This window comes from Leucoraja erinacea, chromosome 22, assembly GCF_028641065.1.
Source record: "Leucoraja erinacea ecotype New England chromosome 22, Leri_hhj_1, whole genome shotgun sequence".
NCBI lineage: Eukaryota > Metazoa > Chordata > Chondrichthyes > Rajiformes > Rajidae > Leucoraja > Leucoraja erinaceus.
Window position 1 is genome coordinate 1,219,593 of NC_073398.1, and position 71,698 is coordinate 1,291,290.

The 71,698-nt window shown below is 45.7% G+C and overlaps 3 protein-coding genes and 2 non-coding genes across 5 annotated transcripts in view; all 5 read left to right on the forward strand.

Annotated features, from left to right (window-relative positions):
• LOC129708029 (dynein axonemal heavy chain 3-like) overlaps positions 1–6,362 on the forward strand; it is a 426,708-nt gene extending 420,346 nt beyond the window's left edge. Inside the window, exons 80-82 of the mRNA XM_055653570.1 lie at positions 1,654–1,764; positions 2,447–2,507; positions 5,538–6,362. Of these exons, the coding sequence (XP_055509545.1) occupies positions 1,654–1,764; positions 2,447–2,507; positions 5,538–5,683 (318 nt within the window). The 3' untranslated portion in view covers positions 5,684–6,362. The remainder of the gene's footprint in view (positions 1–1,653; positions 1,765–2,446; positions 2,508–5,537) is intronic.
• Positions 6,363–13,659: 7,297 nt separating this feature from the next.
• On the forward strand, positions 13,660–13,731 carry trnaw-cca (transfer RNA tryptophan (anticodon CCA)). Its single transcript has one exon. It is a non-coding gene; the product is annotated as a tRNA-Trp (tRNA).
• Positions 13,732–15,402: 1,671 nt separating this feature from the next.
• On the forward strand, positions 15,403–52,368 carry LOC129707617 (lamina-associated polypeptide 2, isoforms beta/gamma-like). Its single transcript, XM_055652745.1, has 6 exons — positions 15,403–15,705; positions 28,065–28,200; positions 34,306–34,428; positions 37,582–37,664; positions 47,151–47,230; positions 50,880–52,368. Exons 1-6 carry the CDS (start codon positions 15,475–15,477, stop codon positions 51,160–51,162), a joined length of 936 nt encoding a protein of 311 aa, XP_055508720.1. The 5' UTR covers positions 15,403–15,474; the 3' UTR covers positions 51,163–52,368.
• A 5,213-nt stretch (positions 52,369–57,581) lies between these two features.
• On the forward strand, positions 57,582–67,732 carry LOC129707618 (phosphate carrier protein, mitochondrial-like). The gene is made up of 7 exons (XM_055652746.1): positions 57,582–57,936; positions 59,126–59,250; positions 60,585–60,764; positions 63,176–63,357; positions 66,002–66,174; positions 66,570–66,680; positions 66,970–67,732. Exons 1-7 carry the CDS (start codon positions 57,756–57,758, stop codon positions 67,125–67,127), a joined length of 1,110 nt encoding a protein of 369 aa, XP_055508721.1. The 5' UTR covers positions 57,582–57,755; the 3' UTR covers positions 67,128–67,732.
• Positions 63,391–63,636, forward strand: LOC129708067 (small nucleolar RNA SNORA53). Its single transcript, XR_008725280.1, has one exon. It is a non-coding gene; the product is annotated as a small nucleolar RNA SNORA53 (small nucleolar RNA).
• Positions 67,733–71,698: the final 3,966 nt, after the last annotated feature.

Genomic DNA, 71,698 nt, shown 5'->3' on the forward strand with positions numbered 1-71,698 from the left:
TTACCAGGGACTGGGATTATCCAAGGGACCACCATGTCGGCATCCCTGCGAACAGTCACTAAAAGCTAACATGGGTAAAATACTGCCACGACGCAGGGACAACATACCGAACTATTCAACCACTGACGTATTGGAGTTCCTGGAACATCTACACCATGACCAAAAGGTGAGTTACAATGCCGTAAATACAGCATGGAGCGCCTTATCTGCTTATCTAAAACAGCATGACAGCAGAGCATGGGATCCCATCCACTGAAGGTAAACTTATGAAGGGCAACTATAATATAAGCCCCAAACACCCAGGTATATACCCATGTATGGGATATTGGTGTGATATTGACATATCTCAGAGAATGGCACCAGCCAGATCCCTCAGCTTGCTTAATCTATGTTTTTAAAAACGCTCATGCTTATGGCTCTCGTACACGCTCACAGAGTCCGGTCACTCCATAAACTAGACTAGATAACATGGTAATTACCCCAGACGCATCATGTTCATATTTAGGTCTGGTAAAATCTAACTCGCAGGTATATGGGACTAGGCGAGATTATGAGTTCGGCACGAACTAGTAGGGTCGAGATCGCCTGTGTTTTCCGTGCTGTAGTCATTATATGGCTATATGGACCAGGAACGCCCAATTCACTGGTGGGATTCCGGGCCTACCCACCAGAGTCCAGGTTGAGTGTGGTGACCCATCTACTACTATATATAGACACAACCCACAATCTTAGAGGGAGAGGAAAGCCTATGGGTCAACCACAGTAACCCAAGACGGGGTACGAGCCAAACCACTCCAAGGTGGCTCAAACAGGTACTGAAAGCTGCCGGAATAGATAATAATACATTTAATCCCATTCCACTAGGGCAGCATTGGTATCAGCGGCTGAACGAATGGACATCCCGGTTGACCACATTTTCAATACAGCAGAATGGCCAAGGGAACGACGTTCAGAACATTTTTTATTATAAACCGTTGATAAACCTGATTTAATTGCAGGAGAATATTACAAACTGCAATATTAATTTAAGCTCAGAGGAGCTCTTTATGTTGTTATTGTTAACAAATACCTTTCTGTTTCTTTTGAAAGCAGATCCACTGGTTGATTACGATAACACTTCCTCCCTCATAAACTTCGGCAGTGAGTGAAATAAAAACTGTTACACGGTTTGAAATCACAGACCTTTGAAGTCTTCACGGAATCACTCACGTGACTCCGAAGTAAAATAGCAGGATTAAACGAGTACTTACCAGTATGAAGTTTGATCTGTATTTTATGAGGAGTTACGGTGAGGTATTACGTGCCCGCCGCTCCCACCCTCATTATATAGATCAAACTAATAAACTGATGTCTCGTGATCTTTACTATCTTACTTCAAATATTGTGTCTATCCTGTGATTTCACACCGCTGCTTCGAAGTATGCCGCATGCGCAGTGGAGCTGGGTTCTTCACGTAATACCTCACCGTACCTCCTCATAAAATACAGATCAAACTTCATACTGGTAAGTACTCGTTTAATCCTACTATTAATTTCAAATTGTTAGGTACAGAGACAAATAAACACATGATGGGTCTTTGTCCCAAACATTATGGAGGGCATTGTAGATATTTTAAAAACACTGTTTGATACATGGCCATTTTGTGAACTTTAGGTCGATGGCGTTTACATTAAAGGCCTTTACATGGAAGGAGCACGATGGGATTGGTTGAAGCGTGTGATTGGGGAGTCCCTTCCCAAAGTGCTCTACGACAGCCTACCGATTGTATCCTAACCCCTGTTTGCAGACGGATGCCAGAGTTCCTCCAGCAGTTTGCATGTTAATCCCAGATTGCATTCAGGACAAAGTCTGCAACCTGCATTTCCCTCATTTATTTCGAGGGGGCTAGAATACAAACACAGAGATGTAATGCTGAGGCTCTACAGGGCACTGGTCAGGCCGCATTTGGAGTATTGTGCGCAATTTTGGGCACCATATCTGAAGAAGGATGTGCGGTCTCCTTCACACAGTGGGTGGTGGGTGTATGGAACAAACTGCCAGAGGAGGTAGTTGAGGCGGGGACTTTCCAAACATTTAAGAAACAGTGTTTTGAGTGTGGGGGGAGACCGAAGATCTTGGAGAAAACACATGCAGGTCACGGGGAGAACGTACAAACTCCATACAGACAACACCAGTGGTCAGGATGGAACCTGGGTCTGTGGAGCTGTAAGGCAGCAACTCTACCGCTGTGTCACCATGCTGTCCTCGTCTGTGCCAGCAGTAACGAATGGCTGTGTGTGTTGTCCAGTGGGTGCTGGGTGAGGGGGCAAGGAGTCCAACTGGCCACTAGAAGTGGAATGAGGATTGAGAAGTACGTCCAGGTTGTGGCTAATTATTGGCCAGTGTAGCCGAGTAAATGAGCTGTCTTCATGCCCGTCTCTGTCACTCCCTTAACCTCTTCTCTCAGATTTGGCTCAAGCCAGGCGAAAAATCTTCATTCAAGGAGCAACCTATCTACGGATGTCCAGGTGAGATATTATAGACAGCGCCCGTGGTCAGGGCGGGTCCCAGGTCTCTGTCGCTGCGAGGCAGCAACTCTACCGCTGCACCACGTGAATAAAGGCTTTCACCACAAGGAGGCAGCAAAACTCTTCCTTCACTGATCTCCCGAGTCGGGGAGAAACCTGATGCAAGGGTGATCGAAGGTCGGGTCAGTGACGGTCCCTGGACTGGGATGAAGATATGTAACCAATGATTCAATGATACATTATTGTCCCATGCACCAATCTACAATGGTAGATTTTGTTTTGCGTACATTGTGGTAACATCACACAGATTACAGTGATCGGTGCACACCAACACTATCCGACACCTACACGCATCACATTTACTATCAACTGTCCGATCCCTCCACAGATGCTGCCTGGCTTGACGAGTTCCCCCTTCTTTGTATTTTGCTCAAGATGTGGACGTCTACAGCCTCTTGAGATACAGCACGGAAACTGGCCCTTCGGCCCACCTAGCCCATGCCAACTGGTGATCCCCGCACACTAACACCATCCGACACACACTAGGGACAATTTGCAATCTTTACCAAAGCCAATTAACCTATAAACCTGCACGTCTTGGGAGTGTGAGAGGAAACCGGAGCACCCGGAGAAAACCCACGCAGGTCAGGGGGAGAACGTGCAAACACCATACAGACAGCACCCGTAGTCAGGATCGAACCCAGGTCTCTGGCGCTGTGAGGCAGCAACTCTACCATGCCGACCTTGACTCACTTCATTCCAAGAGCTCGGCTTGGCATTGTTTCCTCGTGGAACTGATCAGGAATATTCCCTTGTTCACTTTCAGATATCTTTACCCCTCCCCCCGAACCCCATCTATGATCCATGCCCCCATCAGTCTCACCTGCCTGCGTTTGGTACAGATCCCTCTAAACCTGTCCTATCCATGTACCTGACTAACTGTTTCTTAACGTTGTGATTGTCCCAGCCTCAACTACCTCCTCCGGCTGCTGGTTCTATACACCCACCGCCCTTTGTGTGAAAAGGCTACCCCTCAGGTTCCAGTAACATGTTTTCCCCTTCATCCTCTGCTCCTGGATTCCCCTACTCTAGGCAATCAATAGTCAACACTGCTTTGTCCGTCACATGTGCAACTGCACAGTGACATTATTTTTGCATACATTACACATGCGGGCACCAACATTATTGGTGCATTAAGAGACTCTGTGTGTCTACCCGATCTATTCCTCTCATGATTTTATACACCTCTATGAGTTCTGTTACCAGAAGCCGAGAGCCTGAGTTAAAGGGAAAGGTTGGGCTGGCTAAGACTTTATTTCTTGGAGGCAGGCACGGGTTCTTGATTGGGGACTATCAGCCATGATCACAATGAAGGGCTGAATGGCCTCCTCCTGCATCAGTGTTCTTTGTTTCTATGTTTCTATGAGTGTAGGAGACTGAAGGGTGACCTTATAAAGATCGTGAGTGACGTAGATAAGGTGTACAATCGAGAGCTTGAGGCCATAGGTATATGGTGAGAGGGGAGAGATTAAAAAGGGACCTGAGGGGCAGCTTCTTCACACAGCTGCTGTTCATATATAGATCGAGCTGCCAGAGAAATTGGTTGAAGTACTGTAGGTACGATAACAACATATATAAAGACATTTGGACAGGCATATGGATCGCTAAGGTTTTAAGGGAGAAGGGCCAAACATAAGCAAATGGAACTTGTTTAAGTGGACACAAAATGCTGGAGTAACTCAGCAGGTCAGGCAGCATCTCTGGAAAAAAGGAATAGGTGACGTTTCGGATGGAGACCCTTCAGACTGAGAATCAAGGGAGAGGGAAAGTCAGAGATATGAAAAGGTACGAAGAACAAATGAATGAAAGCTATGCAAAAGGACAGATCAAAGCCAGTAAAGATGCTCATGGAAAGGTGGAGCCCACAATGGTCTATTGTTGGCTACGGGGAAGGTAATAATGAGTGAAACAGTGAAACTCAACTAGACGACAGTGAAACTAGTGGTGGGCCGACTAGGGTGGGAGAGGGAGGGGATGTCCATACCGCTGGGGGTAAATATGAGGTGCTGTTCCTCCAATTTACGTGTGGCCTCACTCTGGCCATGGAGGAGGCCCCGAACAGAAAGATCAGTGTGGGAATGGGAGGGAAGTTAAAGTGTTTGGCAACCGGGAGGTCATGTCGACCAAGGTTGCCTGAGCGAAGGTGTTCAGTGAAACGATCGCCAGTCTACACCTAGAACAGTGGATACAGTAGATGAGGTTGGAGCAGGTGCAAGATGGTCTGTTTCTGATCTCTGTTACTAAGGCTCCACTCACTTCTAAAGGTCCGTGAATGAGATTAGTCAGATTTATTGATGAGGTGCAACTTGCATGAGAGAGAGAGATACTGAAGTCAGTCGCCAACTAATATCTCAGAGTTTACTCTTTGCAAAACCTCAACCAGCTTTGCATGTGTGGGGAGGGGGCGCTGAGAATTGAGAGGGACCCGGCGTGGGGGGGGGGGGCACTGTAGTGGACACTTTAATCCGGACACTGAGAGAACATGTCCGGATTAAAGGAGGTGCCAGACCACCAGTTGCCAGAACATCAGTGGTGGACCTGTACTCACTGAAGCACATACATGATCATCTACAGTATAATGTTGATACAAATATTTAATTAGTACGGGTGTCAGAGGTTATGGGGAGAAGGCAGGAGAATGGGGTTAGGAGGGAAAGATAGCTCAGCCATGATTGAATGACGGAGTAGACTTGATGGGCCGAATGGCCTAATTCTGCTCCTGTCACTCATGACCATATAAAAAACCTGAATGACTGTGGTGGTGAATTAGTTGAAGAATCAAGAGTGTTTTATTGTCAAATGACCCAGATAGAACAATGTAATCCTTACTTGCAGCAGCACTACAGCATATGTAAAGATAGGACACTGTAGACAATATCATAAATGAGTTGCTAAGGCAGTGCCGCCATTGTTCCAAGAGTCGAGGATGTGAGGGACATTGACAGACGTGTTGCTTTCTTCTCTCCACAGTTTACAAGACGAGCATTCGGCGAGGAATACTGTCAACAACCGGCCACTCCACCAACTACATTCTGACCATCCACCTTCCGTCGGATCAGCCTCAGAATCATTGGGTGAACAGAGGAGTGGCCTGCCTGTGTCAGCTTGACTACTGACCGTTGCTGAGGTCCGCTCAAGGCCTGAACCTGGAGTATGTGGGTCTGAGCCGACAGTAGTTCAGCACTGCTCTCTGGTTGCCATGGGACAGTTCAGTGTCAGGCAACTGAACCATGCTACTGCAACCAGAGAGCAGTCCTCAACTGCTATCCAACTAGTTTTAGTTTACTTTAGTTTAGAGATACTGCGTGGAAACAGGCCCTTCGGCCCACCGAGTCCGCACTGACCAGCCATCCCAGCACACCAACAATATCCTACACACCAACAATATCCTACACACACTAGGGACAATTTACATTTTACCAAGCCAATTAGCTTACATCTTTGGAGTGTGGGAGGAAACCGAAGATCTCTGAAAAAACCCACGTAGTCACGTAGAGAACGTACAAACTCCACACAGACAGCACCCGTGGTCAGGATGAAACCCGGGTCTCCAGCGCTGCAAGGCAGCAACTCTACCGTTGCACCACCGTGCTGCCCTTCGATTGGACTTTACTGGCTTTATCTTGTAATAAATGTTATTCCATTATCCTGTATCTGTACACTGTGGGCGGCTCGATTTGTAATCATATATTGTCTTTCCACTGACTGGTTAGCACGCAACAAAAGCTTTTCACTGTGACAATAAACTAACCTGAAACTAAACCAACTCCCTTGGGCTGAAGCATGAAGACGGGGCATGGAGACGGGGGCATGGAGACAGGGGCAGGAGGACGGGGACGGGGGCAAGGGGCCGGGGGCAGGGGGATAGGTGAGGGGGACGGGGCAGGAGGACGGGGATGGGGATGGGTGCAGGAGGACGGGGATGGGTGCAGAGGGACGGGGGCATGGAGACGGGGGCAGGGGACGGGGATGGGGGCAGGGGGACTGGGGCAGGAGGACGGGGCAGGAGGACGGGGATGGGGGCATGGAGACGGGGGGCAGGAGGACGGGGATGGGGGGCAGGGGGACGGGGGGGGGAGGGGGACGGGGACGGGGGGACGGGGACAGGGGGGTTGGTGCAGGGGGATGGGGACAGAGGGGGACGGGGACAGGGGCAGGTGGACGGGGGACAGTGTTGTATACACTGGAATTTAGAAAGATGAGAGGGGATCTTATTGAAACATATAAGATTATTAAGGGTTTGGACACACTAGAGGCAGGAAACATGTTCCCGATGTTGGGGGAGTCCAGAACCAGGGTCCACAGTTTAAGAATAAGGGGTAGGCCATTTAGAACAGAGATGAGGAAAAACCTTTTCACCCAGAGAGTTGTGAATCTGTGGATTTCTCTGCCTCAGAAGGCAGTGGAGGCCGATTCACTGGATGCTTTCAAGAGCAAGTTAGATAAAGCTCTTAAAGATAGCGGAGTCAAGGGATATAGGGAGAAGGCAGGAATGGGGTACTGATTGTGGATGATCAGCCATGATCACAGTAAATGGCGGCGCTGGCTCGAGGGGCCGAATGGCCTACTCCTGCACCTATTGTCTATTGTCTATTGATTAGTATAGGTGTCAGAGGTTGTGGGGAGAAGGCAGGAGAATGGTGTTAGGAAGGAAGATAGATCAGCCATGATTGAATGGCAGAGTAGACTTGATGGGCCGAATGGCCTAATTTTACCCCTATCACTTATGACCATGTACAATTCTGTGATGCCCCACATTATACTCCTGTCAACATCTTATCCACTCACCAATCCCTGATATCCTCCTCAGAGCTGATATTCCCTAATCTCTGGCTCATCGTCAGGTCTGACTACAGCATGTAGAGAACGTAGATTGTGAGGTCTTAACACTGATCCCTGCACCATCACTCCTGCTGCAGTTTGCCAACCTCAACAGCGCACATTTACCCCAACTCTGTCCTTATAAGATCGTAAGTAATAGGAGCAGAATTAGCTCTACCCCGCAATTCACTTGTGGCTGATCTACCTTACCCTCCTAGCCACATTCTCCTGCCTTCGCCGCATAACCTCTGACACCCGTACTAATCAAGAATCTATCAATCTCTGCCTTAAATATATCCACTGACTTGTGGCCTCCACAGCCTTCTGTGGCAATGAATTCCACAAATTCACCACCCTCTGACTAATTCCTTCTCATCTCCTTCCTAAAGGAACATTCTTTAATTCTGAGGCGACCTCCAGTCCTAGACACTCCCACTAGTGGAAACATCAATCCTCTGCAATTAGACAAACCTCTGTCCAAGCCAAATACATTACCTCAGCTCCATGAACTCTAACCTTGTATAGTACCCTTACGGGTTCTACCTGCATAGGAAGGAACTGCAAATACTGGTTTAAACCGGATAGACACAAAATGCTGGAATAACTCAGCGAGTCAGGCAGCATCTCTGTGAGAAGGTTCTGGGACGAGTCTGAAGAAGGGTCCCGACCTGAAACATCCCCCATTTCTTCTGCCTGTCCCGCTGAGTTACTCCAGCATTTTGTATCTACTACAGGTTCCACACTTTTTGGTTGCTCCTGCAGATCCCAATACATTGCATCTATTGATCCACCCTACCCAACTGGCCCATTTCATTCTCAAAAATCGAATAGATTTGTCAAAAATAATTTCCCATTTCCCAAATACAACCCCGTACACTGACACTATCCTACACGCTAGGGACAATTTACAATTTTACCCAAGCCAGTTAACCTATAAACCTGTACGCCTTTGGAGTGTGGGAGGAAGCCGGTGCACCCGGGGGAAACCACGCAGGTCACGGGGAGAATGTACAAACCGTACAGACAGCACCCGTAGTTAGGATGGAAGCTGGGTCTCTGGCGCTGTGAGGCAGCAACTCTACCACCGCACCACCGTGCCTCTAATGTTGAGTGGCTGCTGGAGCTGAGGTGTAAATGTGCCACAGCCAGAGCTGTGTGTGCCCTGGGGGCTGCATTGTGGAGTAGAGGGTAACCAGAACAGGGCTCCTTTCACCAGATGTGGAGGCGGAGAGGGTGCAATGTATATCCACAGTGAACCTGTCTACAGAGAGCCCACAATGTTTGCATTGAACCTGATGCCAAGTGAAACTGATCTCATCTGCCTGTACCTGATTCATACCCCTCTATTCCCTGCAGTTCCACATGCCTGTCTAAAGGCTTTGTGGAAGTGTAAGGAATAAAGGGATATGGATCATGTAGACATAGAAAATATAGAAAATAGGTGCAGGAGGAGGCGGCCATTCAGCCCTTCGAGCCAGCACCGCCTGTACAGGCTCTACTCTACTACAGCTGCCGAGCAAGGGTGGGACCTTCCAGTACCAGGGAAGGTTACTGTTGCTATGGACTTCTATATTTCAGATCTGGTTAGTCTGGGTGTGGTGAAATGCTGCGTAAGGGAGGGATCAGTGGCTCTACGTTCAGGCCGAGATGAATTCACCTCCCTGTCCCTGTAGAAGCTTCAGTATGACAAGGGTTAAGATGGTTGTAACAGCATAAGGACATTTGGACATCTTTACAGCACAAGGTTCTTGATAGTCACCCTTTGAGGCACAGCTAGCTATAACCTAGAGCACTAAATAATAACTATTATTTAGCAATAGTCATCCTTTACTAAAATTGAATACTACAAATAAAGGATTAAATAGCATTTAGTTTCATTTGTATTAGTGTTATTGTATTTGTATTAAAGTTTTCGAGAATGTATTATGATTGATGATAAGAAATTGGAAAGTACGCACGATTTCAAGGGTCAAACTGTACAAAAGCTGACCGTTGCGATTGGAATTTCGGAACAGTACAGCAACTGGGACTGTGCTCCTCTCCTTGTGCACAAGTGTGTCTGGAAAACGGGTGCATGTTGTCAAAGTCTTGTTGATCAGCGACAACACCCACTGCAGTGAGCAGAGAAGGGGTACGGCTTGTGGATGATAATGGAGCTTCAGGGGGTTACGGTACCCTGTTGCCCTGACGACAATCGATGTGCAGAAACTCCACTGCACAAAAACACATGGTGGGTAATGCCAGGCACTCTGACAAAGGCCTCCAAAGACATCACTGCCAACCCCAAGCCACTATAGTCGCCCATGGAACAAGGTGCCCTTATGATTACTGACCAGTGAAGTTATACAGCACAGAAGTAGGCCTACCTGCCCATGCTGACCAAGGTGTCTTCTTGAGCTAGTCCCATAGCCCTAGGAGGAATTTCTTTAGTCAGAGGGTGGTGAATCTGTGGAATTCATTGCCATTGTGGAGGCCAAGGCAGTGGATATTTTTAAGGCGGAGATTGACAGATTCAGAATAAATGCTTTGTTCTCAGGTTGTTGGGCTTGACCAGTGAGGAACTGTGAAGATCAGTGCTTGGCCTAGCTATTTGTTATCTTTATCAATGGGGGGAGCAAATGTCACATTGCCCCGACACAAAGTGCTGGAGGAACTCAATGGTCCATTAGACAATAAACAATAGGTGCAGGAGTAGGCCATTCGGCCCTTCGAGCCAGCGCCGCCATTCAATATGATCATGGCTGATCATCTACAATCAGTGCCCCGTTCCTACCTTCTCCCCATATCTCCTGACCCTGCTATCTCTAAGAGCCCTATCAAGCTCGCTCTTGAAAGTAAAGTAACCAGGTAAATCGACAGATAATGTTTCCTGAGACCGTGAGTTTTTGAGGAGAGATTCGGTACACTATGATTGTCTTCTTTAGAATGAGTTTAATCTCAGCAAATTAAACTGGAAAGGGTGCAAAAAACGTTTTACGAGGATGTTACCAGGTGTGGAATGTTTGAATTATAAGGATCGGATGGGACTTCGTTCCCTGGAGTGTAGGCAGCTGAGGGGTGAGCTTAGAAAGGTATATAATATATATCAGGCAATGGATGGTTAGTCTTTTCCCAGAGTAGGGGAGTCTAAATAAATGGGCATAAATTCAAAGTGAGAGGGGAAGGCTTAAAAGAAATCTGAGGGACAATCTTTCCACAGCAGCCTCCAGCCCTGGGGCCTGGTGATCCCAGGCAGCGACAAGCTTTGCAACAAGCTGCCAAATTGAGGCGTAAACAATTAGAACATTTAAAGGGCACTAGGACAGGTACATGGATGAAAAGTTGGGAAAGGTATGGGCAGATAGAACTATGAACCCCCCTGCGCGCCCTTACCCAGTGGGAGAGCCTTCTCGTTGTGTTGCACGGTGGCGCAGTGGTAGAGTTGCAGCCTCACAGCGCCAGAGACCTGGGTTCAAGTCAAGTCAAGTCAAGTCAAGTCAAGTTTATTTGTCACATACACATACGAGATGTGCAGTGAAATGAAAGTGGCAATGCTCGCGGACTTTTGTGCAAAAGACAAACAACCAAACAAACTATAAACACAATCATAACACACATATTCATTTACATAATAAATAATGGAAGGAAAAACGTTCAGTAGAGTTAGTCCCTGGTGAGATAGGCGTTTACAGTCCGAATGGCCTCTGGGAAGAAACTCCTTCTCAACCTCTCTGTTCTCACCGCATGGCAACGGAGGCGTTTGCCTGACCGAAGCAGCTGGAACAGTCCGTTGCAGGGGTGGAAGGGGTCCCTCATGATATTGTTGGCTCTGGAGTTGCACCTCCTGATGTATAGTTCCTGCAGGGGGGCAAGTGAAGTTCCCATAGTGCGTTCGGCCGAACGCACTACTCTCTGCAGAGCCTTCTTGTCCTTGGCAGAGCAATTCCCAAACCAGATGGTAATGTTCCCGAACAAGATGCTTTCCACCGCCGCTGCGTAGAAGCACTGGAGGATCCTCGGAGACACTCTGAATTTCCTCAATTGCCTGAGGTGGTAAAGGCGCTGCCTTGCCTTACTCACGAGTGCTGAGGCGTGTGATGCCCATGTCATATCCTCGGAGATGTGGACTCCCAGATATTTAAAACAGTTCACCCTATCCACAGGATCCCCATATATCCTCAATGGAGTGTACGTCCTCGGATGATGTGCCCTCCTAAAGTCCATGATCAGCTCCTTCGTTTTTTTGATGTTCAAGAGGAGGCTGGTATCCTGGCACGGTACTGACTACGGGTACTGTCTGTACAGAGTTTGTACGTTGTCCCCGTGACCGCGTGGTTTTTCTCCAGGTGCTCCGGTTTCCTTCCACACTCCAAAGATGTACAGGTTCCCAAAGACATAATCTAATTGGCTTGGTAAAATATAAATTGTCCCTAGTGTGGAGGATAGTGTTAGTGTGTGGTGACTGCTGGTCGGCGCAGACTCGGTGGGCCGAGGGCCTGCTTCCGCGCTGTATCTCTAAAGTAAACTAAAAAAAAGTGTATGGGAGAAATGAAAGCCTTCCTCAATGAGAAGTCACCCCTCAATGTGTAGTCACCCTTCTGAGAGGGTACCACTCTACGACAATGAATACCCCTGTGTGGCAAGGCCCTACCTCTGAGATGATCCTCAGAGTGAGAGAGCCCTTCTCAGAGTGCAAGATCCCTAAATGCTGAGAGTACTTCCTTACCACCCGAGTGAGGGAGCTCCCCCAGTGAGGGAGGCCCCCACAACAAGAGTCAAGACTGCTTTATTGCCATATACCCCAGATGGAACAATGAAATTCTTACTTGCAGCAGCACAATAGAAGGTGTAGATAGACAAAAAATGCTGGAGTAACTCAAGGGGACAGGCAACATCTCTGGAAAGAAAGGGTGAGACCCTTCTTCAGACTTCAGAATATGTAAACATAGTACACTGTATACAAAATAATAAACAGGGGGAAAGTTCAGTGTGTGCATATACACATAGACACACACATCTATATTACTAAGTCTGTTCTTGACCGGTTTTGGCCATCTGTGCTGCGATTTCCGAGAGAACGCCGCCACCTTCGGCCGTCATTTTTGGCCACCTTGCTCAGAACCCCCCTCCGCCGTATGTGTGCCGAGGATTTTTCCCGTCGATGAAAAATGACAGATATTAATGATTTTACAAAATTCCCCATTCTCTCTGCTGCCCTTGCTGGCGGCAGGGGGGGAGGGACTATAAAACCAGGAAGTGGTGTGCCTCAATCAGTGTCTGCAAGCTGGAGGAAGGCAGAGGGTCACGTTTCTCTGAGTTGTGAATAACACTGAACACATGTCTACTCAAATGCAAGTGTCCTTAGTGGTTCTAAAACGCTTGCAGAATGTGTCTATCGGTTCTAAAATGTTTGCAAAAAGTGTTTATTGGTTCTAAAATGGTTGCATAAAGTGTCTCTTTTGGTTCTACAATGCTTGCAGAATGTGTCTTTTTTCTTCTAAAATGATTTTTAGGTTCTCCCCGCCTTTCCTCTTCCCCCCCCCCCCCCCCCCTCGCCTCTCCCCCCCCCCCTCCCCCCCTCCTCCCCCTCTCCTCCCCCCCCCCTCTCCTCTCCCCCCCGTGGAGGGATTCCTCTCCCCCCTCTCCCCCCCCTCTCCTCTCCCCTCCCCCCCCCTCTCCTGTCCCCCCCCCTCCCCCCCCTCTCCTCTCCCCCTCCCCCCATCTCTCCCCCCCCCTCTCCCCACCTTCCCTCCACCCTTGTTGGGGTAACAGACTCAACGGGTCTGCACTTGATCTAGTATACATATAAAAAGGGTCTCGACCCAAAACGTCACCCATTCCTTCTCTCCAGAGATGCTACGTTACTCCAGCTTTTTATGTCTGTCTTTTCACACATTCAACAGTGAGGGAGCCTCCCCCTGTGTGAGGACCCCCCCAACTGTGAGGGAGCCTCCCCCTCCTCAGCAAAGGAGCCTCTTCATCCTCAGTGAGGGGGCCTCAGCTGCTCAATCAGGGAGTTCCCCAGAGTGAGGGAGCCCTCCCCCCCAGAGTGAGGGAGCCCCCCCAAGAGTGAGGGAGCCGCCCTTCACCGCTCTCTACAGATAGCTGCCGTCCTTCTATCCGTGAGGGGTCACACAGGAGGAAGTTTGTCCGCCACAGCAGCCTCCAGCCTGGGGATCCCGGGTGGGCCGGGCAGCGCCTGCAGCGCCACAGCAGGGGAAAGGCCGGGCCGGGCCGGGGACAGGCGGCGGCAGCAGCGGCTTTAAGAGGATTCCGCGGCAATTTTGCTTCAGACCTCGTGGCGCAACGGTAGCGCGTCTGACTCCAGATCAGAAGGCTGCGTGTTCGAATCACGTCGGGGTCAAACATTTTACCCGCTCTCTGCCGCCTTCATTAATCCATTAAAACACAATGGCGTGAAATAACTGTAGGCAATAATTATGTGTCGTAGTACTATTTTTTATATTGTTTGCTTTCGGACTTTGCAATCCCCAAGAATCATTGTTTTCTCATTGCAATCCGCAAAAACATATTTTGTAAGTGTATATTATGTTTATATTGCAGAGATGCTGCTTGTTCCGCTGAGTTATTCCAACATTTTGTCGCTAATTTTGTCTCTAACAATGTATGCTTTTGGACTCTGTATTCCCCAAGAAACATTGTTAGGACCATTGCTTTTTAAAGTGTATTTTCTATTTATATTGTATGCTTTTGGTCTTTGTATTGTTCATGAAACATTGATGGGACCATTGTTCTTTTAAGTGTCTATTATTTTTATAGTGTACGCTTTCTGATTTTGCATTTCCCAAGAATTAGTGCTGGGACCATTGTGTTGTTTTAAGCGTTGGAAGGAGCTGCAGTTACTGGTTTACATGGAAGATAGACAGACACAAAAATGCTGGAGTAACTCAGCGGCTCAGTCAGCATCTCTGGCGATAAAGTATGGGTGAAATTTCGGGTCCGGACCCTTCACACACAGACAGTCTGAAGAAGGGTCCCGACCCGAAACAACACCTATTCCTTTTCTCCGGAGATGCTGCCTGGCCAGCTGAGTTACTCCAGCATTTTGTGCCTATTGTGTTTATGTAATATATGTTCGTAACAAGAGACTGAGGTGCAATAAACCCCATGCACTTGTGGCAGGCTTGCTACAGTGAACTAGCGGACGGCAGATGGAATTTAACGAGGAAAATGTGAGCTGATGCGTTTCAGTAGGAAGACGGCGAGAGACGATAAGAATAAAGATAAAGAGAAAATGTGTAAACCAGTTTTTGCAGTTCCTTCCTACACGATATTAGTAAAGGATGCGATTGCAAAAGGGATGACAATGAAATCGGGGGATAGGGGTGTTCTAAACAATGAAAGTGACGGCGTAATTGGACTTCACTCACAGAGACATGGAGAACAAAAACACTGACGGTAGACACAAAATGCAGGAGTGACAGCGGGACAGGCAGCATCTCTGGAGAGAAGGAAAGGGGGATGTTTCAGGACGAGACTTCTTCAGACTGAAAGTCAGGGGAGAGGAAAACAAAGAGATATGGAAAAGTACATAGAACAAATTAAAGAAAGATATGTAACTACCCTCTCCCTTGTCTCTCCGCTCGCTTCTCTATCTATGTTGTCCTGGCCACCCATGTGCATCTGCCCATCTCTAACCCCAGTCCCTGTGTGCGTGTCTGTCTATATGTGTCTATGTGTGTGTGTGTGTGTGTCTGCGTGTCTGTGTGTGTGTATGTGTCTGTGTCTGTCTGTGTGTGTGTGTGTGCGTGTCTGTCTGTCTGTCTATATGTGTCTATGTATGTGTGTGTGTGTGTGTCTCTCTCTCTCTCTCTCGCTCTCTCTCTGCCGTTGTCATGGAGTCGCCCGTTCCCCAGCTGTCCAATGAGCGTCGGGTTCCGCTGCTCCGGACCAATAGCTGCGCGGCTTGTTGATGGGTGCGTTGCACTGACGGCCGGGGCGCGGAGTGAGTGAGTGAGCGGCGTGGAGAGAGAAAGAGTGTGTGTGAGAGAGAGAGAGAGAGAGAGAGAGAGAGAGAGAGAGAGAGAGAGAGAGAGAGAGAGAGAGTGAGTGAGTGGGAGTGAGTAAGTAAGTAAGTAAGTGAGCTATGCCCGAGTACCTGTACGACCCGTCGGTGCTGACCAAGGATCGGCTGAAGAGCGAGTTGGTGGCGCACAGCGTCAGCCTGCCCGTGGGCGACCAGCGCAAGGACGTGTATGTGCAGCTCTACCTCAAGCACCTGACGGCCCGCAACCATCTCCCCCACCGCGGCACAGACTTCTCCAGCGACGAGGAGGATGGAGCCGCCCCCGCCCCCGCTCCGGGCCGCACGCACAGGGTGAGCAAACCCTGCCGCAGGGTCGTGATCCAGCTGCTGCTGGGCCGCCTGTACCCCTTCCTGCAACTGAGGGGGGAGAGTAGGGGTGAGAGGTTTGTACTGATGAAGTATGGGAAGAGGGAGTGGATAATAAAACGTGGAGGAGACGAGGGAGTGGGACGCGTGAGGGAGTGTTGATGTGGTATGTAGGGGAGAGGGTGATGAGGTGTACATTGGGGTGAGTAGGAATCTTATTGAAACATATAAGATTATTACGGGTTTGAACACGCTAGAGGCAGGAAACATGTTCCCGATGTTGGGGGAGTCCAGAACCAGGGGCCACAGTTTAAGAATAAACCATTTAGAACAGAGATGAGGAAACACTTTTTCACACAGAGTTGTGCGTCTGTAGAATTCTCTGCCTCAGTGGAGGCCGGTTCTCTGGATACTTTCAAGAGAGAGCTAGATAGGGCTCTTAAAGATAGCGGAGTCAGCGGATATGGGTAGAAGGCAGGAACGGGGTAGTGATTGTGGATGATCGGCCATGATCACATTGAATGGCTGTGCTGGCTCGAATGGCCTACTCCTGCACCTATTGTCTATTAATTGTCTATTAAGCCTTGAAAAGGGTGAGAAGAGGAGGGTAGGATTGAAGGGGAGATGTTTAGCGTGGGGGTAATGGGGTAGGTGCAGCATGTGAGGGAAGGTTGGGCATAGGTGATGGTGTGTGGAGTGGTGAGGGGGTGATGGAGAAAGCGGGGTGTGAGGTGTTGACGTAGATGGTGGGGAGGAGGTGACAGGAAGAGTAGAGATGTGTGCAGGTGATGGGGAGTGTGGGAACGTGTAGACGTGAGGGGGTGACTGGGTTGTGTGGAGCAAAGGGGCACAATGTTGATGGCATGTTGGGGGTGTAAGGATGAAGAGGCGTTCAGAGTGAGGGGGTTTGAGGATACTGGCGTGTGCAGGTGGTTTGGGGTGAGGGATTGACAGGAATGTGTTATGGGGAGGGGCTGGATGGAGTTGGTTGGATGCTGGGGCTTGAGGGGCTGTGGGAACTGTGGATGTTATAGGGAGAGTGGTGGCATGTCGGACTGATGGCAATGTGGGGCCTTTATGGGTAAGGGGAGATTGAGTAAGGCTGTTGGTGTGTTCACTGCATGGACCTTTAAATGGCAAAAATAAACTTTTATTTGGCAATTTATTTTTGCCATTTAAAGACCCAGGAGCAGCAGCTATGGAGGCAAAGGGATGGTTGTCTATTTGGGTCAAGATCCTGTATCTGGAATGGATGCAAGGTCTTGAGCCAAAATGTCAACCAATCCTTTGCCTGCACAGATAAAGTATTGTTGAGTTTTAAACACCTGTTGATGATACACATTAATTTGTTTCCTAACAGTATTGTTGACTTGGATGGAGGGACAAAATCTACTGTAGTCTGTTTTGCTAAATGTACACATATAATTGGGTTTAGTTTAGTTCAGAGATACAGAGCGGAGACAGGCCCATCGACCCACCAGGTCCGCGTCGACCAGCAATCCCTGCATATTAACACTATCCTACACACTAGGGATAAATTTTTACATTTACCAATCCGATTTACCTACAAACCTGTACGTCTTTGAAGTGTGGGAGGAAACCAAAGATCTCGGGGAGAACCCACGCAGGTCACAGGGAGAACGTACAAACAAACTCCTTACGGACAGCACCTGTAGTCGCGATCGAACCCGGGTCTCCGGCTCCTGCAACTCTACTGCTGCGCCACCGTGCTGCCCAGGTTAGCAAGTTATGAGTAGGATACTGAGCCTGTCCTACAGTATAGGTGAGTTAAATGATGAAGATGATTGAGGTTCCTCATGGTAAGTTGATCCAGAAGAGTAAGGCACATTGTGACTTGGTAGATTGACTTTGGCTTTGATATAGAAGATAGAGGATAATGTGACATTGACTGGAGGTCTCTGAACAGGGATCACAGTTGGGACCTTTGTTGGTATAGATCAGTTTAAAATATTGCTAGAGGGAGTGAGCGGGCGCCTAGAGCGGAGTGGAGTGGAGCGGCGAGGGCTGTCAAAAAATAATAATAATTTAAAAAATAAATTAAAATAAATAAATAAATAAAATGAAAATAAAAAATTAAATAAATAAACGAGAATATTGCTAGAGAAATAGTAGATGGAGTTTCATCCGGACAAGTGTGGGGTGTTGCACTTTGGGAGCTAAAATGTAAGAGAAAAATATACAGTACATGTATACAAAAATATACAAAACTGGTTGAGTTTTTTGAAGATGCAACCAAAATGGTTGATGAGGGCAGAGCTATAGACGTTGTCTATATGGATTTCAGCAAGGTAATTGACAAAGTTCCGCGTGATAGGCTGCTCTGGAAGGTTAGATCGCAGGGGATCCAGGGTGAGCTAGCCAACTGCATAGAAAATTGGCTTAATGGAAGCAGTATCAGTATCAGTATATCTTTATTGTCATTTCCTGAGTACTCGCATACCCAGAGGAAACAAAAAAACGTTGCTCAACCACTGTCAATTCAGTGTGCAGTACAAATAACAACAAGTAAATAGAAATAAAAATACATATATCATGAACAAATTAAATTAAACACTCTACTCTCTACTAAACATCAACAGGCGTTCCGATCGACAGCTGCTGCAGTGTGTCCAGGTTGATGGTTGGTGCGCGATACTTTGGCAGGGGGCTAAGTCCGTTTATCAGAAGCAGAAGATGATGTTGGATGGTTGTTTGGGACTCGAGGTCCATGACTAGTGGTATGCCTCTGGAATCAGTGCTGGGCTATTTGCTGTTTGTGGTTAATATGAACAATTTGGATGGGAACATACAAGGCATGATTAGTAGTTTAGTTTATGGTCACGTGTACCGAGGTACAGTGAAAACTTTTGCATGCTAACCAGTCAGCAGAAAGGCCACATATAATTACAGTTGAGCCATCCACAATGTACATTGATATATGACAAAGGGTATAACGTGAATAACGTTTAGTGCAAGGTAAAGTCTGATCAAAGATTGTCCCGGGATCTCCAATGAGGTCGATAGTATCTCAGGATCCTCTCTAGCTGTTGGTAGAATGGTTCAGTTGTCTGATAACAGCTGGGAAGAAACGGTCTCTGAAGGTGTGCATTTTCACATTTCTATACCTAAACACTTTCCTCATGGCAGAGGGGAGAAGGAGTGACTGGGATGCGACTCGTCCTTAATTAAGCTGGTGATCTTCACGAGGCAGCGTGAGGTGTAAATGGAGTCAATGAAGGGAGGTTGGTTTGTGTGATGGTCTGGGCTGCGTCCACAATTCTCTGCAATTTATTTTGGTCTTGGCTGGAGCTGCTCCTAAACTGCTTGGATTCCATGCGATCTAAACTTCCAGACTTGCCTCCCGTGTGGGATCTCATCTAAAGCCTTGCTGAAGTCCATATACGCAGCATCCACTGTTCAGCCATCAATCCTCTTGATGACCTCTTCAATTCTGGAGTTGATCAGCTTGGTGTATAAAAGAAAGGGAGTCATGACAAAACCTTTTGAAACACTGGGCTGGCTTCAACAGGGTATCGTGTACAAGCATGGTTGCTTTGTTGGAGGAAAGATGCAAATCTTTGTATGGTCCAGAAAAGCTTTACATAATTGATTCCTGAGATGAGATAAGAAGTGGGTAGTAGGGCGCTGTTTCCTGTGGAGTACGTTCATGAATGGAGCAAAAGAAAATTAATGAAGGAAAAACATGTTTAGGCAATGTGCGGATAGAATCTGCAATTGTGAAGATCAGTTCTGTTGAAGAGAGAATTGGAAAATAGTGAACATTTCCATAAAGTTCTTATTGAAGTAGAAGGAAGACAAAATTGCTGGAGAAACTCATCGGGTGAGGCAGCACCTATGGAGAGAAGGAATAGGCGACGTTTCGGGTCGAGAAGTGTCTCAACCTGAAATGATGCCTATTCCTTCTCACCATAGATGCTGCCTCACCCGCTAAGTTTCTCCAGCATTTTTGTCTACCTTCGATTTTTCCAGCATCTGCAATTCTTTCTTAAACATGAGTTGAAGTAGAAAGTGACACTGGTAGATAGCTATTGAATGTGGTGAGTTGAATCGTGGCATCTGTGTAATTACTATTCTAAGATTATATTCTCAATAAGCATTGAAAACTTAATATTGTGTTGCAGTATCGAAAATTACATGACCCGCATTGCATGTAGAAATGTGCACAGTTGGAGCCTTGTACCCCGGATGATAAGACTAAGAGGCTGCTTATTGTATATTCAGTCGGCTTTCCAAATTTAAAAGAACATTCCCTATCACATTTGCTGCTTTGTATGTGGTGTAAAGACCACTGTTAAGTCTATGCTGTGTTAATTCCCCAAATCTTGAATTTGATCATGGTCCTTTTTACTGATTGCAGGCAGGGTGGCACAGTGGCGCAGGAGTAGATCTACTGCCTCACAGCGCCGGAGACCCGGGTTTAATCCTGACTATGGGTGTTGTCTGTATGGAGTTTGTACATTCTCCAGTGACCACGGGGGTTCCGGGCTCCTCCCACATTCCAAAGAAGTGTGTATTTGTAGGTTTATTGGCTTCTGTAAATTGCCCCTAGTGTGCAGGATGCGAAGGTGAGATAACTGAACTCGTGTACCATGTGATCAACGGTCGGTGTTGATTCGGTGGGCCGAAGGGCCTGTTTCCATACTGTGTTTCTAAACTAAACCAACCTCGTGTGTTTGAATCAAAATAAAATGCAGATGTTGGACACAGAAAATGTTGGCAACACTTTGCAGGTTAGGCAACATCTTTGGAAAGTTAAGCAATCTTAATGTTTCAGATTGAAGACCTATGTCAGATTTGGTCACTTTGAGGATAAATTACTGGAATGTTGCGAATTGTCATTTAACGGATGTACACTTCCATTGGACCTCTTCGAATAGCATAATACTGTTGATCTCAAGAATCCAACGTTAAAATCCTGGACATTGGAAAGAAAAGCAGAAAATGCTAGAAATGAGAATGCCAGATAGAATTCAACGTGCACCAAAACGATTAAAAGTTTGTGATTAACAAATTAATGTTAAAGCTGGTTTAGTCAGAAAGTGATAAAAATCATATATGTCTCAATAAGATTCCCTCTCATCCTTCTAAATTCAAGTGTATACAAGCCCAGTCGCACCATTCTTTCAAAATATTACAGTTCCACCATCCACTCAAAAACACATTTTAACATAAACATCCACCACAGTGACTCCTACACATTCCTCACTGTGATGGAAGGCGAAGTAAAGTTCAATTCCTTTCCCTTTGTGGGCTCGGTCGTGGGCCTTGAGCCCCCGTTGACGGGATGATCTTGACTCCCGTAGCCGGCAGCATTTCGGGCCCTCCGCTTCGAGGCTATCCGCTCCCGCATCGGGGGGGGGGGGGGGGGGGGGTCAGCTCCCCCGCGCCGGGCGATCAAACCTCACGTCAGGGCTGGGACTCACGATAGTCCGAGGAGGCTTCCAGCTCCATGGATGGAAGGCTGCAGAGCCCGGAGACTGTGATTCGAAAAATAATCACATCCCCTCCCCCATCCCCCACTTAAAACAAACCGAAGAACATTTAAACACTCTGTAAAATAGTGAAACCTGATTGTTCTTGGCTCATTTCCTCTACATCTTGCATTTCCTTTTTGTACTCCATCTGGCTGATGTTATTACAAATGAATCCCACATTACAGCTACTCTGGTTCTGGAAATTGATCCTTACCAAATTCACAAATTTGTGATGTGGAATAAAATGCACTTTTTATAGAAATTTTGTGCAGATCGATAAGTAAAATGCAAAACAAACAACAAATGTCATCAATATTTATTTTTAGTTACTCAGTGCAGTGGGCCAGTAAGATTTGAATATGAGGTGACCACGTTGATTGGAACAGCAGTCACAGCCAAGTTGCAATGCCCCCTTCAGTCTATGACATTAAACAGACGCCTGAGTGCAATGTTACTGCGCTCCTCGTCTGTGAGACAGTTTATCTACCCTGCATTGTGAGGAGTTGCTTCACTTCCGCTAAGTTACTGTACTTTAATGCATTACCCTGCTGAAACTCTTCCATACCACCTTTATCCCTTGATCCTTAATCCTCGAAACCCCTTCCTTTATCACATGCAAGCCTAGAAGATTTGTTTCACTTAGCATCGATTTGGTACGAACATTGCGAGCTGAAGGGCCAGTTCCTGTTCTGAACTGTTCCGTTTTTCTTGTCCCCTCCCCCTTTCCTAATCACGAGCCATGCACGTCAGAGAAAATGTGTTGCAAATAAAGAGCTATGCCGCTGCACTCTGATATGTCTGTTTATACGTTCTTGGGCTAGAGAGGAATTGGTAGAGGAGTCCCTGTGATTGCCAACCCAATTAACGTAGGGACATAAGTTCATAAGTCATAGGAGCAGAGGTAGGCCATTCAGCGCATTGGGTCTACTCTGCCATTCAATCATGGCTGATCTATCTTTCCCTTCTCCTGCCTTCTCCCCATAGCGCATGATACCTTTACTAATCAAGAATCTGTCCATCTCCACCTTAAAAATACCTAATGTTGGCCTCCACGGCCGTCTGTAGCAATAAATTCCACAAATTCACCACCATCCGACTAAAGAAATTCCTCCTCATTTCCTTCTAAAGGTACATTCTTTTATTTCTGAAGTTATGCTCTCTGGTCCTGGACTTTCCCATTTGTGGAAACATCCTCTCCGCATCCACTCTATTCAGGCCCTTCATTATTCAGTAAGTAATTGGGTTGTATTTACATTTTATTGCCCCCAGTATTGTGACAAAAAATTGGCATAAAGTGTTTCTTTCACACAAACTTTGTTCTTCCCCTCGATCAGGGGCCTCTAAACTTTTCATTATATAGGGCCACATTATATATTTGGCACATTTTCGAGGGCCGTAGGAAAAAATAAAGAAATGGCGTTCGCACACGCACACACATACACACTGACGCACACGTGTGCACACACACACACACACACACACACACACACACACATAGAAAACACACGTGGACTCCCACATACCGAAACACACACAGACGCATAGATCCGCACACCGACACACACACACAGACAGACACACAGGCACAGCAACACACACTCATACATACAGACTCTCTCACACTATCTATATCTCTCTCCCTTTCACACATACACACACAATGTGATGAACCGTCAGGCATATTAGCAAAGACCCACGCAAGCATAATGCTCACCCATTGGGCGCGCGCGCACACACACACACAATACCCAGCTGCCGATCTCCGCAGAGCTGGCAAGAGAGCGGGTGAGGTAGAGGGGAGAGAGAGAGAGAGAAGGTCAGGGGAGGATTTTCCTGGCCATGTTGGCAGAGACCTGATCAAATGGTCCAGGTCAGTGTGGTGCCCCGGAGCAGAAGCTGTTCATGGGTCACCCCCCATGGGGGGAGACCGCTACACACCGACCCTGGCCGACCCTGCCCCCAACGATCTTCCCCCCACGATCCCCCCCCCCCCCCCCCACCCCTCTCGCTCCTCCCCACGCTACCCCCCCCCCCCAACACAACTTGCCTTTGCAACACAGGAGTAGTGCAGCGGTAGAGTCGCTGCCTCACAGCGCCAGAGACCGGTCCCATCCTGACTACGGGTACTTTCTGCTCAGAGTTTGTACCTGCGTGGGTTTTCTCCGGGTGCTCTGGTTTCCTCCCACACTCCACGTTTGCAGGTTTTTGAATTTGTCCTGCGTGTATGTAGGATAGTGCTAGTGCGTACGGGCATCGTTTCGATGGGCCGAAGGGCCTGTATTCGCGTTGTATCTCTAAAGCTGCGCTACCACAGAACCCGCTAAATAGCCCGCCACACGGAATGCGTTAACAGCTTGCTGCGGGCCGGATGTGGCCCACTGGCCGTAGTTTGGAGACCCCTGTCCTAGATTAGTGTTGGCTGTGGCTAGTAAATAATGGCAATGGGCCACTTAGTCATCGCTAATAAAATACATTAATATGAAAGAAAAAATATCCCTTAGAAACGTATCTCCCTATATAACTTAGGATTCAATGGGTAAAGTGCGTTCATGTTAACGCAAAATTACAGTGCAGATGTTTTTCTAGGAAATCAACTCTTCTATAACGCAAGAATCACCAGTATCCAGTAATCCTTAACTATTTCCTTTGGCAGGTAAGCTTTCTGTATGGGCTCAGTTGCAGAAATAGGCACCAGATGGACAGCAAAATCTGACAGGAATATTCATTAATAAGTCATCCAATAATAAAGAATTTCAATTGGCTGCAGTTTTATTTTGTTTCAGCATGAAATCTGTAACATCCAGGTTCAGAAACAGTTTCTTCCCCACAGCCATCAGGCTATAACCTATCAATCTACTTCTACCATACAAATGTCCATATGTGTGAAAGGGAGAGAGATGCAGATAGTGTGCGAGAGTCTGCATATATGAGTCTGTGTGTGTGTGTGTGGATCTATGTGTCTGTGTGTTTCGGTATGTGGGAGTCCACGTATGCGTTTCTGTGTGTGTGTGTGTAGAGCAGATTGCTACCTTCAAGATGGGAAAGCCAAGGATCCATGAACCTTACCTCCTCAACAGGACAGCAGTGGAGAGAATCAACACCAAGTTCCTGGGCGTGCAAAACTCTGAAGATTCTCTGGGCGCAACACATTGATGCAATCAATAAGAAACCTCATCAACACCGTTGCTTCATATAAAGATTAGGGAAGATTCTACTTAATAATAGTAATATATACTTTATTGATCCCCTCAGGGAAATTTAGATTCTATTCTATTGAATGTCTTAAGGTATGAAAGAGATTAGTTAAAACAAATGTAGGTTCCTTGCAGTCAGAAACAGGTGAGTTGATCATGGGGAACCAGGATATGGCGGACCAATTGAATAACTACTTTGGTTCCGTCTTCACTAAGGAAGACATAAATGATCTGCCGGAAATAGCAGGGGCCCGCGGGTCAAAGGAGGTGGAGGAATTGAGTGAAATCCAGGTTAGTCACACACAAACACACGTGGACTCCAGTGGTGTTGGGTAAATTGAATGGATAAAAGGTCCTTAAATCCCCTAGGGCCAGATAGGCTGCACCCCAGAGTACTTAAGGAAGTAACTCCAGAAATAGTGGATGCATTAGTAATAATCTTTCAAAACTCTTTAGATTCTGGAGTAGTTCCTGAGGATTGGCGGGTAGCAAACGTAACCCCACTTTTTAAGAAGGGAGGGAGAGAGAAAACAGGGAATTACAGACCAGTTAGTCTAACATCGGTAGTGGGGAAACTGCTAGAGTCAGTTATTAAAGATGGGATAGCAGCACATTTGGAAAGTGAGGTGAAATCATTGGACAAAGTCAGCATGGATTTACGAAAGGTAAATCATGTCTGACGAATCTTATAGAATTTTTCGAGGATGTAACTAGTAGCGTGGATAGGGGAGAACCAGTGGATGTGGTGTATCTGGACTTCCAGAAGGCTTTCGACAAGGTCCCACATAAGAGATTAGTATACAAACTTAAAGCACATGGCATTGGGGGTTCAGTATTGATGTGGATAGAGAACTGGCTGGCAAACAGGAAGCAAAGAGTAGGAGTAAACGGGTCCTTTTCACAATGGCAGGCAGTGACTAGTGGGGTACCGCAAGGCTCAGTACTGGGACCCCAGCTATTTACAATATATATTAATGACCTGGATGAGGGAATTGAAGGCAATATCTCCAAGTTTGCGGATGACACTAAGCTGGGGGGCAGTGTTAGGTGTGAGGAGGATGCTAGGAGACTGCAAGGTGACTTGGATAGGCTGGGTGAGTGGGCAAATGTGTGGCAGATGCAGTTTAATGTGGATAAATGTGAGGTTATCCATTTTGGTGGTAAAAAACGGGAATGGGCCACTATTACCTAAATAAAATGGCCGATTGGGAAAGAAAAAAGATGCAGCGAGACCTGGGTGTCATGGTACACCAGTCATTGAAGGTAGGCATGCAGAGGTGCAGCATGCAGTAAAGAAAGCGAATGGCACGTTGGCTTTCATAGCAAGAGGATTTGAGTATAGGAGCAGGGAGGTTCTACTGCAGTTGTATAGGGTCTTGGTGAGACAACACCTGGAGTATTGCGTGCAGTTTTGGTCTCCAAATCTGAGGAAGGACATTATTGCCATAGAGGGAGTGCAGAGAAGGTTCACCAGACTGATTCCTGGGATGTCAGGACTGTCTTATGAAGAAAGACTGGATAGACTTGGTTTATACTCTCTAGAATTTAGGAGATTGAGAGGGGATCTTATAGAAACTTACAAAATTTCATAAGGGGTTGGACAGGCTAGATGCAGGAAGATTGTTCCCGATGTTGGGGAAGTCCAGGATCAATGGGTCACAGCTTAAGGATATGTGGGAAATCCTTTATGCGTTTCGAGATGAGTGAGAACATTTTTCACACAGAGAGTGGTGAATCTCTGGAACTCTCTGCCACAGAGGGTAGTTGAGGCCAGTTCATTGGCTAATTTAAGACGGAGTTAGATGTGGCCCTTGTGGCTAAGGGGATCAGGGGGTATGGAGAGAAGGCAGGTACGGATACTGAGTTGGATGATCAGCCATGATCATATTAAATGGCGGTGCAGGCTCGAAGGGCCGAATGGCCTACTCCTGCACCTAATTTCTATGTTTCTATGTATATGGAGAGAGCATGCTGACTGGTTACGTCAAGGCCTGATTCAGTAACACAAACACCCGGGACTAAAGGAGGCTGAAGAAAGTGGTAAATATTTGCCCAATCCACCACTGGTATTGATCTCCCCACCTTCGAAGGGATGAACAGGAAGTGTACCTCAAAAAATCTGCTAACATCATCAAAGACGTACATATCCCTACCCATATTCTTACCTCACTATGACCATCGGGAAGAAGGTACAGGATCTTACAAACCATGATCTCTAGGTTCAAGAACAGCTTCTTCCCAGCAACCATCGGTGTCTTGAACCACATTGCACAACCCTAACCACAATCCTATCTAAGCAATGATCTACTATGGCATTTGTTTTTGGTTGCACAACCTACTTTGGTTTTGGAAAGGAAGACTTAATTCTGAAGAAGGTTTCCAACCACTCCATGTTCTCCAGAGAATCTGTCTGACATGCTGAGTTACTCCAGCACTTTGGGGTAGCATGGCGGCACAGCGGTAGTGTTTCTGGCTTACATCAGAGACCCGGGTTCAATCCTGACTACATATGCTGTCTACATAGTTTGAACATTCTTCCCATGACCTGCGTGCTCTGGGTGCTCTCCAAAGACGTACCGGCTTGGAGTCTTGGAGGCTAATTGGCTTGGTAAAATTGTAAATTGTCCTTCGTGTGTGTAGGATAGTGCTAATGAGAATCGTTGGTCGGCACAGGCTCAGTGGGCTGAAGGGCCTGTTTCCGCGCTGTATCTCTGAACTAAACTGTTTTTATTTTAAAACCAGCATCTGCAGTTCCTTGCAGCTCCATATTTTGGTTTTGCACTATTATGGTCGGTTACCTAGTATTACCAACTCTATTTTAATTAATTTATTATACTATCAGTCATTGTATCTTGATTTGTTGTATTATTGATGGGCCTTTGAAGGTGCAACAAGTTAGAATTTCATTGTTCTGTTCCCGATGCATATGATTAAATACACTTGACTCTCTTGAAATATGAGAGAAATGAAGCAATAGACAGCGAAGAAAGCTGTCAAAGGGAGTTGCTTGGGCAGCTCAGGCCACGAAGATAAAGAACAAGTAAGGGTTTCAGGATTCAGGACACGTGCCATTGGGGATATAACCATTCTTATAGAAACTTACAAAATTCTTAAGGGGTTGGACAGGCTAGATGCAGGAAGATTGTTCCCAATGTTAGGGAAGTCCAGGACAAGGGGTCACAGCTTAAGGATAAGGGGGAAATCCTTTAAAACCGAGATGAGAAGAACTTTTTTCACACAGAGAGTGGTGAATCTCTGGAACTCTCTGCCACAGAGGGTAGTTGAGGCCAGTTCATTGGCTATATTTAAGAGGGAGTTAGATGTGGCTAAGGGGATCAGGGGGTATGGAGAGAAGGCAGGTACGGGATACTGAGTTGGATGATCAGCCATGATCATATTGAATGGCGGTGCAGGCTCGAAGGGCCGAATGGCCTACTCCTGCACCTAATTTCTATTTCTATGTTTCTATAGCCACAGGTAAAGTGAAGAGAATAGAGAAGTATGTCGCAGTGAAGGATTGAAGGCAGCTTTAGTGAGGATTTAAGCTTCATCTCAATATGCCATTGCTTTATCTCAATACCTGGTGGCCATGGAAGGAATGATGGAGATTTTCTATGTGTCCGCTCTTGGCTTTAATACTGTCTTCCTTCCACAGAAAGCCACAAGGAAGACGGACAAAGCTGACAAAGCTAGTGTGGAAGAGAATAATGTTACTGATGTGACTCAGCTGACAGATGAGAATTTAAGAGACCAACTTACAAAATATGGGTATTCTGTGGGTCCTATTGTGGGTGAGTAACAATACTGACTAGTGCAGAACATTACAATGGCTATCTGGACTACACTTCTTCCCACCCTGCTTCCTGTAAGGACTCCATCCCCTACTCCCAATTCCTCCATCTACACCGCATCTGCTCCCAGGATGAAGCGTTCCACACCAGATGAGGTTGGAGGAGATACAGGTGAACCTCTGTTGCACCTGGAACGACTGCTTGGGTCCTTGAATGGAGTCGTTGTAATGTTCCACACCGGGGCATCTGAAATGTCCTCATTCTTCAGGGAAGGTTCCCCTCCCCCACCATAGATGAGGCTCGCACCAGGGTCTCTTCCATACCCCGTAACACTGCTCTCTCTCCCCATCCCCCCCCACTCGCAACAAGGGCAGAGTCCCCCTAGTTCTCACCTTTCACCCCACTAGCTCTTTTGTTAACCCTTGCTGTCTCCTCCCCTTCCCATCTCTCCCTCAACCCTCGGGCTCCTCCTCCTCCTTTTTCATTTCTTCTCCCCGCCCCCCCAGTCTGAAGAAAGGTTTCTGCCCGAAACGTTGCCTATTTCCTTTGCTCCATAGATACAGCTGCACCCGCTAAGTTTCTCCCGCATTTTTGTGTACCTTCGATTTTCCAGCATCTGCAGTTCCTTCTTAAACACAATATACCATATACCCACCACCCTCTGTGTAGAAAAAGTTGCCCATTAGATTCCTATTAAATCTTCCCCATCTCACCTTAAACCTACGTCCTCTGGTTCTTGATTCCCCTACTCTGTGTAAAAGACTGTGCATCGACTCTTGTATCTATTCCCCTCATGATCTTATTCATCAATATAAAATTACCCTCATCCTCCTGTGATCCTATGAATAAAATCCTAGCCTGCCCAACCTCTCCCTTTAGCTCGGGCCCTCAAGTCCTGGCAACAACCTCGTAAATCTTCTCTGCATTCTAGCTTTAGTTTAGTTTTGTTCATTTTATATCTTTTCGGGTAGCTTCTCATGTAGTTTTGATGTCAGCATTGTTAAGACATGATAAATGCATATTTCCTCTCCCAAATTAAAGTAAAGGTTAATTTTTCATGCATTTCTTGCTCCATTTTAGATTTTCATCTATGACAGTAAATTAATGATTGGGCAACTGCCTAATTGATTTATTATAATCTGGGATGAATGCCTTAATTTACATGTTATATAACCAACCTGAAAAGGCAGTACGGTCTGTTTATCTCCTCTTCATACTGCTTTCCAAACAAAAAATTATCAATAGAAGGAAATTCCTGCTCGGCAAATGTGAACTAGAAACTGAACTCAAATAAGATTCAATCGAATTTCAATTTGAAGACAATAATATATTGATATGAAGATTTAACCTGTGCGTGAATCGCCATTCACCAGGTGTGTTTTGGTATCTGGACATTGTTAATAGTAATAACTTATTTTTACGTGGAACTTCATTACTTTTTCAGAATTTCATGCATTCTTAGGGTCAAATGAGTTCTGATCTTACTGACAAATGTTCTAAGACATTGAGTTGGCAAACGGCATTTAATTAATGATAATAATAATGCAGAAAATAAGTTTTCATCATGGTATTGAAAAGTTGCTTTGCATCCCACAAATAGTTTCCGGCTCCAAAGCCACCACAAGTTTGAGGTTTAAGAACAGTCTGGGCCTTTGCAGCAAATCTCAGGTCAATGTCACCTTGAACGGGAAATTGCTGCCTTATCAAACTTCGTGCTGGAGTGTTACAGCGTTGTGCAATCCCCTGGTATAAGTCTCTGAATTTAAAAAAAAATCAAAATAAACTTTATTCAGAATAAAAAACATATACAGAACAACTGTGCAAAACTTCTTTTGACATTCTCGGAGGGTACACATACATTAATTTGCGTTGTGTTGTAGTGTTCATAAGAATCATTTTACCTGGCACCCTTGCCATTCATCTGGCCCCCGGGTGACATCCATTCCCTCATTTGAGGGGCATCTCCGCACCACCCTGCCCCCTCAATGTGCAGCAGGGGCAGGACCCTCAACTGGGGTCCTCCCCCACAGAGCCTTGGCGTTGGCTGCACCAAATGTCAGTGCGTCCCTCAGCAGGTATTCCAGTAGTCTGGAGTAGACCAGTCGGCAACATTCCCTGATGGACATATCCCTGAAACACAGAGGTGCATTGGCTCATAGGATGAAAAAATACTCTTTTGTAGAAACTAAAGTCTGTTAACTCGGACAGCATACAGAAAAACTAACCAGTTCTCATTCCTACTTACTGTGGCCGTTTCTTAATCAATTTCCTGTTACTCAATTAAAATTGGGAGGCTTTGTCACATCTTGCGTGTTACATTTTCATAGATTCCTAAAGTTATATAGCCCGACTTGTAAGTTCACCAAGATGCAATTCTGTCCATGTACCTCTCCAAATGTCTGAAGAAGGGTCCCGACCCGAAACGTCACCCATTCCTTCTCTCCAGAGATACTGCTTGTCCCGCTGAGTTACTCCAGCATTTTGTGTCTACCTTCGATTTAAACCAGCATCTGCAGTTCTTTCCTACACAGTCTTAGGTGTATTATGGTCATGTGTGCCAAGGTACAGTGAAAAGCTTTACTTTGCATGCTATTCAAACTGATCGGATATACTATACATAAATACAATTAAGTCAAATTCAAGTATAATAGATAGGTCAAAGGAGAAGATATAGAGTGCAGTAAATAGTTCTCAGCATTGTAGCGCATAGTTCCATAGACAGTTCACCATAGGGTAGAGGTGAATCGGGCAGTACCCTCGCTTTAAGAAGGACCATTCAGAAGCCTGATAATGGGAAAAGGCTCTTCCTCCATCTGGTGGTGCACACATTCAAGTTTCTGTACCTTTTATTGAAAAGGAGCAGGGAGAAGAAGGAATGGCGGGATAGGAAAACTCTGATTATGTTAGCTGCCTTTCAGAGGCAGTGTGAAATGTAGATGGTGGGAAGTCTGGTGTTCATCAAAACTTTGCGATTTCTTGCAATCTTAAGGCGAACTGTTCCCAAACCAAGCTGTGATGCAGCCCAACAGTATGCTTTCCAAGATGCATCTGTAGTAGTTTGTAAGAGTCATTGGAGACATTCTGAATTCCATGAGTCTACTCGGGAAGTAGAGGCATTGCTGCACCACCTTGGCTGTCGAATCAAGGTAGTTGGTCCACGACAGACCATTGGTAATATTAATGCCAAGGAACTTGAAGGTCTCAACCATTTCCAATTTGGTACCATTAATGCTAATTTTTATTGTACCTGCCTCAGTCTGAAGAAGGATTTCGGCCAGAAATGTTACCTATTTCCTTTGCTCCATAGATGCTGCCGCATCCGCTGAGTTTCTCCAGCACTTTTGTCTACCTTCTACCACTTCTCTGACAGCTCATTCCATACGCCCACCATTTTCTGCTTGAAAATGTTATCCTTCGTATCTCTTTAAATGATTCCCCTCTGAGCTTAATTCTAGTTTTAGGCTCCCCTACCCTGGGAAAGAGACTACTTTTGTATGCCACGTTTGCACCCCTCTTAATTTTATTATCCTCTAGAAGGTCTCTCAGCCTCTTCTGCTTCAGGGAAAACAATGCCTGCCTATCCAATCTTTCCTCATAATTTGTGCCGCCATCCCCAGTCCTGACAACATTTCTGTGACCCTTTCCAACGCCCTCTTGTTTAATCACATTCTTCTGAAAGCATGGCAACCAGAAATGCACACAATGCTCCCAAGTGCAGCTTAACAAATGATTTGTACAACTAGATAATGTCACCCCAACTCCTATACTGAATGCTAGCGCCAATGAAGGCGAGCATATCGTACTCCTTCTTCATCACCTTATATAACCATATAACAACCATATAACAATTACAGCACGGAAACAGGCCATCTCGGCCCTACGTCCATGCCGAACAATTTTTTTTTTCCCCTTAGTCCCACCTGCCTGCACTCGTACCATAACCCTCCATTCCCTTCTCATCCATATGCCTATCCAATTTATTTTTAAATGATACCAATGAACCTGCCTCCACCACTTCCACTGGGAGCTCATTCCACACCGCCACCACTCTCTGCGTAAAGAAGTTCCCCCTCATATTACCCCTAAACTTCTGTCCCTTAATTCTGAAGTCATGTCCTCTTGTTTGAATCTTCCCTATTCTCAAAGGGAAAAGCTTGTCCACATCAACTCGGTCTATCCCTCTCATCATTTTAAAGACCTCTATCAGGTCCCCCCTTAACCTTCTGCGCTCCAGAGAATAAAGACCTAACTTATTCAACCTATCTCTGTAACTTAGTTGTTGAAACCCAGGCAACATTCTAGTAAATCTCCTCTGTACTCTCTCTATTTTGTTGACATCCTTCCTATAATTTGGCGACCAAAATTGTACACCATACTCCAGATTTGGTCTCACCAATGCCTTGTACAATTTTAACATTACATCCCAGCTTCTATACTCAATGCTCTGATTTATAAAGGCTAGCATACCAAAAGCTTTCTTTACCACCCTATCTATATGAGATTCCACCTTCAAGGAACTATGCACGGTTATTCCCAGATCCCTCTGTTCAACTGTATTCTTCAATTCCCTACCATTTACCATGTACGTCCTATTTTGATTTGTCCTGCCAAGGTGTAGCACCTCACATTTATCAGCATTAAACTCCATCCGCCATCTTTCAGCCCATTTTTTCCAAATGGCCTAAATCACTCTGTAGACTTTGGAAATCCTCTTCATTATCCACAACACCCCCTATCTTGGTATCATCTGCATACTTACTAATCCAATTTACCACACCTTCATCCAGATCATTGATGTACATGACAAACAACAAAGGACCCAACACAGATCCCTGAGGCACCCCACTAGTCACCTGCCTCCAACCCGATAAACAGCCATCCACCATTACCCTCTGGCTTCTCCCATTCAGCCACTGTTGAATCCATCTTGCTATTCCTGCATTTATACCCAACAGTTGAACCTTCTTAACCAACCTTCCATGAGGAACCTTGTCAAAGGCCTTAGTAAAGTCCATATAGACAACATCCACTGCTTTACCCTCGTCAATTTCCCTAGTAACCTCTTCAAAAAATTCAAGAAGATTAGTCAAACATGACCTTCCAGGCACAAATCCATGTTGACTGTTCCTAATCAGACCCTGTTTATCTAGATGCTTATATATATTGTCTCTAAGTATCTTTTCCATTAATTTGCCCACCACTGAAGTCAAACTAACAGGTCTATAATTGCTAGGTTTACTCTTAGAACCCTTTTTAAACAATGGAACAACATGCGCAGTACGCCAATCCTCAGGGACTATTCCCGTTTCTAATGACATTTGAAATATTTCTGTCATAGCCCCGGCTATTTCTACACTAACTTCCCTCAATGTCCTAGGGAATATCCTGTCAGGACCTGGAGACTTATCCACTTTTATATTTTTCAAAAGTGTCAGTACTTCTTTTACTTTGAACCTCATAGTATCCATAGCTACTCTACTAGTTTCCCTTACCTCACATAATTCCATATCCTTCTCCTTGGTGAATACCGAAGAAAAAAAATTGTTCAATATCTCCCCCATCTCTTTTGGCTCTGCAGATAGCTGTCCACTCTGTCTCTCCAATGGACCAATTTTATCCCTCCTTATCCTTTTGCTATTAATATAGCTGTAGAAACCCTTTGGATTGACTTTCACCTTACTTGCCAAAGCAACCTCATATAATGAGTTTGAATCTAGTTTATTGTGGCGTGTACCGAGGTACAGTGATAAGTTTTTGTTGCACGCTCACCAGTCAGTGGAAAGACAATATTTGATTATAATTGAGTCGTCCACAATATGCAGATGCATAATAAAGGGAATAAAGTTTAGTGCAAGGCAAAGTCCAATCAAAGATAGTCTAAGAGTCTACAACGAGGTAGACAGTTACATCTCTATCCCAGCATCTGATAGGACCGCTTTCTAGTTGTTGGTAGGATTGTTCTGTTGCTTGAAATCCAGTTCAAACATAATGTGCTGATGATTTTTGTAAAGCTGGAAATGTTATGGAGGGTTTTTGATTTTGTATTTTATCTCGCCTGAAGCTGTTAGATGATGTGTAATGTCTCCTCCTTTCTCCTCTGTGTAGCCACCACAAGGAAAGTCTATGAGAAGAAGCTGGAGCAGCTGATGGACCAAAGTTCTGCAGCAACTGAGGAAAAACAGCCAAATGGGAGCACAGATTCTGATCAGTACAGTGACACGGAGGAAGGTGACTAAGACTGGATTGATGGATTCAAACTGAATATTTACACTAGTTTTGAATTCTGTATTTTAAAATATGATTTCAGCATTCTAGATGATTTTATCAGAACAAGAAAATTGGCTTAGTCCAGCCATTTGGATCTTTATCATAAAATTATTTTTATTCCATGCATTTCTATTCCTGCACTTCTAACCCCTGCTTTTGGAGGGATTCCCCTCTGCCACCATAGATGAGGCTCGCACCAGGGTCTCATCCATACCCCGCAAAACTGCTCTCTCTCCCCATCCCCGCACTCGCAACAAGGGCATAGTCCCCCTAGTCCTCACCTTTCACCCCACCAGCCGGCAAATACAACACATAATCCGCCACCTCCAACGTGACCCCACCACTCGCCACATCTTCCCATCTCCCCCTATGTCTGCCTTCCACAAAGACCGCTCCCTCCGCAACGCCCTTGTCAATTCTTCCCTTCCCTCCCGTACCACCCCCTCCCCGGGCACTTCCCGTTGCAACTGCAAGAAATGCAACACCTGTCCCTTCACCTCCCCCCTCGACTCCATTCAAGGTCCCAAGCAGTCGTTCCAGGTGCGACAAAGGTTCACCTGTATCTCCTCCAACCTCATCTACTGCATCCGCTGCTCTAGATGTCAACTGATTTACATCGGGGAGACTAAGCGGAGGTTGGGCGAACGTTTCGCCGAACACCTCTGCTCAGTCCGCAATAACCTACCTGAACTCCCGGTGGCTCAGCACTTCAACTCCCCCTCCCATTCTCAATCCGACCTCTCTGTCCTGGGTCTCCTCCATTGCCAGAGTGAGCAACACCGGAAATTGGAGGAACAGCACCTCATATTCCGCCTGGGCAGCTTGCGTCCTGATGGCATGAACGTTGAATTCTCCCAATTTTGCTAGCCCTTGCTGTCTCCTCCCCTTCCTTAACCCTCGAGCTCTCTCCTCCCATCCCCCCCCCCCCCTTGGGCTCCTCCTCCTCCTCCCTTTTTCCTTCCTTCTCCCCCCCCCCCCCCCCCCCCCCCCATCAGTCTGAAGAAGGGTTTCGGCCCGAAACGTCGCCTATTTCCTTCGCTCCATAGATGCTGCTGCACCCGCTGAGTTTTCTCCAGCAATTTTGTGTACCCTGCTTTTGTAATCCTGGTTGATTTTTATATACCAAAAGGAGGCTTGGTTGCATTTAAAATTTAGGGATACAGCAGGGAAACCGGCCCTTTGGACCAGCGTGTCCGTGCCGACCAGTGATCCTCGTACACCAGCAATAATCTACACATTAGGTACAATTTACAATTTTACCAAGCCAATGAATCTATAAACCTGTACATCTTTGGAGTGCGGAGGAAACGGGAGCACCTGGAGAGAACCCACACGGTCATAGGGAGAACATACCGACAGCTCCCATAGTCGGGATCGAACCTGGGTCTCTGGCGCTGTAAGGCAGCAACTGTATTGCTGCACCACAGTGTCACCTGGTTGAAAACAATCTGAACGATTTATTAAGGGAACAACAACAAGCAGTTCATATGTAAACATGTAGCCTTTTAGAGACTAGAATATAACCATATAGAGACTTAAAATTAAAGGCGTAAATGTACACTTTGTCCTGTTTCCTCCTAATATAGTCATGCAGCATTCTCTGCACGTTTTCACCAACTCTCCATTCACATACACACTAGGGTGCAACTTGCAGTGAGTGGCCAGTTTATTTCCCTGGAATGAGTGACAGTGGGTTATGGAGGAAGGCAAAGATATGGATACGCCTTAGGGTAATGGTTATAGCCTAGTCATGTTAGGGGAGCAGTTCAACCAAGGAACATTTATTAAGCATTTAAATGTAAGAGGGACGGGGGAAGCATCTGATCTAAACCAGCATCTGATCTAAACCAGCATCTAATCGATCCCAGCATCTTATCTAAACCAGCAACTGATCTGAATTTGCATCTGATTTGCATCTGATCTATCCCAGCATCTGATCTAAAACAGCATGTGATTTATCCTTGCTACTTTGTCATCATTCCTTCTTGGAGCACTGGGGACTTTGGCATTTTTGTTATGCGCTAATAGGTTTTTTTTAATTGAACTTTTTTTTTGCTTGTTTATTGTCTATTGAGTACTGTGTTTACAGACCTGTTATGCTGCTGCAAGTACAAATCTAATTGGTCTGTTTTGGTACATATGACAATTAAATGCTCTTGACACTTGGAGTCCCTGGAATAGTGATGCAGCAGCACTGGCTGCGATATCATTGCATTATAATCGAAAATGTGAATCTGCTTTCTTCTTTCATTTTATAACATGAAACCTTGTACTTTAACTGTATTATAATAGGAGATTACTAAATGTTTTCCCATTGTTCATACGTTCTAGGAACAAAATTGGGTCATTCAAGTCTACTCCGCAATTTAATCTTTCCCATCAACCCAATTCTCCTGCCTTCTTCCCATAACCCCTGACACCCGTACTAATCAAGAATCTATCAATCTCCACCTTAAAAATATCATTGATTTGGCATCCACCGCCATCAGTGGGAATGACTTCCACAGATTCACCACCCTCTGACAAAACAAATTCCTCATCATCTCCTTTCTAAAAGTAGGTCCTTTTGTTCTGAGGCTATGGCCCCCTGGTCCTAGACCCTCCCGCTAGTGGAAACATCCTCTCCACATCCACTATCCATGCCTTTCACTATTCAGTAAGTCTCAATAAGGCCCCCCCCCCCCCCCCCCCCCCCCATCCTTCTAAACACCAGCGAGTACAAGTTCAGTGCCATCAAATGCTCATCATATGTTAACCCACTCATTCCTCGGATCATTCTCGTAAACCTCCTCTGGCCCAACACATCCTTCCTCAGATATGGTGCCCAAAACTGCTCACAATGCTCCAAATGCTCCAGTTTACATCAGTCAATGTCACTTTTAGGTTCGATATTTTATTTTTGGTTCTCTTTGTATGGCTTCTGGATTTTACCATATTTATGCCGAGGAACTAAGATTTGATTTGTTTTCTTCCCACTTTGTGATAGTACGGTCATGGTTAGGAATTTGGTGACAAGTATGATGGAGGCACATTTGTATACTAAAATTGTTTTTGTGATCAAAGAGCAAATCTTGACCTTGACATATAATAAGCCCACATTTTCTGTATATTTAGAGGTCATGGTTATGAAAGAGCTGTTTCCAAGCAAAACCAAGAGTCATGTGGTAACCAGGCAAAGGAAAGCAGACTACAATCGGGTAAGTGATTAAGAAAAATTAGTTTGGTTTTGCGCATCAAACAGCAAATGCAGGAAATATGACGATAAATGGTGCTGGACACACTCACTGGGTTTGACAGCGTCAGTGGGGTGGGTACCAGAGTTAATTTTACAGGTTGAAGACCCTTTGTCAAAATATCTTGATCATCTCACTGGGAAAGCCAGCAAAGTCTGATCAAGGATAGTCTGAGGGTCACCAAACAGGTAGATAGTAGTTCAGCACTGCTCTCTGGTTGTGGCTGGGTGATTCAGTTGCCTGATAACAGCTGGGAAATAACTGCCCCCGAATCTGGAGATGTGCGTTTTCACACTTCTATACCTTTTGTCAGATGGGAGAGGGGCTGGGGTGCGACTTGTCCTTGAATATGTTGATGGCCTTGCTGAGGCAGCGTGAGGCGTAAATGGAGTCAATGGAAGGGAGGTTGGTTTGTGTGATGGTCTGGGCTGCGTCCACAATTTGTATGCAAAGGAACAGCACAAGCTAGTTTATACAGAAAACGGACACAAAGTGCTTGGGTAACTTACACCGAGTCTGCCTAAGCTTACGCGATCTCCCGCTTTCCAAATATTTTAACTCCCCTCCTCATTACCGGACTGACCATTCTGTTCTAGGCCTCCTTCACCATTAGAGTGAGGCCACACGCAAATTGGAGAAACAGCACCTCATATTTAGTTTGGGCAGCTTACTCCCCAGAGGTATGAATATTGATTTCTCTCATTTCAAGTAACCCATGCATTCTTGCTCTCCCCCACCCTGGTTGTCCTACTAGTTCCTCTGTTCACATCCTTGTATCCGTTCGTTATTACCCCAGCCAACAATGGCCCATTATGCGCTCCACCTTTCCTTGGTCATTTGTTGCTGACCCTGCTTTGTTCTGGCCTTTTCTTACCTCTAGTTCTCTCCCCTCTACTTTTAGTCTGACGAAGGGTCGCTACGTGTAACGTCACAAATCGTTTTTTTCGAGAGATGCTGTCTGACCCGCTAAGTTACTCCAGCACATTGGGGCTATCTTGTTTAAAAACTTGTCCATTTATAATTAAATTATAGAATTGAATTTGATGCATTTAAGGTAGAGAGAATGCAGGAAAATTCACAGGAATGTTTAAGAAGGAACTGAAGATGCTGATTCAAACTGAAGATAGACACAAAATACTGGAGTTTCTCAGCGGGACAGGTGGCATCTCTGGAGAGAAGGAATGGGTGACATTTTGGATCGAGACCCTTCTTCAGTCTGAAGAAGGGTGTCAACCCGAAATGTCACCCATTCCTTCTTTCCAGAGTTACTCCAGCATTTTGTCTGTTTACAGGAATGTTGCCTGGACAGGAGGGCTTGAGTTATAAGGATAGGCTGGGAGCATTGGAAGCTAAGGGCTGGCCTTGTTTTGGCTTCTAAAATTATGAGGGGTACAAATAGGGTAGCTAGTCAATGTCTTTTTCCAGGATTAGGTTGTCCAATTGTAAGGTGAGAGAGGGAACATATAAAGTGGTTCTGAGGGACAGGTATTTCACACCTGTGGACAGGGACAGGTATTTCACACTATGGAATGAGCTCCTAGAACTGGAAACATTTACAAAGTTTAAAAACATTTGGATAGTAAGAGTGGTTTAGAGGTATATGGGCCAAGGCAGGGAAATTGGTGGTCAGTGTCGACAAGTTAGCCAAAGACACTGTTTCCATGCATGCAGCTCTATGACTGAAAATGTGGCATTCATGGTGCGGTTATAGCTGGAGTAAATCATAAATAGGAAGTTACTTTTGGTCAAGTTCTATAATTGTACCGGAGTATTTTCACAAAACTGGGGAGAAGTTGCAACAACTGGTAAGCGTAAAAGTGTGCATAACCAGACTCTGGAGGGACGGCTTCTTCTCCTCTGTTATTGACCGTCCATCCACAGCTGGGATACTGTCTGATTCACCTCTGCCCACTGTGGACATTGAACTGTTGTCTATGAAACTGATGCACTGCAATGCTGACAACTATATTCTGCACTCTGTATCTCCCACTCTGTTGGATGTAAGAGGATTTACTCAGGGCAAGGGGATTCTGGGACTTAATTAGGGTAAGAGGATTAGACAGGCCAGAATTTATTAGGTGTATCCAAGAAGGTGTGGATAGTCTGACTCGAGGAGGGGCTATATTTGGGACCTTGTACTGGGAAACAAACCTGGACAGGCGACTGGAGTTGAGGTGGACGAAGAATTTGGAGATAGTGATCACAGCTCCATAACTTTTAAGATTGTTTTGATTAAGGACAGGTATGGGTGTTGGCGGAGGGTAGTTAATTAGGACAAGGCAGATTACTATGTCATTAGGCAGGAGCTAAGGAGGGGAGGGTCGCTCAAAGATGAAGGAAGGAATCTATGCTTTGAGTCGGATGTAGGTGAAGTACTAAACTTTGCATCTGTGTTCATCAAGGACTTGCAGGATAGTGACGTCAGTATGGAGAATATAAATATACTAGGGTGGTTTGAGATTGAGAAAGAGGTGGTGCTGAGGCTCTTGCAGAACATTAAGGTGGATAAGTTCCATGCGCCTGATGGGATCTATCCCGAGTTATTGAGGGAGGCAAGATTGCGGGGGTCTTGACGAGGATCTTTGTTTCTTCTCTAGCTGCAGGTGATGTCTTGGGGGACTGGAGAGTGGCTCTTTTTGCTTCTTTGTTTAAGAAAGGAAGTAGAGAGAATCCAGGGAACTATAGGCCAGCGAATCTCTTGTCAGCGGTAGGGAAACTGCTGAAGATAATTCTTCAAAATAAGATTCTTTGAAACGGGGATTCAGATGTTTGAACCATTGGGATTTTTTCTGGGGCAGAAGTGACCTGTACAAGAGGGACGGGTTGCACCTGAAGTGGAGGGATACCAATATCCTTGAAGGGAGGTTTGCTAGTGCTACTCGGGAGGATTTAAACTAGAATGGCAGGGAGGTGGGAACCAGGGCTGCAGGTCAGCAAATGAAAGGGCTGATGAGAAATTGGAGGTTATAATAATTAAGTCTCCAAGGAAGGACAGGCAGGGAGAGGTTCATGAATATTGGGACAATGAAGTGTGTTTACATCAATGCAAGGAATATTGTGGCTAAAGCTGATCAACTCTATCTCCCGTTGGCTATTGAGTGGCCTATAACATAATCCCATGGATTAGTGCTGGGAATTATGATGCTGTGGCCATTACAGCAAGGTTGCGCGAAGGACATGACTGGCAGCTCGACTGCCGGGGTATCGATGCTTCAGACGAGTTAGAGAGGGGGGTAAAATAAGTGGAGAAGTTGCTTTGCTGAACAGGGAAACTGTCACGGCAGTACATTGAACGTCACGGGCATACTGGAGGAGATGTCTACTGAGGCATTATGGTATGATATAAGAAAAGAGCAATTACTCTCATGGGATTATATTAGAGACCACCCAATAGCCAACGGCAGATAGAGACTTGGATATGGGATGGATTACAATAGGATTATGGAAGAACCACAAAGTTTTTGTAGTGGGTGACTAACTTCCCCAATATTGACTGGAGCTTACTTAAGGCGAGAGGATTTTACAGGGCAGAATTTGTTGGGTGTATCCAAGAATGTTTCCTTAAACAATATGTGGATAGTCCAACTCGAGGAGGGACCTTGTATTGGGAGACAAACTTGGCCACGTGACTGGTGTTGCAGTGGAACAAGAATTTGGAGATGGTGATCACAACTCCATAAGTTTTAAGATTGTTTTGAATAGAGTCAGGTCTGGATGTTGGGGGGAAACGGATTACAATGTCATTAGGCAGGAGCTATGGAGGGTGAATTGGGAGCAGTTGTTATTGGGTAAGTCCACAGAGGACATGTGGGAGCGTTTAAAGGCCAGCTGATCACACTGCAGGATCAGCATGTTCCAGTGAGGACGGCAAGGTAAGGGTGACCAAGGATGTTGTAAATCTGGTCATGAAGAAAAAGCAAGCATATGTCATGTCTAAGAAGGTGGCATCAGACGGGGCTTATGAGGAATATAAAGTGTCAGAAAAACCTCAAACAGGCAATTATAAGGGGCCATGAAATGACATTGGCAAGTTGGAAAATTCCAAGGCTTTTTAGCCATGATCATATTGAATGGCGGAGCAGGCTCGAAGGGCCGAATGGCCTACTCCTGCACCTAATTTCTATGTTTCTATGCACAAGTTAAAGCAAGTGGGTGACCAGGGAGAAGGTGAAAGATAAAGGAGGGAATCTATACTTGGAGGTGTAGGTGAGGCACTAAACAAGTACTTTGTACCTGCATTCACTAAAGACAAGGACATGGAGGACAGCAAAGTCAGTGTGGAAAATACAAATATGTGAAGACAGTTTGAGATGGAGAAGGAGGAGCTGCTGACATTAAGCTTGAAGACATTAAGGTGGATAAATCGCCAGGCCCTGATGGGATCTATCCTAGTTTTACTGAGAATAGAATAGAATAGAATAGAATAGAATAGAATAGAATAGAATAGAATCTTTATTTGCCACGCAACCAGGGTTGGTGGTATTTGGGTTTGGTACATGATGGTACACTGCTTTAGTTACATACCACTAATAACACAGATCACTGTAATAAAGTGCATCCATACCACATCACAAATCACAAATCTCACCAACAATACATAGTGCAAAAGAACAAACAAAGACCATAGACAAGACACTGTATACATCAAAAGTCATATTATTGTCTGATTATTGGACGGAATTGAGAGTTCTTATTGCTGAGGGGAGGAAACTGTTTTTAAAGCGGGTGGTTTTAGTAGCAAGTGACCTGAGGCGCCTCCCTGAAGGGAGAGACTGAAAAAGGTGATTTGCTGGATGGGAGTGGTCCGAGATGATCTTTTTTGCCCGTTTTGAGGTACGTTGGAGATAAATAGAATGGATTGAGGGGAGGGGGAAGTTGATGATCCTGGAGGCCTTGGAGACAATGCGTTGTATTCTGTGTAGTGAGTGACTATCGGTGTTACCGTACCAGACTGTGATTGAGGAGGTGATGATGCTTTCAATGATTGATTGATAGAAACGGACCAGGAGGTGTTTATGGACTCTGAACTTTTTGAGCTGTCTGAGGAAATATAGGCGTTGTTGACCTTTCTTCACGTGGTCTGCATTGATGTGCCATTTTAGATAATTGGAGATATAGGTGCCTAGAAACTTAAATGAGTTCGTGGAGGTTATGGGGTGAGAGTTGACATGGACCGGGGGTTTGTGGTTTTGATTGCGTCTGAAATCTATGATAGTTTCTAAGGTTTTTGAAGTATTAAGCTGGAGGTTGTTGTCTGCGCACCATTTGACTGCGCTATCGACTGTTAGATGGTATTGTGATTCGTTGTTGTCTGAGATGAGGCCAATTATTGTTGTGTCGTCTGCATATTTAAAAATTTTAACTGAGCTGCATTGGGATGTGAGGTTGTTGGTGTAAAGTGAGAAGAGCTGGGGTGACAGAACGCACCCTTAGGGGGCTCCTATGTTGAGAGTCAGAGGGCTGGAGAGTTTTTCACCCACCTTGACTCTTTGCTGTCTGTTTGTTAGAAAGTGTAGAATCCAATGGCACATGGCTGGGTGAATGCTTGGGAGGGTGGGAGGAGACTCTCAATTCTCCCAATTTTGCTAGCCCTTGCTGTCTCCTCCCCTTCCTTAACCCTCTAGCTGTCTCCTCCCACCCTCCCATCCGCCCGCCCTCGGGCTCCTCCTCCTCCCCTTTTCCTTCCTTCTCTCCCCCCCCCCCCCCCCCCCCCCCCCCACTTCCCATCAGTCTGAAGAAGGGTTTCGTCCCGAAACGTCGCCTATTTCCTTCGCTCCATAGATGCTGCTGCACCCGCTGAGTTTCTCCAGCAATTTTGTGTACCTTGGAGGACTTTAGTTAGGGAGGAGATTGGATAGGCTGAGCTAGTGAAGAGGGCTGAGAAATGACCTGATAGAAGTAGATAACTTCTATCAGGTCATATATAGGATACGTAGGTCAAAATATTTTCCCCCTGGTAGGAGTATATATATATTTTTAAAACAAGAAGGCATTGGCTTAAGATGAGAGATGGGAGATAGATGATACAAAAGTGGTTTTGCAGATGGTTGTCAAAAATTGCAGCAGAATCTTGATCGGTTGGCCAGGTTGGATGAGAAATGGTTGATGGAATTTAATACAGTGAATATAAGGTGTTGCATTTTTTTGAAAGGCTAACATGGGCAGGGCCTACCCAGTGAATAGTAGGCCTCTGGGAAGTGTTGTACAGCAGAGGGATCTAGGAGTGCAGGTACATAGTTCCTTGAAGGTGGTGTCAAAGGAAGATGTAATCAAAAAGGCTTTTGGCACTTTGGCCTTCATCAGTCAGATGATTTGGTGTATAAGTTGCAGTTGCAGTTATATAAGACATTGGTGAGGTCACATTTAGAGTATTGTGTTCAGTTCTGGGCACCATGTTATAGGAAAGCTTATGTTAAGTTGGAAAGGGTACAGAGAAGATTTACAAGGATGTTGCCAGGACTCGAGGGTCTGAGGTATAGGAAGAGGTTGAGCAGGCTAGGACTGTATTCCCTGGAGCGCAGGGGGATGGGGATGATCTTATAGTGTATAAAATTATGAGCGGAATAGATTGGGTGGGGCAGATTTCCCAGAATGGGGGAATTGAGAACCAGAGGTCATAGGTTTACGGTAAAGTGGGAAAGATTTTGTAGGTATCTGAGAGGTAACATTTTCACACAAAGGGTGTGAAACGACCTGCCGGAGGAGGTAGTTGAGGCAGGGACTGTCACGACGTTTAGGAAGCAAGTAGACAGGTACATGGATAGGACAGGTTTAGGATTTGGGCCAATGCAGGCAAGTGGGCACGTGGGATGTGATGTTGGTCAATGTGAGGGAGTTGGGCCGAAGGGCCTGTTTCCACGCTGTATCACTCTGACTAATTGAGAGGTACTTTTTTTACAGAGCTGTTGATATTCAGGAATCGCTGCCAGATAATATGATGGAATTGGATAAACCACTTGGTTTAAGAGGCATTTAGACACTCGGAATAGGCTAAGCACAGAAGGGTGCAGTGCTAATACAGACAAATGGCATTAGTATAAATGGACAAAAAGGTCGGCATGCCATTGATCTGGCATCTCCCTGAGTAATTCCATTCTCCCACTCATTTGACCGTACCCATTCTTTCTCATTCCCGTCAACTCCCCACCCCTCAATTCTCCATCCACTCACTTATCAGAAGTGTTTACACCTTTTCAGACATCTTGGTAATACTTTTATGCAGCTTTTTAAAAAGGCTGTCTTGCTGCAGACTGTCCTCCAGTTACATGTTGCCTCCTGTAGTACACAGGCTTTTTATAGTTAAAAAGCTCTGTGTTTAACCTCTTGTACCAAAATGGTAACATTGAATAGATTTTAACTTCTACAAGTCTGGTTAAACATTTTATGTAGGGACATAGAAAGCAGGAGAACTTCTCGACTGCTGTATATCACATAACCAGCCAACTTGACTTCCACAGCCACATGTGTTTTCTTTTTGCATATCTTCCATTCATTTCTCCTAAGTACCGTCTTTACAGGTGCACAACCTTTTATCCGAAAGCCTTGGGACCAGACACTTTTCGTAATTCAGAATTTTTCGGCTTTCGGAATGGAAGATTTTTAGCGTAGATTTTAACGGCTGGCTCAGGGGTAGAGTGCTCGGCTCATATCCGCAAGGTCGCGAGTTTGCGCCTCGATCCCGGCAGTTACTCGATCGCGAGTTTGAGTCTTCAATGTAGTTTTTTCTTGCAGAATAGGAGAGAATAGGGAGGGTTAGGCTGGGATCATTCTCTGCGAGATAATCTTAGTGCGGGAGACAAGTGTAGGAGAGATGTACTGACTGTGTGGGCAGAACTTTGGAAGTGATTGCCCACCATTCTCAAAAGCCGCTGTGTCTCCCTGTCCCTCCAACTCCAGAGGAATCCGCTGCCCGATGGGCCGCAACGGCAACAAGTGGCAGTTCGCCCACAGCCCGAGCTGCGGCCCCTCATCCGTAACCCGGGTTCCTCTGGAGTTGGTGCGGGGCTGGGCTAGAGTTGTTGCTGGCTGTGAATCTCTGGGATCTCCGTGCTTGCTGTGGGCCTGGGGGTCGGTGTCCCAATGAGGGGGCGCAGCTCGGGCTGTGGGCGAACTGCCACTTGTCGCTGTAGCGGCGCATCGGGGAGCGGCTTCTGGTGGTCCTGACGTCTCTCAGCTCCTGTCCAGGGGGACAGCCGGAGACGTCAGGACCAACAGGAACCCGCTCCCCGATGCGCCGCTACAGCGACAAGTGGCAGTTCGCCCACAGCCCGAGCTGCACCCCCTCATCCGCAACCCGGGTTCCTCTGGAGTTGGAGCGGGGCTGGGCTAGAGTTGCTGCTGGCTGTGAGTCTCTGGGATCTCCGTGCTTGCAGTCGGTGTCCTGTTGGTCCAGACGTCTCCGGTCACCCCCCTGGAATGGAGCTGAGACTGGGAACTGTACCGCCCTTGCCCCCTCCCTCTGCAACTGCAAACAACCCCACAGTTCCCAGTCTCAGCTCCTGTACAGGTGGGTGGCCGGAGACGTCACAGCCCGAGCTGCGCCCCCTCATCCGCAACCTCAAGACCAAGACGCACCTTGCACACCATCAGCTTCGGTCCCTACGGGGAGCGTGTTCCTCTGGAATTGGAACGGGGCTGGGCTGCTGCTGGCTGTGGGTGTCTGGGATCTCCGTGCTTGCAGTGGGCCTGGGGGCCGGTGTCCCGTTGGTCCTGACGTATCCGGTGATTGGCACTAGCTCCGACGTGAAGACAGTGCAAAACCCCCGCGCCGGTGCAATGGGCGGGGAGCTGGAGAGGGGAGGGAAGGGGTCACACACATGGCCGGGAAGCAGAGGGGTGTAGGTGGGGTGAAACTTAAGGGAGCGACAATTTGCTGCTGCCTGTCCGCTGAGTTAATAAGTTCTCATGCAAGACTCACGATACACTGTGTATCGTGAGTCTACCGTGGGAACGTTTTAACTCAGCGGGCAGGCAGCAGCAGATTGTCAATTATTAACCCTCCCGCGCAATATACCCTCACCTTCTCTTTTATGAATGGGGATTTAGTTCCCCTTTCTTCGAGGACCGACCGGAGGTTCCGCTGTCACCTCTGCGGGCCGCCCTCGGTGAACGTTTTCAAGGACCTTTCTTCAAGGACTGAAAAAATGTCGCTATTCGGAGGTTTTCGTTATTTGGAACTTCGGATAAAAGGTTGTGCACCTGTATCTCTCGTTTCCCTTTCCCCTTGACTCTCAGTCTGAAAAGTCCCTTCTCTCCAGAGATGCTGCCTGAGCCGCTGAATTACTCCAGCTTTTTATATCTGTTTTGATGAATGTAAACACGGAATCAAATGTTACCGATCCTGTACAGCAACATGCTCTCTTGAATTGCACCCCTCTGTGAATTGGAACTTTATCTTGTGTTGCAATACAGCTTGGAGCAAACATCTAACAGTAAATTTCCATTTTGTAGGTGGAACAAAATGAAATGGTGAAGGATATTTTGGTGGAGGAAATAATCCCCAATCAGACATCAACACCCACAGGGATCAGGTAAGGATAGGCTCTTTGTTTTATTTTCTCTGTCACAAGTTGGTTCAGAGGTGCCCACTTATCAAAACTGCCTAAAATACACATGCTGAGAGAATGGGGCGGCTGGGCTTGTACACTCTGGAATTTAGAAGGATGAGAGGGAATCTTATTGAAACATATGAGATTATTAAGGGTTTGGACACGTTGGAGGCAGGAAACATGTTCCCGATGTTGGGGCAGTCCAGAACCAGGGGCCACAGTTTAAGGATAAGGGGTAAGCCGTTTAGAGATGAGGAAACACTTTTTCACACAGAAAGTTGTGAGTGTGGAATGCTCTGCCTTCTGAGGCAGAGAATTCCACAAATTCACAACTCTCTGTGTGAAAATGCTTTTCCACATCTCGGTTGGAATGTACACAGCACCTAGATTTTCTGGAGGCGTAAGAAACTGGAAACTTAAACAAAACACGGTGCTGGAGGAACTCAGCATGTTAGGAGGCCTTTGCGGAGGGAACGAACAGGTGACGATTTGGGCCGGGACCATCTGAAAAAGGGTCTCGACCCGAAAGATTGCCTGTCCATTCCCTTCCCAAATGCTGCCTGACCCACTGAGTTCCTCCAGCAATTTATGTATGACTTGAGCAAGGCCTGTTTCCTTATCTGTTCTGATCTTGCTGACTCTCGCTTCCCTTGCAGCTAAATAGAAGGGCCGGGGTGTGTGAGTACCCGTGCACATGGATTATATGATCATTGTTTGACACGATAACAGAAGCACTGGGAAAGAAGTTACTATAAACCTCTTCCGCTAAACAGCTGGCTGGAGTAGGCCATTTAGTGCTTCTAATACTGCTCTAGCAATAGCTTGAAATGGGTGTGTAGCGTAACACGGTCCACCTTCCTGTGTTTCACAATACCTAATACGTTGTCACAGTCTTGAAGGGTCTGATAAGTACGTTTGCAAACGGTGCAAAAATGAATGGAGTAGATTAGGAAGAAGCTAATGCAACAGTGGGACATACAGTGCCCTCCATAATGTTTGGGACAAAAACCCATCATTTATTTATTTGTTTAAGAAAGAACTGCAGATGCTGGAAAAATCGAACGTAGCCAAAAATGCTGGAGAAATTCAACGGGTGAGGCAGCATCTATGGAGAGAAGGAATAGGCGACGTTTCGGGTCGAGACCCATCTTCAGACTGACTATGGAGAGAATTATTATGTGATCACTGTTTGACAAGATAACAGAAGCTCTGTGAAAGAACTTACTATAATTTGAAAGTTGTAATAGAAAAAATTACATGTGGTTAAAGTGCACATTGTCAGATTTTAATAAAGGCCATTTTTATACATTTGGGTTTCACCATGTAGAAATTACAGCAGTGTTTATACATAGTCCCCCCCCCCCCCCCCCCCCCCCCCCCCCCTATAGAAATATGGAGAGAGCACTGGGATGACAAGTGTGAGGCAATTCAATCCGGACAAGTGTGAGGTAATGCGGAATGGGAAGTTAAATTCTGGTAGAGTGAAATGGTAGGCATCTCAAGAATATTGATGTACAGAGAGACCTTGGACTGCAAGTCTATAGCTTCTTCAATGACAACAGTGGTGGATAGAGAAATGAAGTGGGCATTTGGTATGTTTGCCTTCAAAGGCTAAGGCATTGAGTACAAGATTGGTCCGTCATGTTTCTGTTTTACAAAACATCGGTTAGTACACAGTTAGAGTATTGAAGATAGCCAATAGTCACCATACTACAGGAAGGATGTGGGAAAAATAGAGAGCGATTCACCAGGATGTTATGCAAAGCTGGAGTAACTCACAGGCAGCATCCTGGAGAGAGGAATGGGTGACGAGGTCAGGATTGAACCTGGATATCCTATTTGTGTGCATTCTGACAATGTGGACAGAAAGGGCAATGTGGGAATGGGAAGGCACATTAAAGTGTTTAGCAATTGGGAGACTGAGCGAAGGTGTTCAATGAAACAATCGCCCAGTCCATGTTTGGTCTCGCCGATGTATAAGAGTCCACACCTTGAACAACAGATATAGTAGATGAGGTTAGGAGATGCAAGTGAACCTCTGCCAAACCTGAAAGGATTGTCATGGTCCCTGGACAGAGTCAAGGGAGGAAGAATAGGGACAGGTGTTGCATCTCCTGCAGTTGCAGGAAATAGTTCCTGGGGAGGAGGTGGTTTAGATGGGAAAGGATTTGTTTAATTTCATATGTGACCAATAGTGGAATCCCTACAATTGAGGATTATGTGTTGTATGTGACGCTGATGGGGGTGAAAGGTCTAGGGGGACTCGGTCTTTGTTCTAGGGGGAGGGGGAGATGTGAGCTGTTCCAGATGTTAATCATGGGAGAGGGGAACTGCATTCCCTTACCCCATGGACTGTCATCTCAACTGCAAAGGGCAATTTTCAATTTTGAGACTTTCCATATGAACCCACAGCATCCGATGCATTTGACTTCCAAACCTTTGGGTTCCCTAAAGGCAGGAGCACCTTCCAGAGCACCTGGAGAAATCCACACGGCCACAGCGAGAATATGCAAACTTCGCACAGACAGCATCCGAGGTCAGGATTGAACCTGGATATCTAGTGCTGTGTGGCAGCAAACTCTACCACAGGAAATCACAGTGTGCCCATTTTTCTCCCTCGTATCTAGATTCAAGAATCTGGACGCCCCAGTCTATATCCAACACATCACATGATCCAATGTGACTTTCAATTTCATTTGTAGTATCTGCTACTGCAATTTCTCCCTCGTTCTAGATTCAAGAATCTGGAGCCCCAGTCTATATAACACGTCACATGATATGTGTCTCAATTTCTTTTGTAGTATCTGCACTGCAGTTTTCCCCTTCTCACCCCCCCTCCCATCAAGGTAAAATATTTTAAATGGGGTGCAACCAGTGAACCAATCACCTCTTTCTCACTCCCGCCTCAGAGGTTACTATCGCAACGTTTAAGAAATATTTGGGCAGGGACTAGTGTAGATGGGACATGTTGGTCGATGTGGGCAAGTTGGGCAGAAGGGCCTGATTCCACGCTGTAAGATTCTATCACTCTGTGTTAGGACATTCTCTTACTCTTAACTCATTTGTTTATTCCATTATTGTATTGGTTTTTTCACACTTCTTCGGTTTGCACCAATCTTACAACATTCTGCCGTGTTTTGTACTTTTGATTGAACATTGATTGTCATAATTCGGGAGTGTTCTGGCCAGCTGGTACTGGTGCACTAGAGTTGGATTAATTCTTTGGAATGCTCGAGCCATCACACAACCATGATGGGCTTTCTTTTCACCCCAATGTACAGCTACAAGTTTTACGATTTTGTTAAGTTTAAAATACTGTATCATTTACTGCGGCATGGTGGCACAGCAGTGGAGTTGCTGCCTTACAGCGCTGGAGATCAAGGTTCGATCCTGTCTACAGGCACTTGTTTGTACGTTCTCCCCGTGACCTGCGTGTGTTTTCTCTGGTTTTCTCCTACACTCCAAAGACGTGCAGGTTAATTAGCTTGGTATAAATGTAAATTGTCCCCAGTATGTGTAGGGTAGTGTTAGTGTGCGGGGATCGCTGGTTAGCACGGACTTGGTGGGCCGAAGAGCCTGTTTCTGCACTATCTCTAAACTAAACACTGCATTTTGCGTTATTTTTTTACAGTGCCACTTGCCGTAAACCGATCAGAGGAGCTGCTGGCAGGCCGGTTGAGTTCACCTACAGGGATGCACTTCCCAGGAGGCCTGTACCCAAAGTCCAACCGCTGGCACAGGTCAAACCAGAGAAGAGTAAAAGCCAACGCTCTGTGCCTATCTGGATACAGATAGCAGTGCTCCTCATTGTGGCATTCTTCCTATTCCTGGTTTACCAGGCCATGGAAACAAACCAAGTGAATCCATTCCTTGTTGATCCAGATCACCCCAAGCAAATAGCTGAGAGTCAGTGAGCTGGGTAGTGCAACAAGCAAATCTATGGATATGTCCTCATCCAGGACTCGACAAACACTTTAGTTTATGTTTCAGAGTAGCGTCAGGGTTAAGACAGTTGGCCGGAGGAAATCGATCATTCTAAAAATGGTTCTTACCGAGACAGAAAAAAATAAGGACAGTCGACTGCTTTGGAAATGGACTTTTTCAGCCTCTGCACCTCAGGATCATTTGATCAAAATTTAAAACCTCAAATCTTTTGGTAAATTATTTTTCTAAATTTGAACTTTTTTTAACGAAACAAAACGATCATGGTACAATTGGAACATTCAGGGTAACAAATGTACACTGATACTTTTGCTGCATGTTTGTAGCAATCTTAAGTAGGCATCAAGGGATTGCATATGTCGATAGTAATGATAAATCTTTTGTACTTTTTTAAAATACTGTTAGGGCATTCTTTCAGCATGATTTTTTTTAAAGTAACTGATCTAGTTAATGTAGACTTTGAATTGTGTTAATCAGGTATAAAGATTAAAATAGTAGGAAGCACAATTGTAGCATAATAGGTTTGAAGATCATTGCATCTTTCAGATAATCTGGATAGAACTGTAAATTGAATCATGAGCCTTTGCATATAAGCTCTGAGACATTAGTTATGTTTTCATTGCTTCCTTTACTGTGATGTTTGATGGTAGAAAATACATTTTAACAGTTGAAAATGTCAACCTGTGAATTTTAATTTTGTATTGTCTTTTTAGATGATCTTAATGTTGGCATTGCTATATGTCCATATTGAAATAAAATGACTTGAGTATCGATAGAAATGGAATTTGTATACATCTTCCTAACAATACTTTTCTACAAACTAGTGACTAGTAGGTCGCTCACTGCCGCAGTGATATTCCACCACACTTGGGGATTTCCCCCAGTCAGTTGCTGTACCTTCTGAACCTGTTTATGTCTGGACTTCAGGCTCTCTAGTCAGGTTCAATTGGAAAATACCTCACAAATTGTGGTAGGCTATGCCTTGACCAGCATATAGAACCAAGTGTTATAAACTTACGTTTCCGCTTAAACCTACTTGTGAAGTGGTTGGGAATGTGTAATCTTACATTGGAACTTCTTTTATGCAATAAATATGGCCAGTTTGTACAGGTGGAATTGTCATGAACTGTCAATGTGTTATATTGTGATCTAGAGGAATAAATGTTTGTCAATATAAATACTTGTCTTCATTGATGAATTGCATTCCATTTTATTCCAAAAGTGGGTGATACAAAGTAGGCTAGTGGTTTGACCAGTTGATGAGTATCCATGCTCAAAAAAAGACCCTGAATATAACAAGAAGGTTTCAATGCCTTAATGTTTGAGAGCGGCTTTGCCTATATCATAGATACATAGGAAATAGGTGCAGGAGTAGGCTATTCGGCCCTTCGAGCCTGCACCGCCATTTAATATGATCATGGCTGATCATCCAACTCAGTATCCCGTACCTGCCTTCTCTCCATACCCCCTAATCCCTTTAGCCACAAGGGCCACATCTAACTCCCTCTTAAATATAGCCAATGAACTGGCCTCAACTACCTTCTGTGGCAGAGTTCCAGAGATTAACCACTCTCTGTGTGAAAAATGTTTTTCTCATCTCGGTCTTAAAGGATTTCCCCTCTATCCTTAAGCTGTGACCCCTTGTCCTGGACTTCCCCAACATCGGGAACAATCTTCCTGCATCTAGCCTGTCCAACCCCTTAAGAATGTTGTAAGTTTCTATAAGATCCCTCCTCAATCTCCTAAATTCTAGCGAGTACAAGCCGAGTCTATCCAGTCTTTCTTCATATGAAAGTCCTGACATCCCCGGAATCAGTCATGTGGGAACTAAATTCCACCTAGCTTGTTCTTGTGAAAAATGTAGGTTTTTAAATGATGCAGAACAACGGTACAGGAGGGGCCAGGCTGCTTCCAGGCCAGACCTACTACCAACACTGCCAGCCTACACGGCTTTGGACTGAGCGTAGGTGTTCAGCGAAACAATCTCCAAGTCTACGCTTGGTCTCACTGATATATAGGAACTCACAGCAGGAACAACAGATACAGTAGATGAGGTTAGAGGAGGTGCATGTAAACACTCTGCCTCACCTGAAAGGACCGTCAGTGTCTCTGGATGAAGTCGCTGGAGGAGGTATAGGGACAAGTGTTGCATCTCCTGCAGTTGCAGGGGAATGTACCTGGAGAGGGTCAATAGTCAATAGTCTATTTATTTGTCATTTGCACCCCTGGAGGTCCAAATGAAATGCCGTTTCTGCAGCCATACATTACACACAAATAGACCCCAGACACAACATAATTTACATTTTACATAAACATCCATCACATAGCTGTGATGGAAGGCCAAAAAAACTTATCTCTCCACTGCACTCTTCCCCCCCCCCCCCCCCCCCCCCCCCCCGATGTTAGAGTCAAAGTCAAAGCCCCGGCTGGCGATGGCGATTGTCCCGCGGCCATTAAAGCCACGCCGGGTGGTGCGAGGTCGCACACCGGGTCTTGGTGTTAGAGACCCCGGCGTGCGCTCGCAGAGTCCCGCGGCCATTCCAAGCCGTGCGGGGCAGTGGTGTTAGGCCCCGCTCCAGGAGCTCTTCGACCCCGCAACTCGGGCGGGAGAAGTCGCCGTTGCAGGAGCCCCGAAGAGCGGTCTCTCTCCAGGGATCCGCGGGCTCCCGGTGCCGCCGTCCGCAGACCCGCAGTAGCAGCCTCCGCATCAGCAGCAGCAGCGGCAGCAGCAGCAGCAGCAGCGGCAGCACTCCTCCACCGCTCCACCCGCTCTGGTCTCGGCCAGCTCCGCGACGGTGAGGTGAGTCGGCACCAGAGTCCCCGGCTTCTTTCGTTGGAGGCCGCTCCTCGTTGCGGCCCCAACGACAACTGAGACCCGACGAGAAAAGGTCGGGTCTCCAGTGCAGGGAGAGATTCAAAAGTTTCCCCCCCCCCCCCCCACCCCCCCCCCACACACACCCCAACATAAAATAAACAAAACTACTTAAACATAGACAAAAAATAATAAAAACGCGGACAGGCTGCAGGCCGCTGCTGACCAGAGTCGGCGCCGCCTACCGGTTTGGGTGGGAATGGATCATTTCACTGAACACTTGTGCTCAGTCCACTTTAACTTTCCATTTTCATTTTAACTTTCCATTCCCATACTGACCTTTCTGTCAAATTCTGTTCAAATTTAAATTAATTCATCAACTTAAATCCTTTAAAAAAAAAAATGCCTTTGCTATTTACCACATTTTCTGCTTCTGCTGTTATATTTTATTCATCACTTCTGTTCTATTTCCATCTTTTCCTTTCACTATGATTCATCATGATATTTCACCTTATTCTTCTGGTTTTTGTCCATTCAATAGTACTTCCATAGTAACACTTATCTAGCTTACACCTTCCTATGTTACATGGCCCTTTTAAATAAACACTGTACTCAATAAATGGATCTGCTTTCCTGTAGACACTTTTTCCATTGGTTCCATTTCCATTCCTTTTTCCAATGGTTGCCAGTATTTATGAACTGGCAAATCTTTAAATGTCATAACTTACCACAGCCTCTCATTTCTACAGAATTTGTTTGATTTATATATACAAGACACTTGTTTCAGTATTGTTTCCCTCAAACTGAATGATTATATTCTGATGACGCTACCATGTCACATATTACAATGTCTAACATGGCCTAAAACCTGCAAATACTGGGATCTGGAGCAGAAAAACACACTTCACCTGAATACAGTGTTTGAACTCGAAATGTCATCTATTGATTCCAGGCAGACCTACTCTGCAAATGCTGCCCGAACAGCTGAGATCCTCCAGCAGCTCGTTCTTTGGTCTAAAATAGCTCAATTACTTGCTGTGTGACCACAGGAGGTTGGAGTTTAAAAAAGCAAAGTGCTGGAGGAACATTTTTTTAGGCAGCATCTGTGGAAAGAAATAAAGGGGGTGGATCAAAACCTGACAAAGGTTAGTGGTGAAATTGAGTCAGATAAGGAAGGGAGGTGAAATATAAAGCTGGATGGAGCGATAGTGATGGAAATAATATTGGATGGGATGGGGGGTGGGTGGGGGAGAATTGGACTAGGGGTAGAGGAAAGGTATGAGTGTGGAGAGGGGGGAATTGCATGACATTTTGGAGTTTATTGATAATACCGTTGGGTTGCTAAGCTACCCAAGTGGAATATGAGGCACTGTTCTTCAAGTTTGTGTGTGGCAAACTGGCAGAAGAGACGACTGGATGCAGGAAGATCGGTATGGAAGTGGAAAAGGAAGTTTGCTAGCAAACAGGAGCTCTAGCGGGCCTTGGCGGACAGAAGTCGTGGGATGCCAGGACTGTCTTATGAAGAAAGACTGGATAGACTTGGTTTATACTCTCTAGAATTTAGGAGATTGAGAGGGGATCTTATAGAAACTTACAAAATTCTTAAGGGGTTGGACAGGCTAGATGCAGGAAGATTGTTCCCGAAGTTGGGGAAGTCCAGGACAAGGGGTCACAGCTTAGGGTCACAGCCGAATGGCCTACTCCTGCACCTAATTTCTATGTTTCTAAGTCAAACTCAAAAAACTGTTGGGAGGAGCCATTCTTTCATTTCTCGCCATCATCTGCTCATTCTCTGGAGCCAGACCTGACAATGTTGCATTAAACTGTCAATTACAGGTCATTAAAGTTGCCTTTGCATCCAAATAAAAATAGGCGTTGTGGATAGATCAGAAGAAGGTGGACATGGGTGGCCGAGGATATCCGAGGTGGTCCTGGATGTGTAGGTAATCTATTCTATCTCCCCCTGAAGCCCTAAAACCAATCAAATCTGCTTAACCTTACCTGCTGCCTCGAGGATATAAAGTGCTGGATGGCCCAGAACTTCTTCCAACTAAATGAGAGTAAGTCTGAGGTCATCCTTCTCGGCCCCTCGGACTCAATCAAAATGATAGCAGGCAGCCTTGGATGCCTTACCCCACTACTCAAACCTCACGTCAAAAACCTTGGCGTAATATTTGACTCAGCACTGAAATTTGACAAACAAGTAATGCCGTGGTAAAAGCTAGCTTCTTTCAGCTTCGGACGATAACTAAAATAAAACAATTCCAACACTTTGATGACCTCGAAAAGATCATCCACACATTTATCTCCTCCCGCCTAGATTACTGCAACTCTTTACACTGGCATCAGCCAATCTTCCCTGTCCTGCCTGCAACTGGTCCAAAACGCCGCAGTGAGACTCCTGACGGGCACCCGAAAAAGGGACCACATCACCCTGATCCTGGCCTCTCTCCACTGGCTCCGTGTGGGGTTCCGTATACATTTCAAGACCCTCCTCTATGTCTACAAAGCCCTCAATGGGCTTGCTCCCTCCGACATTAAAAGTCTTCTCACCGTCCACTCCACCTCCAGGTCCCTCAGATCGGCCGACTTGAGGCTGCTGAATATCCCGCGGACTAGGCATAAGCTTAGGGGCGACCGCGCCTTTGCGGTTGCAGCTCCTAGACTGTGGAACAGCATCCCCCTTCGCATCAGAACTGCCCCCTCCATCGACTCCTTTAAGTCGAGACTAAAAACTTATCTATACTCCCAAGCCCTTCCTGACGTCCACTGAGCGATGGCTATATGTATATAGGGTGATTTCACTAAAGGTCACTGGAGCGTAGATCCACACCCACGTGACCAAAAATCTCAAGTGGAGGACATTCTAGAGTTCCGGTACATGTTAGTGGATGGGAAAATACGCACTTTCCCACCCGTTAAAAACATAGAAAACGGCCAGGTTTTGATCTGCAATTTATTGTGCCAGTCGGGGTGACCGTGAGGCACAGCTACCTAGATTTACAGGGGAAAAAAAAGATAGAAACTAAGGTAAATTAAAGAGGGAGCTGAAGGTGCCAATCCAGCGGAAGTGAACAGCGGACATTTGCCGTGGAGATTTAAAGGTCCAAAATATCGGGAATTATCGCGTTTGCTCGCTGAATTTCATCAAAAGTAAGGCACTTTGGCCAACGAGAGTTGTTTTTTAAATGTGCTATAATGTGACTTGAATTGACTGTTCTGGGGGAAGGAAGGACACTGTCGCGGTCGCACTGGCCCAGGGCGTTGCAATGCCGGGTTAATTGGCTGTAAAGGCCTGGAGACCGGCTTTGCAATGTGACTGGAGAGCCCCGGAGAAGGGCATTGCAATGCCGGTTTAGCTGGCTGGGGAAGGGCATTACAATGCCGGTTTAGCTGGCTGGGGAAGGGCATTGCAATGCCGGTTTAGCTGGCTGGGGAAGGGCATTGCAATGCCGGTTTAGCTGGCTGGGGAAGGGCATTGCAATGCCGGTTTAGCTGGCTGGGGAAGGGCATTACAATGCTAGCTGCTACAGGCTGGAACGGGAGCTGCAAGGACAGGCGCAGCCCTTCCCCCTCCTCCGTCCGCGCACGCTCACATCCCACCATTCAGCTGCGGCTCCCTCCGCCCGCCGCGCTGACGTAGTGGCCGGGCGCGGTGACGTGAACGCCCGCCGTGCTGACGGTGGCGAGAGAGCGCGTGCGCGCGCGTGGCCGGGTGCCGCCATTTCGCGGCGACACTGCGGCCGCTCGGTCATGGACTCGGCTGCGCTGCTGCTCCGCCTGTCTGCGGCAAATCCCTTCAGCGCGCCCCGCTTCCAGCTGGTCGCCGACCGCGGGCCCGGTCTCAGCCGCAGCCCCGGCACCGAGCAGGCGGCCGCATCTCCCCCATGCGCTGCCCCGGTGAGCCGGCGTCTGGCCGCGGCCGCCGCCACGGGTAAGATGGCAGCGGAGCCGGGTCCGAGGGGAGGGGAGGGGAGGGGAGGGCTGGGCCGGGCCCGGTGGACGGGCGGTCTCCTCGGCGACCGAACCGGTCTCTGCCCTTGACCGAGGAACCTGTGACCTCTAACTCCAAGGTCGGGCTCCTGCTCCACCGGCCGGCAACTGGTCTCACAGAGCAATCATCCCCCAACACAGCCATTTTAGACCATCCTCCATCCCAACCTTGCTCTAATCTTCATCTCCAACCTCTCTACCCTGCTCTACCCTCCCCCAACACAGCCATCTTAGACCATCCTCCCCTCACACACTTCTCAACCCTCCTTCTACCACACTCCACCCTCCCCAATCCAAATATCTCTACTCTTCCTCCGTCTACAGCCCCCTGTATTGCTACCCTCCCCGTCCCGACCCCTCTCCATCCTTCCCCATCTTGACTCTCGCTCCACCCGTATCCATCTCGATTCTCTATTCCCCCCAATCTCAACCCCTCTCTACCCTCCCCAGTGGTGACAGAAACATATCTTTTCTCTGAACTCTCTCCACCCCCACCCTGACTCCTCTATTCCTTTCCCTAACTCACTTTCTTAACCACGTCCAGATCTCTCTATTTCTCAAGCCCCCCTACCCCGACTCTCATTCTCTCTTTTCACTGTACCCTTGCCATCGTGACCTCTATCCCCTTGCCTGGATCTCTACTGACCTGCATTTTTCCCCCTGACCTCTTTACTGCCCCGTCGTGTCACCTCCCTTCCCTCGATCCTGACCCCTCTCTAGCACCTCTCCCCCTTCTAAACCTGGCTGCCCCAGCACCATTGTTGTCTCCTTCATTCCTTTGGGCCACGGTTTCTTACAGGCTTGCTTTCATCCTGTCCTTTCCCACACAGGGGAGGAAGAGTACAGCTGCGAGTATGGCTCTGCTCGGTTCTATGCCTTGTGTGGCCTGGGTGGTATCCTCAGCTGCGGTACAACACACACAGCAGTGGTACCCTTGGATCTGGTTAAATGCAGGATTCAGGTTGGTTGTGTGGGTGATATTTAACACCACGTAGCAGGAAGATGAGGGGTGCACGTATCCAACCAGTGGAACCTGAACTGTGGAATTACACGTTCTATGGTGACTTGCCTGCTAAACTAAAATATTTAAACTAACAAGCATGGTGTGTCTTTGTTTTACTGTGCTGCAGAGGAATACAGCTGTGAATATGGCTCCGCAAAATTTTATGCTTTGTGTGGATTTGGAGGTGTGCTGAGTTGTGGTCTTACACACACTGCAGTTGTTCCATTGGATCTGGTGAAGTGTCGAATACAGGTTTGTATTTAATGTTAATATGAATCTTACATCTTTCACTGTCCCAGCTTTTACAAACCCAACATAGTCAATATATGCTGTTGGAATAAGCAGTTTATTTATTTTGAAAGTGGATTGAAGTGCATTAATGTTTTGAAGGAACTACTGAAAATTAACATGGAGGTGTAACAAAAGTTCAAGACGATAGCTGGCATTTATTGGGACGGCAAAGTAGCGCAGCGGTAAATTGGTGCCTTGCTGCACCAGAGACCCATGTTCAATCCCGAACATGGGTGCTGCCTGTACAGCATTTGTACGTTCTCCCCATAACCTGTGTAGGGTTTCTCCGTGATCTCTTCTTTCCTCCCACATTCCAAAGACATACAGGCTTGTAGGTTAATAGGCATGGTATAACTAAATTGTCAGTATGTGTAGGATAGTGTTAATGTGCGTGGTTGGCGTGGACTCGGTGGGCCGAAGGGCGCTATATCTCTAAACTAAACTAATGTTTAGCCACTATGATATAAATCCTCGATCTTATAACTTTGGGAATACAATACAAAGGTCTGATCTCTACCCACGCAAGGGCACATTGTGTTAACAGAAGATTGATTTCTGGGATGAAGGAGTTTGAAGAGAGATTAAGCAGAATGATTTGTACTCAAGCATTCAGAAGAATTGAAGTGGTCTCATTAAAACACAGTTTTTGGGGTGAGTCAGCATGCTAAGTGCAGGGTTGGTTCTGACTTGTCTTCAACCAGAGGTCACAGTATCAACATTAGGCCAATTTTGATGAAGTGAGAAGAAAGCTCTTTGCCCTGTGGCCTGTGAACCTTTGGAGTTACCTGCCCAAGGAGGCTGTGGAGCCTCGGGTCACCAAATGTATTGATGGCATCTCAATCTAGTTTTGAATATCAAGCGATGTGCAGTCAGTGTAAAGGGTCTGCTCGAGTGGGAGTGCTGAATGGCATTCTGCTGTTACCTTTGTTCTAATTTCTCCCTCTATCTCATTCCCTATTCAACATATGTTACTATCTGTGCTTTTTAAGAAGGAACTGCAGATGCTGGAAAAATCGAAGGTAGACAAAAATGTTTGAAGAAGAGCCTCGACCCGAAAAGTCACATATCCCTTCGCTCCATAGATGCAGCCTCACCTGCTGAGTTTCTCCAGCATTTTTTCTGCTTATTCTCTGTGCTGCTCTTTAACATTAATGGCACGCGATGTGAATTTTTTCAGACTGAGTCACTTGTACGTGCTCAAACCTGTCAATTTAATGGGTATTTTTTTTAATTGTGAAAAGGGAATTAAACTTTCATCATTGTTATAAAAGGATAACTTGTTTTCATTTAACTAGGTGGATCCTGGAAAATATAAAAGCATCTTCAAGGGGTTTTCTGTCACACTGAAAGAAGATGGTGTCCGTGGCCTGGGTAAGGGATGGGCCCCAACCTTCATCGGATATTCAATGCAAGGACTGTGCAAATTTGGTTTCTATGAAATCTTCAAGAATGTGTATAGTGATCTATTGAGTGAAGTAAGAAACTTTAAAAAACTTTTGAGTTTAGATGTATTCTCTGTTGTTCTGTGCCGTTACATATGAACAGGACAATGTATTTTATATGAGTGCTAATATACATGATGGTGGTGCAGGTTGTAACTTGGTGAGTTGTTAGTGTTGTGGGTACTGTACTGTAAATAGAACCAATGCACAATTCCTCTTGACCTCTACATGAACCAAGGGTGTTGGAGAGGAAACATTCACCACAGTCTGAAGGTCAGGTTAGATAGATAGATGTATAATGATGAATTGGGAAACAGCAACCCAGTGGATGCAAGCTGACAGGTACAGTTGAAAATGAGCACTTAAAAGGATAAAGAAGAGATGGGGAGATTTTGAATCTAAATGCCATATAGTCGAGGGAACGTGGTGATTAATGGGCCAGAACAGCAGTGCAGCTTTCTAAGTGCTTGGTGAATAATTATGGTACCAGAAGACAGACACTTCCAGAAAGCCGGCTAAGCAAGCCAGGTCATCTAACCTCAAGGAGCAATTGCAACTGCGCTGATAACTTACTTGTGTAGAGAGGAACTGCAGATGCTGTTTAAACAGAAGATAGGCACAAAGTGCTGGAATAACAGCGGGACAGGCAGCATCTCTGCAGAGAAGGAATCGGTGATGTTTTGGGTTGAGACCCCTTTTCAGGCTGAAGAAGGGTCTCAACCTGAAATCTCACCTATTCCTTCTCCAGAGATGTTACCTGTCCTGCTGAGTTACTCCAGCACTTTGTGTCTTATATTCAGTTTAAACAGCATCTGCAGTTCTTTCCTACACAAGTAAGTTACCAGCGCAGTTGCAATTGCTCCTTGAGGTTAGATGACCTGGCTTTCTTAGCGGGCTTGCTGGAAGTAGTTATCTGTTAGACTGGCTCGGTAAGTCGGGTTTAGTAACAGTATTTGCATTTCTGATCAGTGCCCTTGATTGCCAAATCACCTTGATTTCCATTGCACTTCTAGTCTCAACCTAATACATCCACAATTCCTTTTCCCTCAGAAGGTGATGTTGACTTGCTGGGTTTCTCCAACGGTTGGTTTATTTTTTTCCTCCAGATTCCAGCATCTGCTGTGTCTAATTTTCTGGGTGACCAGCTAGTTTCTTAAGTTTGCAGATAATTGGGAAATATGAATGTAGGTTCAATCTATATTTAATATATTTCTTTTAACATTGCAACTCCAATGATCCTGTCTGTGTGGAGCTTACACATTTGCTGTGTGGTTACTTGTTTTCCCCCAGTTCTGGTTACCTTTCCTGTGCCAGAGATATATATGTAGGTTATGGGTTATTGCAAGTCTTAACAGTCATTTGTGAGAGATTAGGCTACAGGAAAATGAGGGAGATTGGGGCTGGTGAGATTGGTGAGCTATCAACTTGATAGCTGAAGAAAAAGTTAAGAAAACTATGGAAAACTTAGGAATAATATGAGACTGCAGATCTTGAAATCAAGGACAACCAACACCGGAAGAACCCGGTCCGTCAAGCAGCACCTGTGAAGGCAAAATGTACAATTCAAAGTTTTGGGTTGAGATCAGGACTGTGAGAATGGGAAAGATTGTTAGTATGCAGCAGCACATAATGGGATGAGGCAAATGCTGTTCGGTGGAAACAGATGGGGAGGGCATGATGGGCAGATGAAACCAAGCATAGAAATGAATGAGATAACTAGATGAGTGTGGGAGGAGAAGACCAGGGGTTCATGGCACGAGGTTGTAAGCTCCCTCATCTTTCACTCCTGATTATTCTCTGCCATTTCAGTTGGCTCTAATGGAATATCACCGCCGTCACACACCCCTTCGCACTTTCAACAAGGACGATCGATTTGTGTTGCCCTATTCTTCTTGTTCCTCTCCACCCAACAATCCCCATCGTCTGACACTTTCCAAAGGAAATGAAACACCTGTCCCTGTGTCCTTTCACATTGCCACCCAGGGACCCAAACAGCTTCTCGGAGGTCCCCCAGCACCTATTCCAACCTGGGCTTCATTCAATTATCAGGATGACACCTCTTCTCCTGTGAAGACATGTATATACGAGGTGGCATTTTGCCCAGCACCTGCATTCCACAACAGCGATCTCAAACATATCGCTTCATGACATTTTAACTCTACTTCCCTTGTCCACACTAGTACTCTACCCTTTCCATTGCTATAGAAGTCGAATACAAATTGGTCAACATTTTGTAGCCCACATTGGTGGCTTACAACCCAATAGCAGGATATTAACTTTTCCTTCTTCAGGTAACCTACATACATGCACGTTCTGCCCACCTAGTCTTTCCTTGGGAAATGAAAGTGATGTGCTGCGTTAATTCATATAATGCAATTTGGAAATGTTTCTTTAGACAAGCAGAAACTTGCATCAGAAAAGGTATAATTTGCATCTCATTATAGGAAAATAGATACCTGTGGCGTACATCTTTGTATCTTGCTGCATCTGCCAGTGCTGAATTCTTTGCGGATATTGCACTTTCTCCAATGGAAGCTTGTAAGGTCCGTATTCAGACCCAACCTGGATATGCAAACACTCTAAGAGAAGCTATACCCAAAATGTATGCTGAAGAAGGAATGTGGGCGTAAGTATGGCTTGTATTCGCATTGTATTTGCCAACACATTCCTTAGATCCACCTTTGGGATGTATCTGTCTTGCTGTTCTGTATCATTCCATATGATGGGTTTTCCAGTATGGTTAGCAGGTCATCCACAACTTTCATGGTTGTATAGTCAAAGGTGCTTGAGTCATTGATGTGTGAGAATAATCTACCTGCATGTTGGCCTTGCCTGTTCCAGTGTGAATAGTCTGCGTAATGCAGGCTGTTTACTACCACTGGGACTCGGCTGATTTGCGGACATTAATTGTATAGTTAAAGTCAATTTTTGTCTTGAGGAAGACTGGAAATCAGTTTCTGCTGTACACTATCAGAAATAAATTGTGCCACATTACTGCAGGTAAATTCTCCATGTTTGAGAGGGAGTGTGTCTGAACTCAGGACATCATTATTGAGGGGCTTCTGTCTGCTGTAGAACAATGCTATCTTTTTCAAAGCCCCCACTTCCACCAATCCATGTATCTGCCATTTCCAACTTTTTTGGCAGGTTGTTCCAGATGCGGACTTCAATTTATTTTAGAGACACAGTGTGGAAACGGGGCCTTCGGCTCGATCACTATCCTGCGCACTAGGGACAATTTACCATTTGCCCTAAACTAATTAACCTACAAAACTGTACGTCTTTGGAGTGTGCGAGGAAACTGGAGCACCTGGAGAAAACCCACACAGTTCATGGGAAGAATGTACAAACTCTGTACAGACAGCACCCGTAGTCAGGATGGAACCTGGGTTTCTGGCGCTGGAAGGCTGCAACTCTACCGCTGCGCTGTCCTCTGAATGAAAAAGCTTCCTCCTGAGAGGTCCCTCTTAAATATCTCACCCAAGGCCTATGCTCTCTAGCTTTAGAATGCTCTATAGGGAAAAGACTTTGAGCGTTCATTTTATCCATGTTCCTCGTGATCTTGTACTCAAATTCTTGTATTGCAGAGGGAAAATAATCCCAACCAATTCAACCTCCCCCTATAAATCAAGCCCAAGTAACATCCTGGTGAATCTTTCAACACTCTTTCCAACTTAATGACATCCTCCCTGTATCTGAGTGACCAGAATTGCACACAGTACTTCAAGTGTTATCTCACCAACGACTGGTACAAATGCATCATGATATCCCAACCTTTGTACTCCATGCCCTTCTCAATGAAGGCAAGCTGCAAAATGCCTATTCACCACCTGTCTACCTGACTTGCCCCTTTCAGGGAACCATGCACCCGTATTTTTACATCTTTGTTCTGTCACACTCTCCAGGACTCTGGCGTTTACTGTGTCAGTCGTGTCCTCGTCTGACATACCAATGTGCATCATCTCACACTCGCCAGTTACATTTCCTTTCCTTGCCCCACCTTCCCAATTGATAATAGGCCTTGTAAAATTGGATATCCTCCGCCATTGCCTACTTTACCACAAATTTTACTCCAAACAATTACATGTTCTCCGGGTGCTCTGGTTTTCTCCCACATTCCAAAGACATAATTGGCTTGGTATAAACATAAATTGTCCCGGTTGTGTGTAGGATAGTGTTACTGTGCAGGGATTGCTGGTCGGCACGGACTCAGTGTGCCTGTTTCTGCGATGTATCTCGTCGAGTTTATTTGTCACATACACATACAAGATGTGCTGTGAAATGAAAGTGGCAATGCCTGCGAATTGTGCAAAAAACAACAGAACAGAAAAGAACAGAATCAGTATTTACATTTTAGAAAAAAATAAATAAATAAAGACACGACACAACAGTAGATTAGTAAATTAGTTCCTGGTGAGATAATAGTTAACAGTCCTGATGGCCTGTGGGAAGATACCCCATCTCATCCTCTCTGTTTTCACAGCGTGACAGTGGAGGCGCTTGCCTGACCGTAGCAGCTGGAACAGTCTGTTGCCGTACTCACCACTCTCTGCAGAGACTTCCTGTCCTGGGCAGAGATGTTCCCAAACCAGATTGAGATGTAGCCGGACAAGATGCTTTCTACAACCCCAGAGTAGAAGCACTGAAGGATCCTCAGAGAGACTCTGAATTTCCTCAGCTGCCTGAGGTGGTAAAGGCGCTGCCTTGCCTTACTCACCAGTGTGTGTTGTCCATGTCAGATCCTCTGTGATGTGGACTCCCAGGTATTTAAAGCTGCTCACCCTATCCACAGTAGTCTCATTTATCTCCAGTGGTGTGTACATCCTCGGATGTTGTGCCCTTCTAAAGTCCACAATCAGCTCCTTGGTTTTTGTGACATTCAAGAGGAGGCTGTTGTCCTGACACCAGAGTGCCAGATCAGCCACCTCCTCCCGGTAGGCCTTCTCACTGTTATCGGAGATCAGGCCCACCACCACAGTGTCATCAGCTTGATGATGGAGTTGGAGCTGAACCTGGCCACACAGTCATGTGTGTACAGGGAGTGCAGTATCTCTAAACTAAGCTGAAGAGGATATGTTGTCATGAAACATCTGTGTGGCACAGTAAAATTAGGTGCAACTCATTTGGTTCTCGTATTAGGATTCACGTATGAGGATTTTGAAATGGGCTTTGGGTTTTTCATAAATTTTAATTGTCTTCACATTTTGACCTCTTCCAGTATTGCAGGATTTGATAAATTAAAAGCTTCCCACATACATTTTGTTCAATAGATTCTACAAAGGTGTTGCTCCTCTTTGGATGAGACAGATTCCCTACACGATGATGAAGTTTGCTTGCTTTGAGCGCACAGTTGAAGCGTTATACAAACACGTGGTCCCCAAACCACGTAGTGACTGCACCAAAGGAGAGCAGCTGGTGGTGACCTTTGTTGCTGGATATATTGGTAAGAACATTCTTTGGAAACATCCAAGTATTTAAATACTACACAGAAACGTCTTAGACTTGATTGATGCATGGACATTTCACAAAAAAATGGTGAAAGATTCACAAACTACTTTCCAAGAAGTTAATTTCATCTGTTTCTGAGGCACAGAGAAAGCTTTGTTGATGAGAGTCATCTCAAGCCTTTTGGTGCTGCTGAAGTTCAGAGTCTGCATTCTGGTTGAGGTCTTGATTAAGGGAATGTCATGTTGGGTGAATGTTTAGGGCTGTTGAGTAAAGCAGGATTCTTGGGATGCTTCCATTGTGATAACATGTTCAGTTCCAGTACTTGTAAAAGTAATTTACTGGTTCCTTGACCTCTGTGGACATTTGTAACCACCTGCATATTCTTTCCAGCTGGTGTGTTTTGTGCTATCGTATCGCACCCTGCTGACTCTGTGGTTTCGGTGCTGAATAAAGAAAGTGGCAGCTCTGCTGTCCAGGTTTTGAAGAGGCTTGGACCTGTCGGTAAGCAATGTTTAGTTTAGTGATATAGCGCGGAAACGAGCCCTGGGCCTGTCGAGTCCACGCCGACCGATCGTCCCCGCACATACTAGGAACAATTTACACTTAAACCAAGCCAATTAGTTCACAAACCTGTATGTGTTTGGAGTGTAAACTTCGTATAGAAAGGATTGTCATGATTGAACCTGGATCTCTGTAAGGCCGCAACTCTATCACTGCTCCACCGTGCTGCCTTCTAGATGTTATGCCAATTTCCCGGTTCAAGGTGGTAACTGAATGTTTTGTTTTACAGGAGTGTGGAAGGGATTGGTTGCCCGTATCATCATGATCGGTACACTGACCGCCTTGCAGTGGTTTATCTACGACTCGGTGAAGGTTTACTTCAGGCTGCCTCGCCCACCACCACCCGAGATGCCAGAGTCGCTGAAGAAGAAGCTTGGAATTCAGTGAAAAACTACACAGGTGGACTTGGCCTACTCCCTGCCTGGGCCAGATATCCATTAGACATGTAAAAAAAGTTTAATTTAATATTCAAGTATCATGTCTGTAATGCCACAGTGGTGAATGCTGGCAAAGTCAGCGTGGTGTTCATCAACTCTCCATTTCTGAATAAAGAACATTAAATCCAAATTTTAAATGTGTAAAATGATCCACTTCGTTTGCAGGCTTGTTTAATACATTTAATAGAATAGATCAAAACTTTCAGTTTCAATGAAATATAAAATCTTTTCAGTCTGGAAATTTGTTAAGCAGAGCAATCTATTCGCAAACCCACAGCTATTGTATATTTGGTTCAGTCAGTAAAATATGTTTAAAGCTGCTTGGTTGTTATTGATTTGTGACTTAATTACAAAGTTAATGTGTGATGGTTTAAACTTTTTAAAGTCACCCCTTGTGCTCTCTGCAAGTGGGTAACATCCATTTTAGTAGTTGATCTATTGAAGGTTCTTGAGTCTTTGATAGGAGGTTAATATTACCAAGTAGTCTTGTGCTGCAGGCATGTAGACTTTGCTGCTGTGGATATTCTGTCAATCAAATAAAATATTTGCAAGCTTTCCAGCTGCTTAATGACCCCTCATTATGGATAAAATGGTAGTTCAGTCAAATCACTTCTGCACTGACCCTGATTCCAAATTAAACTAATCACATTTGCTGTACGTTGCCGTGTCCTTATGTCTTCTGTGTTACAGTTCGTTTCACATCAAACAAACAAAAACGCAATAAAATTAGTAATCAAGTAGTAAAATCTTTATTTCGCCAGGCGTATGTGGCAGTAAACTCTTACAGTATGTAATATACAGACCAGAGGTTCACTATCCCCACACAAAGGTGGTAATGTTCAATCAGATATTTTATACCCCAATAATCAGCGATTCAGCAATACTATCTCACAGATCATTGTACAGCCTCTGGCTTGTTAAGATTGGCAGGTTCTTTCGAGAGAGGAAGGGTTAGCCCATATATGGTCATGATGAGAAGGCTATTTTTCTGCAGATCAAGCATTTTGCTTATTTACTTTATTGATATAACCATATAACAATTACAGCACGGAACCAGGCCATCTCGGCCCTTCTAGTCCGTGCCGAACACTATTCTCCCCTAGTCCCATCTACCTGCACTCAGACCATAACCCTCCATTCCTTTCCCATCCATATAACTATCCAATTTTTTTTTAAATGATAAAATCGAACCTGCCTCCACCACCTTCACTGGAAGCTCATTCCACACAGCTACCACTCTGAGTAAAGAAGTTCCCCCTCATGTTACCCCTAAACTTCTGTCCCTTAATTCTCAAGTCATGTCCTCTTGTTTGAATCTTCCCTACTCTCAGTGGAAAAAGCTTATCTGTCAACTCTGTCTATCCCTCTCATCGTTTTAAAGACCTCTATCAAGTCCCCCCTTAACCTTCTGCGCTCCAAAGAATAAAGACCTAGATTACTCATTATATGCACATTATAATCTTATGGAGCATGGGTAGGAGCCAAGAATCTCGCTAGTGTTATGGAAGAATGGCAAAAACATCTTTGTTAGCCTTGTTAGTGTACTAGGAGGAAGGTGAAAAGCCTTTTCTGCAAGCCTTGTTGGTGTACTAGGAGGAAGGTGAAAAGCCTCTTTGCTTCTAAATCTACAGCTGAATCCATGTAACTTTTAAATCTTTTCAATTTTCCAACCTGTGTATTTGTGCATGTGGTTTAGTTTAGAGATACAGTGTGGAAACAGTCCCACCAAGTCCATGCTGACCAGCGATCCCCATACACTAACACTATCCTATACACTAGGTGCTATTTTACGATTTTACCAAAGCCAAATTAACCTACAAACTTGTACATCTTGATTCGTACAGTGTGGAAACAGGCTCTTTGGCCCAGCTTGCCCACACCAGCAAACAATATCCCAGCTACACTAGTCCCACTTGCCTGCACTTGGGACTTTGCTATTTTTAAGAGCCCTATCTAGCTCTCTTGAAAGCATCCAGAGAACCCGCCTCCACCACCCTCTGAGGCAGAGAATTCCACAGACTCACCACAAAACAAAAGTGTTTTCTCGTCTCCGTTCTAAATGGCCTACTCCTTATTCTTAAACTGTGGCCCCTGGTTCTGGACTCCCCCAACATCGGAAACATGTTTCCTGCCTCTAGCGTGTCCGAACTCTTAACTATCTTATATGTTTAATGAGATGCCCTCTCATCCTTCTAAACTCCAGATTGTACAAGCTCCATTCTCTCAGCATATGACAGTCCTGCCATCCTGGGAATTAACCTTGTAAACCTATGCTGCACTCCCTCAATAGCAAGAATGTCCTTCCTCAAACTTGGAGACCAAAACTGCACTCAATACTCCAGGTGTGGCCTCACTAGGGCTCTACAACTGCAGAAGGATCTCTTTGCTCCTATATTCGATTCCTCTTGTTATAAAGGCCAACATATAACAATTACAGCCGGAAACAAGCCATCTCGGCCCTTCTAGCCGTGCCGAACACTTATTCTCCCTAGACCTAACTTGTTCAACCTTTCTCTGTAACTTAGTTGCTGAAACCCAGGCAACATTCTAGTAAATCTCCTCTGTACTCTCTCTATTTTGTTGACATCCTTCCTATAACTAGGCGACCAAAATTGTACACCATACTCCAGAATTGGCCTCACCAATGCCCTGTACAATTTTAACATTACATCCCAACTTCTATACTCAATGCTCTGATTTATAAAGGCCTGCACACCAAAAGTTTTCTTTACCAACCTATCTACATGAGATTCCACCTTCACGCCATTCGCTTTCTTCACTGCATGCTTACTTTCATAAACTGATGTACAAGGACCCCCAGATCCCGTTGTACTTCCCCTTTTCCCAACTTGACGCCATTTAGATAGTAATCTGCTTTCCTGTTTTTGCTACCAAAGTGGATAACCTCGCATTTATCCGCATTAAACTTTATCTGCCCACTCCCCCAACCTGTCCAAGTCACCCTGCACTCTCATAGCATCCTGCTCACAGTTCACACTGCCACCCAGCTTTGTGTCAGCTGCAAATTTGCTAATGTTACTTTGAATCCCTTCATCCAAATCATTGATGTATATTGTAAATAGCTGCGTTCCCAGCACTGAGCCTTGTGGTACCCCACAAGTCACTGCCTGCCATTCTGAAAGGGACCCGTTAACCCCTACTCTTTATTTCCTGTCTGCCAACCACTTCTCTATCCATGTCAGCACTCTACTCCCAATACCATGTGCCCTAATTTTGCCCACTAATCTATGTGGGACCTTATCAAATGCTTTCTGAAAGTCCAGGTACACTACATCCACTGGCTCTCCCTTGTCCATTTCCCTAATTACATCTTCAAAAAATTCCAGAAGATTAGTCAAGCATGATTTCCCCTTCGTAAATCCATGCTGACTCGGACCTATCCTGTTACTGCTATCCAAATGTTCGGCTATCTCATCTTTTATAATTGACTGCAGCATCTTCCCCACCACCGATGTCAGGCTAACTGGTCTATAATTCCTGTTTTTTGTCTCCTGCCTTTCTTAAAAAGTGGGATAACATTGGCTACCCTCCAATCCACAGGAACTGATCCTGAGTCAGAATAGAACATTGGAAAATTATCACCAATGGATCCATAATTTCTAGAGCCACTTCCTTAAGTACCCTGGGATGCAGACCATTAGGCCCTGGTGATTTATCAGCCTTCAGTCCCATCAGTCTATCCAACACCATTTCCTGCCTAATGTGGATTTCCTTCAGTTCCTCCGTCACCCCAGATCCTCTGGCCACTACTATATCAGGAAGATCGTTTGTGTCCTCCTTAGTGAAGACAGATCCAAAGTACCTGTTCGACTCATCTGCCATTTCCTTGTTCCCCATTGTTCACCTCTAGTCCTGGCAACATCCTCGTAAATCTTTCTGAAACCTTATCAAGCTAGACAATATCTTTCAGATATAACCTTCCAGACCAGCCAACTATGCGGAACCTTGTCGAGCGCCTTACTGAAATCCAACTGCACGACATCAACAGCTTCTGCCCTCTTTTTGGTCACGTCTTCAAATAATTGTGAGTGTGGGAGAAAACCCAGGCATGATATTCTTCCGATTTAAATCGGAATTCCGATTTTTTTGTTTTTACCTGTTTGTTCATTTTTTGTGGACAAACTCAAGTCAAGTCAAGTCAAGTTTATTTGTCACATACACATACGAGATGAAAGTGGCAATGCTCGCAGACTTTTGTGCAAAAAGACAAACAACCTATAAACACAATCATAACACACATATACCTTTACATAATAAATAATGGAAGGAAAAACGTTCAGTAGAGTTAGTCCCTGGTGAGATAGGCATTTACAGTCCGAATGGCCTCTGGGAAGAAACTCCTTCTCAACCTCTCCGTTCTCACCGCATGGCAACGGAGGCGTTTGCCTGACCGTAGCAGCTGGAACAGTCCATTGCAGGGGTGGAAGGGGTCTCTCATGATATTGTTGGCTCTGGAGTTGCACCTCCTGATGTATAGTTCCTGCAGGGGGGCAAGTGAAG

Coding starts and splice junctions, on each gene's coding strand:
- LOC129707617 (XM_055652745.1), top strand. CDS start 15,475: ATGCCCGAGTACCTGTACGACCCGTCGGTGCTGACCAAGGATCGGCTG. Junction 34,429..37,581: donor GTACAGTGACACGGAGGAAG/GTGACTAAGACT, acceptor CTGTATATTTAG/AGGTCATGGTTATGAAAGAG. Junction 47,231..50,879: donor TCAACACCCACAGGGATCAG/GTAAGGATAGGC, acceptor ATTTTTTTACAG/TGCCACTTGCCGTAAACCGA.
- LOC129707618 (XM_055652746.1), top strand. CDS start 57,756: ATGGACTCGGCTGCGCTGCTGCTCCGCCTGTCTGCGGCAAATCCCTTC. Junction 59,251..60,584: donor TGGTGAAGTGTCGAATACAG/GTTTGTATTTAA, acceptor TCATTTAACTAG/GTGGATCCTGGAAAATATAA. Junction 63,358..66,001: donor GCTGAAGAAGGAATGTGGGC/GTAAGTATGGCT, acceptor TTTGTTCAATAG/ATTCTACAAAGGTGTTGCTC.